General features: G+C 42.1%; 2 protein-coding genes and 1 long non-coding RNA gene across 9 annotated transcripts in view; 2 read left to right on the top strand and 1 right to left on the bottom strand.

Moving 5' to 3' along the window:
* The first annotated feature begins 6,740 nt into the window (after window positions 1-6,740).
* Window positions 6,741-50,153, top strand: LOC115158534 (circadian locomoter output cycles protein kaput-like). 7 transcript variants are annotated; one of them, XM_029707608.1, is made up of 23 exons: window positions 6,741-6,833; window positions 23,554-23,620; window positions 23,968-24,069; window positions 26,703-26,794; window positions 40,071-40,133; window positions 42,281-42,429; window positions 42,557-42,648; window positions 42,872-42,901; window positions 42,986-43,075; window positions 43,175-43,295; window positions 43,486-43,599; window positions 43,749-43,867; window positions 44,037-44,119; window positions 44,557-44,663; window positions 44,795-44,942; window positions 45,114-45,195; window positions 45,599-45,752; window positions 45,863-45,957; window positions 46,051-46,203; window positions 47,727-47,873; window positions 48,078-48,517; window positions 48,678-48,918; window positions 49,014-50,153. In XM_029707608.1, the coding sequence occupies exons 4-23, from the start codon at window positions 26,775-26,777 to the stop codon at window positions 49,275-49,277; spliced, it is 2,712 nt and encodes a 903-aa protein (XP_029563468.1). In that variant the 5' UTR covers window positions 6,741-6,833; window positions 23,554-23,620; window positions 23,968-24,069; window positions 26,703-26,774; the 3' UTR covers window positions 49,278-50,153. The 7 variants fall into 7 exon arrangements, with proteins under 7 accessions (XP_029563468.1, XP_029563467.1, XP_029563469.1 ...); XM_029707607.1 differs by having other exon boundaries at window positions 23,825-24,069; XM_029707609.1 differs by lacking the exons at window positions 6,741-6,833; window positions 23,554-23,620; window positions 23,968-24,069; window positions 26,703-26,794 and having other exon boundaries at window positions 39,877-40,133; window positions 48,078-48,496.
* Window positions 50,154-58,335: 8,182 nt separating this feature from the next.
* Window positions 58,336-65,472, bottom strand: part of LOC115158532 (transmembrane protein 165) — a 7,285-nt gene continuing 148 nt past the window's right edge. The window contains exons 1-6 of the mRNA XM_029707604.1: window positions 64,842-65,472; window positions 64,113-64,341; window positions 61,438-61,613; window positions 61,138-61,320; window positions 60,729-60,834; window positions 58,336-60,279 (exon numbers count right to left, since the gene is read on the bottom strand). The exon at window positions 64,842-65,472 is cut by the window's right edge and continues 148 nt beyond it. Of these exons, the coding sequence (XP_029563464.1) occupies window positions 60,203-60,279; window positions 60,729-60,834; window positions 61,138-61,320; window positions 61,438-61,613; window positions 64,113-64,341; window positions 64,842-64,991 (921 nt within the window). The 5' untranslated portion in view covers window positions 64,992-65,472 and the 3' untranslated portion in view covers window positions 58,336-60,202. The remainder of the gene's footprint in view (window positions 60,280-60,728; window positions 60,835-61,137; window positions 61,321-61,437; window positions 61,614-64,112; window positions 64,342-64,841) is intronic.
* The window catches only part of LOC115158533 (uncharacterized), a 4,029-nt gene continuing 2,897 nt past the window's right edge, over window positions 64,341-65,472 (top strand). The window contains exon 1 of the long non-coding RNA XR_003868685.1: window positions 64,341-64,617. This is a non-coding gene — a long non-coding RNA (uncharacterized LOC115158533). The remainder of the gene's footprint in view (window positions 64,618-65,472) is intronic.

Here is a 65,472-nt window from a genome sequence, read left to right as displayed (position 1 = left end):
TAAGGATTTTATATTAGTAAAATGTATTTTTTTTTAAATTGAAAAGATAATCATATCAAAAGTAATGTGTGCATTGTATTGTGAAAGGCAATTACTTTATATTAACATGTGTTGCAATGTGAAAATGTCACGTCCTGACCAGTAAAGGGGTCATTTGTCATTGTAGTATGGTCAGGGTGTGGCAGGGGGTGTTGTTTTTGTGTGTTTGGAGTTGGTTTATTTAGAGGGGATTTGTTCTAGTTTTCATTTTCTATGTTCGTTTTCTATGTGTGGCCGAGTATGGTTTCCAATCAGAGGCAGGTGTCTTTCGTTGTCTCTGATTGGAAGCCATAGTTAGGCAGCCCTTTTTTCCATTGGGTTTGTGGGTGGTTGTTTTCTGTATAGCCTGTGTGCCTTACGGAACTGTTTTGTTGTTTGTTTATTTTGTTTGAGTGTTCTCTCTAAATAAAGTAAGAAGATGAGCACTATACCCGCTGCGCCTTGGTCTGTCCCTTACGACGCTTATGACAGAAACATGTATTTCTAGATGAAACACTGATTAAGTTTGGTGAAAAAGTGACTGTATGATTGTTTGTGTTATACTTTTAGTCAATTGAAAATGTGCTTACAGTTTTGAAACAACTGCCTTTTTGATTATCTGTTTGGAAATTTGTACTAAGAGTTGTAAAAATGTACCACATACTTGTGAAAATTGCACCAATGTGATTTAATAAAAACTGTAACGAATATAGTTTGATAACAGCTGATTGCTGAATACTGTAAATGTATATGTTTACCTCATAAATGTATCAATTTGACAAACATTTTAAAAAACAAATCACATATGGATGTGGCTGTAAATATTAAATCATCATTCTCCATCAGCCAGGCGGCTTCAATAGGACAAAGTGAAAATAGTCACAATGTGCTACCATTTGGAATTATATTGTTCTGTTCAATGCACTGCTGAAACACCTAGGTTGTACAGATAGTAACAATATATTCCACTCATCTGAATTTCATTGATACACTCTAAGCTGATGAATTTCAAGCAGAGAGACAGGCGATACTGTATCAGATTACAAGTCACGTAGAAAAGGTGATCTTGTATAATGTTGCATGGTGCAGATATGGCATACAACACCGTGCTACATAGCCAACTGCTTTACAATACCTTTATTTCTGATGATTTGTCTTATGTACAGTTGGTCGGAAGTTTACATACACTTAGGTTGGAGTCATGAAAACTCATTTTTCAACCACTCCACAAATTTCTTGTTAACAAACTAGTTTTGGCAAGTCGGTTAGGACATCTACTTTGTGTATGACACAAGTCATTTTTCCAACAATTGTTTAAAGACAGTTTATTTCACATATAATTCACTGTATCACAATTCGAGTGGGTCAGAAGTTTACATACACTAAGTTGACTGTGCCTTTAAACAGCTTGTAAAATTCCCCAAAATTATGTCATGACTTTAGAAGCTTCTGATAGGCTAATTTACATAATTTGAGTCAATTGGAAGTGTACCTTTGGATGTATTTCAAGGCCTACCTTCAAACTCAGTGCCTCTTTGCTTGACATCATGGGAAAATCAAAAGAAATCAGCCAAGACCTCAGAAAGAAAATTGTAGACCTCCACAAGTCTGGTTCATCCTTGGGAGCAATTTCCAAATGCCTGAAGGTACCACGTTCATCTGTACAAACAATAGTACGCAAGTATAAACACCATGGGACCACGCAGCCGTCATATCCCTCAGGAAGGAGACGCGTTCTGTCTCCTAGAGATGAACGTATTTTACTGTGAAAAGTGCAAATCAATCCCAGAACAACAGCAGAGGACCTTGTGAAGATGCTGGAGGAAACAGGTACAAAAGTATTTATATCCACAGTAAAACGAGTCCTATATCGACATAACCTGAAATGCCGCTCAGCAAGGAAGAAGCCACTGCTCCAAAACCGCCATACAAAAGCCAGACTACGGTTTGCAACTGCACATGGTGACAAAGATCGCACTTTTTGGAGAAATGTCCTCTGGTCTGATGAAACAAAAATAGAACTGTTTGGCCATAATGACCATCGTTATGTTTGGAGGAAAAAGGGGGAGGCTTGCAAGCCGAAGAACACCATCCCAACCGTGAAGCACGGGGGTGGCAGCATCATGTTGTGGGGGTACTTTGCTGCAGGAGGGACTGGTGCACTTCACAAAATAGATGGCATCGTGAGGAAGGAAAATTATGTGGATATATTGAAGCAACATCTCAAGACATCAGTCAAGAAGTTAAAGCTTGGTCACAAATGGGTCTTCCAAATAGACAATGACCCCAAGCATACTTCCAAAGTAGTGCCAAAATGGCTTAAGGTCAACAAAGTCAAAGTATTGGAGTGGCCATCACAATGCCCTGACCTCAATCCTATAGAAAATTTGTGGGCAGAACTGAAAAAGCGTGTGCGAGCAAGGAGGCCTACAAAGCTGACTCAGTTACTCCAGCTCTGTCAGGAGGAATGGGCCAAAATTCACCCAACTTATTGTGGGAAGCTTGTGGAAGGCTACCCAAAACATTTGACCCAAGTTAAACATTTTAAAGGCAATGCTACCAAATACTAATTGAGTGTATGTAAACTTCTGACCCACTGGGAATATGATGAAAGAAATAAAAGCTGAAATAAATCATTCTCTCTACTATTATTCTGACATTTCACATTCTTAAAATAAAGTGGTGACCCTATCTGACCTAAAACAGGATTAAATGTCAGGAATTGTGAAAAACGGAGTTTAAATGTATTTGGCTAAGGTGTATGTAAACTTCAGACTTCAACTGTATGTACTGTATAAGTATAATGACACTGTAAGACATATTTACAACATGCTCACAACCTGCCATTGGATACAAATTATAAAGAAATTGTGCATGTCAAGTTATAGTAAATACTGTATAGAAAATGATATTTACTGTCTATTTCTATTCATCACTTTAAAAATAACAGTTTTGAAATGTCTACCTTGTATTTTTAGCTATTAGATTAAATGTTAGTTAATCACTCACTACATGGTGAGCCTATTTATCCTTATCTGATGAATTGGTGACAACAATTTCTCAGCAAAACTGATTTTGCATGAATTACTTTTGAAAGATGTTTGAAACCCCAATAAACGCTCAATCAAAGGTTCTGAACATAAGATAAGAGGCATTACAAGTGTTATAAGTTTAGAGTTTTGTACTTAGAGCTTTGAAAATATACCACTTACATCTGAAAAATGTACCAAAATGATTGAAAAAAACTGTTTGTGTTGAAAACATATTTGATAATGGCGCTATCTGGTGGTTGCAAAAAGAACATAGTCCTTCTCTCTTCAGCACCAAGCTTATCCCAAGGAAATGGTACATTTCCTTTCATTTAAGACTGTTGAAAACCTTGTCCCTAAAGGGAGATAGGCTAGTCTCTTCGCTTGATCAAACTGAATTGACAAATCCTTTTTTTTGTGGAGGGGATAAAAGAAATAGAAGATAGCTGCTCCAAGCCAAGGCGCAGTTCTTCCTCTGAACAGTAGATATCGACATGCTGCAACAAATAAAACTTCACTAGTTGCAAATGTATGTACTTAAACACAGTTTCTTAAATGGATATAATTTCCATCAGCTAAAGCCGCCCTTGGAAAGCATAGAACTGCAGAAAAATATTATATGCTACATCAACTCACTTAGCAGACATTTCTAATAGCAATTATGCCACTAGTAGTTTCAGATTAATACGGTTCTACAATGAGAGAAACATCAAAATGTTCCCTCATTTAGAAATTGTGTACATTTGTTTAAGATTATTATCATAGTGTTGAAAACCATACAAAATAAAGTGTTTGTTTGTTCTCAGCTATTGGGTCAGGTTCTGAGTGCTTGTTTGTTTTTTCTCAATTCCTTCAGGGAAACAGTACATTTTAGCAGGGGCCACAGAATATCCTAAAGCAGACAGAACTTTGCGTCATGATGGTAGTTTGGTCCAGTAGTCCTACACTATTATTACTATGTTTCTTATTATTTTAATTTTTTATTTATTTAACCTTTATTAAACTAGGCAAGTCAGTTAAGAACACATTCTTATTACAATGACTATGTAGGCCTATACAGTAAATCTCCCACATCCAGCATGCTGCAAAACCTTTAGTAAAACAGTAGCCTAAATACAGTTTATTTGTCAGCTTGCAAACCTGCAAACTGACTTTGCACTGAACTATGCCCCAGAGAGCTATCATTAATGGAATGTGAGGTCAATAGTGGTAACACAATAAAGACCATAGTTCAAGTACTGTGCCAGATTTCATGTTCTTGCTGTACTTTATACCCTTATCAATGGGATACATTTCAGAGTAGGCTATAATATGGTGATAACAATTGCTAAAACAAATAGTCCATCATTTTCAAACAACCAGGTCAGATCATGTCTGAAGACCACACATAAATATTAAGTTCTGTAGTAGGCTAATATTGTCTTACTGGCTGTTATTTCTGTGGATTGTGTGGGTTTACATCTGAACTGAACAATAGCCCTGGTACATTTCGATTATACAGTATACCTCTCCTTGTTCCACTCTTATTTGTTCAGAAATCTAAGAAACGGATAGTTGAAATAGTGACGCTAGCTCCCACTTAGTCCTAAAATGCAGGAGCTTTTCTTAAATTGCTTTCAATTTTAACTGTAGGAACCATTAAGCTATAAAATAACCAAAAATATTGAAAGCTCGTGCCCAACTTTTAAATGGACGTTCTGTTTGACGTAAATCCTGTTGTGAAAACGCACAATCCAGTGATACGACACATCAGCTGCCAAGCATCTATTTTCCCGCGCGCACAGTAAAGGTTGGTTGACTCGTGAGTTTGACCTAATTGGCACTCTGCCAACGCTGTGTGCGCTCATGAAGGCCAAAGATTTGGAACGTTTGTATAACAGGAATTCAGAGAGCGCGTGCGTAGCCAAAAACCTGACCATTCTTAAAAAGATTCACATGAAACAAACATAGTAGCCAACATGTTGTTAACACCATCTAATAGCAAAATAAGGATTGTGTTTGCTGTCATTCTGTTTTATGATAAGTATATATACAACTAAAAGCACATTTCAATAATGAACAAAAATATAAATGCAAAATGCAACAATTTCAAAGATTTTACTCAGATGATCCAGCAGGTGAAGAAGCTGGATGTGGAGTTCCTGGGCTGGCGTGGGTACATGTGGTCTGCGGTTGTGAGGCTGGTTGGATGTACAGTCAAATTATATAAAATTACGTTGGAGGCGGTTTATAGTAGAGAAATTGACATTCAATTCTCTGGCAACAGCTCTATTGGACATTCCTACAGTCAGCATGCCAATTGTATGCTCCATCAAAACTTGAGACATCTGTGGCATTGTGTTGTGTGACAAAACTGCACATTTTAGAGTTGCCTTTTATTGTCCCCAGCACAAGGTGCACCTGTGTAATGATCATGCTGCTTAATCAGCTTCTTGATATGCCACACCTGTCAGGTGGATGGATTATCTTGGAAAAGGAGAAATGCTCACTAACAGGGATGTAAACTAATTTGTGCCCAACATTTTAGAGAAATAAGATTTTTGTGTGTGTGGAACATTTCTGTAATCTTTTATTTCAGCTCATGAAACATGGGACCAACACTTTACATGTTGTGTTTATATTTTTGTTCAGAGCTTTGAAAATATACCACTTACATGTGGAACATTTCTGTAATCTTTTATTTCAGCTCATGAAACATGGGACCAACACTTTTCATGTTGTGTTTATATTTTTGTTCAGTATACATAGGCCTACATGAAGAAAATGTTTGTAGGGTAGGCTATTATGAGAAAAAGTGTTCAGTAGCAACAAATAATAGGCTATGTGCCGCGTTCATATGCTTGTCGGAGCTTCCTATTTCCTACCTGTGATGTCGGAAATACGACTTCGTTTCATTCATCTACTTTTTGGTCGGGAACAATTCTTCAACCTATAATAAGACTTTAGCTATCTTGATAAGGTTGATAGGCTAGCTAACGTTGCTTATAGTTAACTTATCTAGCTTTCTTAACAATGACAATATCTGTAGTTGTTTAAAACGGATTTGTTATCATCTTTTGTTTCCCACTTGTAAACTTATTCCGACTTGAAGGGACTTTCAAGTGAAACTTACGAGTAGGTACTAGGAACTTCCAATATCTCGGATAGTGCATAAACGCAGCAATAGACCCGTTATAGATACACAACAACTATAAAAAATTAAAGTAAATATGACAAGAAGACACAAAAATAATAGTACTTTACAATATTGCATGAAAGAAACAAAAATGTGTTTGGCTGTGTGGTGGTAATCCTTTTAGTTTACAGATAATGGACCACTAATATAAACTATGAAACCTAATAAATCATTGAATATATAGGATTTATATGAAACATCTGGTTTTGTATTTAATATTCCGATAAAATACTAAATTAGCCATTTATCCATGTTGACTTTAAAGTTAATAATTCCGTATATATGCCTATACGCAGAACACTTTCTTGAAGTGCCTCCAAAATGTATAGGCTACTTCTTTCCAAAAATATAATAATTCAACAACAAAACTATTATGGTTATGGTTGTTGTGCTAGGCTATATGCTTTGTGTTATTATCTAAGCGAAACATAATTCACTCAAACGTCTTACAATATTTGTAAGATATTGATGAGTTTATCGTGCCAAATTGAATGCTCAGTAAAAATGCGCATGCGCGTCAGGAGACCGCGGTAGGCCCTGCTGTTTATCCAACTCCAGTTCAACCCAGCGCAGAAAAACAAGGAGCAGGAAAATCCCGATGAACAGAGAAGGTAAGAATTACATTTTCACCGACAAAATCCACAATAATTTGGAAACGCGCTTGTCATAGTGCGGACGCAGTCATATTGAAGAGGAGTAAACGGAGATGTTTTTTTGTTGTTGCTATGTTTGCTTGATTCAGAAGGCCTGGTGACCCACATTCATAATCTAGGCTACAAATACCGGAGAGTGAGCAGCAGAATGCCGCAGATGTTTTTGCTGTTTAAATATTCCTCGGGTTTCGTATGTTTACAATCTTCTGTAATATTGTTGATATATCTGTCGCATAATGTGTTAACTTTGTTTCTATATTTAACCTGGTTGCTCGCAGTGACCGCTGTTTTGGAGTGATGAAACGCGCAGTTGGTTTCGGGTGCGCGTTTGGAATGACAGCACAGTTGCGTCTGTTTCACAGTAATTACTAGTGATGGTCATTTTGGGGTTGAACGCTGCGGTTGTGCAGCGAAGTGGCCATTAGCTGTGGATGCGATTGTTACGTTTTTACTGTGCAATCGGATGCTTTCTCATGGATTTGGGCTCTCCCGTGTGAAACAAATCCAAGTTACCCAGAACATTTTCACCCAGGTTCCGCGGACGCAACCTGTAAACGTAGCGAGCGGGTTGATCCAGTGAGAAATTCCAATCAATATTATGCAGAGGAAATCAGTTGGCTATAACGGAGATGAACATTTAGCATGAGCTTGAATGGGTTTGTCAGTGATCAGATATGCTGCCAATGGGCATAATGGACACTGTAATCAAGAATGAGCTACAGTTACAATTCGAACCTCGGATTTTGGCTCATAGTTTAATAGCTGCAGTTTGGAACATTTGAGAAAAATACACAATGTAGGCAATGGGTAAAAAAATCCAGACCACTTAAGCAGATACAGTGGCTCTTGTAAGCAACATTTTGAGCATGTATACTGAACACAAATATAAATGCAACAATTTCAAATATTTTACTGAGTTACACATCATATAATGAAATCAGTCAATTAAAATAAATTCATCAGGCCCTAATCTATGGAATTCACATGACTGGACAGGGGTGCAGCCATGGGTGGGCCTTGGTGGGCATAGGCCCACCCACTGGGGAGCCAGGCCCAGCAAATCAGAATTAGTTTTCACCCACAAAATGGCTTTATTACAGACAGAAATACTCCTCAGCGTATGGTAGAGAAATGAACTCTCAATTCTCTGGCAAAAGCTCTGGTGGACATTCCTGCAGTCAGCATGCCAATTGAATGCTCCCTCAACTTGAGACATCTGTGACATTGTGTTGTTTGACAAAACTGCACATTTTAGAGTTGCCTTTTATTGTCCCCAGCACAAGGTGCACTTGTGTAATGATCATGCTGTTTAATCAGATTCTTGATATGCCACACCTGTCAGGTGAATGGATTATCTTGGCAAAGTAGCAATGCTCAAATTGGTGGAGATTTTGAGAGAAATTTGAAACATTTCTGGTATTAAAAAAAAAATTCAGCTCATGAAACCAACACTTTATGTGTTGAGTTTATATTTTTGTTCAGTGTATATGGCTTTTGACTCGGCTACAATGTATTCAACTGGTAAAAGTCTGAATGGCTATAGGTTACTCAACTGATTGGGTTACTAGAACTATCTGACCATCTTCATTCTATTATTTTACTGCCTTGATGTAGACTACAAATGTTGTTTATTTATGCACGGAATGCCTGACAAATGCAATTTGGGTTCACTGGCTCCTGTGATGCTCAGTAGTGTTGGACTGCCTTGAAAACATACCGATATGTTTCTTAATCAGCTGTAAAAGAAGCAATTCCATGGTAGGTAACAGTGATTTTTCACTTTAAAATGTACGTTAAACAAAAACCAATGATTGCAAAGTTAAACAAACCATACAACTCTATACACAATTTTAGTAACAGAGTGATGCACTGGTTGTGCAGTCATTGTTACTAAACTTTGCATCTGCACTCTGTTACCATGGAATTGCCCAGTATCATCTAACAATGGCCAATGTGTGTCTAGTCCAGGATGGATACGTCATCTGTTATTGATAAGTTGCCCTCTGACTTATGCCGATCCAATATCTGCACTGACGGACGCAGCGTGTAACTAATGCTGAAACATCCATTTAACCACGCAAATGGAATAACAAGTTGTTCAGTGGCTCTATGGTTGAACAAGTTGAGGGCAGGCCATGGTTAGTAATTCCTATTCCGTAATGAAATAAAGATTCCGCACACTCAGGATCAATGCACTAATTTAATTAGGCTAAGCTTTCAGTCGCAAGACCTTCATCAGAGCATACACATTCTTATCATTCTTAATAGTTATCCACTCTGAGCTGTATCTGTTTTGTTGACAGTACTAGAGATACCTAGTTTGCCCTGCATCTTGTGATATCTTTAGTGTTGTGTCTGTGTGACTTGTCTGAGTGACCTTAGTGTTGTTTGTGTTTAGGAGTTCGTGGAGAAGTTGTCCTTGAGTACTGCACAGAGCATGGTCTTTATGGCCCTTGGCAGCTCTCTTCCCTCAAACCATCATTGGGTGTCACGTCACAGCTCTCACACAATATTGGGCAGGAAGCCATAACCTGCTGCACAGTAGCCTGTTGTCTGAATTCTAGAAACTGCACAGTGACTTTTGGTTTGACTGTGGCCAAGTTAGGTGTGTCAGTCACTCCCCAAATAGTACACTGTTTATTTCTTAGCCTAAACCTTGTATTCTTAGAAACTGCACAGTAAGGAAATATGTTTGAGGCGATGTGCATTTTGACACCTAGACTCCGGCATACAATATTAGCTGCCCTCAGATGGAGTGACGTATGATGTTGTTCATTTGATGCCAAGATAAATCAAATCAAAGTTTATTTGTCACGTGTGCCAAAAATAGTGAAATGCTTACAGTGAAATGCTTACTTACAGGCTCTTTCCAACAGTGCAATAAAAAAATTAAAAAAAGGTATTAGGTGAACAATAGGTAAGTAAAAAATAAAAACAACAGTAAAAAGACAGTGAAAAATTACAGTAGTGAGGCTATAACAGTAGTGAGGCTATATACAGGCACCGGTTAGTTGGGCTGATTGAGGTAGTATGTACATGTAGGTATGGTTAAAATGACTATGTATATATGATGAACAGAGAGTAGCAGTAGCGTAAAAGAGGGGTTGGCGGGTGGTGGTTGGCGGGACACAATGCAGATAGCCCGGTTAGCCAATGTGCGGGGGCACTTGTTGGTCGGGCTAATTGAGCTAGTATGTACATGAATGTATAGTTAAAGTGACTATGCATATATGATAAACGGGGAGTAGCAGCAGCGTAAAAGAGGGGTTGGGTTGGGGGGTGGGGGTGGGGGGGGGGCACACAATGCAAATAGTCCGGGTAGCCATTTGATTACCTGTTCAGGAGTCTTATGGCTTGGGGGTAAAAGCTGTTGAGAAGCCTTTTGGTCCAAGACTTGGCACTCCGGTACCACTTGCCATGTGGTAGTAGAGAGAACAGTCTATGACTGGGATGGCTGGGGTCTTTAACAATTTTTAGGGCCTTCCTCTGACACCACCTGGTCCTGGATGGCAGGCAGCTTAGCCCCAGTGATGTACTGAGCCGTACGCACTACCGTCTGTAGTGCCTTGCGGTCGGAGGCCGAGCAGTTGCCGTACCAGGCAGTGATGCAATGAGTCAGGATGCTCTCTGTTGCAAGTCCCATTGATTTGAAGGTGGGGTGAATTAGCTGGCTAGTTGATTGCCAGTCTTTTGCTTTTACAGAAGCACAACACAACAGCCTAGGGATCTCTAAGCTGAACCTGACAGCTGATTCACTGCAGCAGGGCATGGCAGCTCAGATCGTATGCCCACCGACTACAGTTACATTACAGCCTGATAGTACTATGTCCTTAGGGCTTTTGATCTTGGAGCGTGTTACTAGTTCTTCACTGCAAAAGACCTTTGACTCTCTTGAGTCAATCGATCCAAACCTTTATGAAATGTGTACATAATAAGCTGTGGAGTTCGGGAATCGATCCATGATGTGGGGGTGTGATGACTTCTCTGTTGGAAATAATTAATGAGGAAACACTCAAACAGAATGTCCTTTTTAAAGGTGGCAGAGTGAGGAGAAATAGAAACAGGCACGTGGTAGTATGGCTGTAAGCCCACATCCCTTGTGTAGCTACTCTGAACTTACCCTCATTTTCATTATGATCTTCCAGTAGAATGGAGGCTAATATGCAAATCCAGCTCGTTCCAATAAGCCTACTTGACACTTCTGTCCCCTTTTTAGGTATAGAGGTATTTTTTCCCCAGTAATGTATCTAGGTCTAACTCAGTGTAGTACACCACCTCTCTTCTTGGGATGAATGTCAACTGTTTGATGCGAACTGACCACTCTATCTCATGATGTTCAGGCAGAAATGGACGCAGATGGCCTTTTCTTCTAGCATAAGCCTGTCTATGGCATTTGTACGCTATTGTGGTGCTGCCTGAAATTACAACATTTGTTATAGCACAGCACCAAAGCTTTCGTCACCGACAACAATATGTCACGTCTTTGACCATTGTCTGGAATAGCAAGCCTTTAGCCAAATTTCTGTTCTAGAACAGAACCGTCAGCACTGCGCTTCTCTCACATGGCACCACCTTGTCCTCTGAAAACATACACAGTCCACCACAGCCAACGCCGATGAAACCCAAATCGACACCATAACGCCATCCTCGGTCCAACAGCTTATTGGATTAATATAAACCAAAACTGCGGACTTAAAGAATGTGATGGGTGTTTTGAGGCTGTTTTCCCAAATAGTGGATTGTATTAGGCTAGTATCCAATTCCCTCTGGGTCTCTGCCTGCTAAAGACTGCATTCTGGCACGATACATTGTTTGTTTCTTTGGCTGGTCACAAGGACATTTGAGAAGCTTCAGGAGGGTCACGTCACAAGAATGTTAGGTAACAACTGTTTCATATTCCTACCATGTAGACTATCCCAAACCACAGGGCAATCTTGATATCATTTGAGTGTGATCATTTGAGTGTCATTGGCCTTTGTTTTGCTATTTTCCATGTGGACGTTTTGAACAAGGCGGATGTGCTGAGACCACAGGCTGCAGAGGGTTAGTTGCCTTACAAGGCATCTCTTAAAGTGAAGGAAGTAAGGAGATGAGGAAAAAGGCTGCATGGATTTTGAGGAATGTACAGTCTGTATGCAAGGATTCAATTTAGACTGGCACCATTGGTGTGACGGTCTGAATAATTTCTGCATAAACGCTGTGACGAATTTAGGTTATGTGTATATGTAATTTAGATTTGATGATCTAGCTCTGTTGCAGCTTATTGGGGATGGGTTTCTCAGTGCTGGTCTTTGGGTTTGCCAAAGTAAAGTCGTTGGTAAAATGTGTCCAGGTAATAAGTGAAAATGGTGTTACGTAAGTGTTTTGGGATCATGGCCTGATTTTTAAAACAACTAAAATATAAACAAACAAAAATATGATAGCCTGAATATCTTGAGATAAATAGGTAAAATATTTATTGCATACTGTTTCTGATGTTGGTGTGATTTGTCTACTGTTGTTTTTGTTTGTGTTGTTGGTGTATTGATATGATATAGGCTAGTCTTAGAACGCTTGGACATACTGAGGGCTCCTTGATGACTTTGCCAGAGCAGTCTGTCTGTATCTTGCATCTCCAGAGAGCACACTCTTCCTCATTCAGCAGTCTGTAACTGTGGGAATTTCCCCTATAGCCAATGATCTCACTGTCTGGGCTACAGCAGACAGACAACCACTGAACTGATGTCTCCTTCCACCCTCCCTCCATTCAGCCCCATGACTGAGCTTGATGATATGAACATTAGGCCTAATGGAGTTGATCTCAGCAGGAATACATTGTTGCTGGGCTGTAGTTGGTCATCTGTAGGGTAAATTTAAACCTTTTGGGATGTATGTGGCAAACGGATTTTGGAAGAACTAAAAGCAACAAGTATTGGGATTAAAGGCTCAAAACTGAGGCTTTGATAAATTGACATCCCTGATCATCATCACCATTGGCTGTGATGCTAGCCTATATGCTGCTGTGCACTCCAGTGTTTTTATGATGATTAGATTAGAAGTTTAATTGTCATAGGCAGGCAGTGTTTGGCTGAGCGTACTACCCTCTGTAGCGCTTTGCGGTCCCTGGCTGTGGAGTTGCCGTACCAGGCTGTGATGCAGCCCGACAGTATGCTCTCGATGGTGCCCCTGTAGAACAAGAAGTGCCCTCGGAGACAGTCTACATTTCTTCAGCATCCTGAGGTTGAAGACTCTGTCGTGACTAGTTCACCATGGTGTTGGTGTGGTTTAACCATCTCAGCTCCTCGGAGATGTGTACGCTGAGGAACTTAGTTTTTGATCCCGTTGATGACCAGGAATACGACTTTCCAGAATTGGATCCTTTGTTCGTACCCCCCAGGGCAATTGAACTTATCCCTGAGGCTGCTCCCAGACGCTGCCGGCAGAGAAGGGGTATTCGGGGTGGACTTCTAGTCCGACTCAGGAGGCGGGCACACCATCCCCCGCTTCTGATTAGATTACTCGCTAATGTTCAGTCTCTGGACAATAAAGTAGACAAGCTCAGGTCGAGGATCTCCTTCCAGAGAGACATCAGGGACTGTAACATACAGAATCATGGCTCTCTCGGGTTATACTGTCCCCGTCCATACAGCCATCTGAGTTCTCAGTTCATCGTGCAGACAGGAATAAAGAACTCTCTGGGAAGAAAGGCAGGGGTGTATGTTTCATGATTAACTACTCATGGTGTGATTGTGATAACCTACAGAAACTCAAGTCCTTTTGTTCACCCGACCTAGAATACCTCACAATAAAATGCTGACCGTATTACCTTCCAAGAGAATACTCTTCAGTTATAGTCACAGCCGTGTATATTCCCCCTCAAGCCGATACCACGACGGCCCTCAAGGAACTACACTGGACTTTATGCAAACTGGAAACTGCATCCCGAGGCTGCATTTACTGGTGCTGGGGCTTTTAGCAAATCCCATTTTGAGAAAAACTCTACCGAAGTTCTATCAACACATTGACTGTAGTACTCGCTTAGGAAAAACATTAGGTCACTGCTACTCACCTTTTCAAGACTCCTACAAGGCACTTCCCCGCCCTCCCTTTGGCAAATCAGATCACGACTCCATTTTGCTCCTCCCTTCCTATAGGCAGAAACTTGAACAGGAAGTACCCGTGCTAAGGACTATTCAAGTCTGGCCTGACCAATAGGAATACATGCTTCAAGATTGTTTTCATCATGCGAACTGGGATATGTTCCGGGTAGCTTCAGAGAATAACATTGATGTTTACCCGGACACCGTGACTGAGTTCATCAGGAAGTGTATAGGGATGTTGTTCCCACAGTGTCTATTAAAACCTACCCAAACCGTGGATGGATGGCAACATTCTCGCAAAACTGAAAGTGCAAACCACCGCATTTAACCATGGCAACGTGACTGAGAATATGGTTGAAAACAAACCGTGTAATTATTCCCTCCGTAAGGCAATCAAACAAGCAAAACGTCAGTACAGAGACAAAGTGGAGTTGCAATTCAACAGCTCAGACATGAGACATATGTGGCAGGGTCTACAGACCATCACAAGATTACAAAGGGAAAACCAGCCATGTTGAGGACATCGACGTCTTGCTTCTAGACAAGCTAAATGCCTTCGCCCGTTTTGAGGATCACACAGTGCCACCGACGCGGCCCTGCTCCCAAGTACTGTGGGCTCTCATTCTCCGTGGCCGACGTGAGTAAGACATTAAAGCGTGTTAACCCTCGCAAGGCATGTTAACCCGGCCTAGACAGCATCCCAAGCCGCGTCCTCAGACCATGTGCAGACCAGCTGGCTGGAGTGTTTACGGACATATTCAATCTCTCCCTATCACAGTCTGCTGTCCCCACTTGCATCAATATGTCCACAGTTGTTCCTGTACCAAAGAAAGCAAAGTCAACTGAACGAAATGTCTATCGCCGCGAAGCACTCACTTCTGTCATTATGAAGTACTTTGAGAGGCTAGTTAAGGATCTGTCGTGTCTTTGGCTATGCCGGATTAAGTGATATGACATGCTATTCTATAAAATAATTTCTCTGTAATTAATATTACCTGACTAAGCTAATCGGGTAAATGTAATTAACTAGAAAGTCGTGGCACCATGAAAGAATGTTTATAGAGCTGTTATCTTCCGAATAAACTCTTAAAGACCTAGTAATCTTTTACATCAGTAGCAGTCAATATTTAATCCTGACCTTATTCAGTCTCATCTGAAAGTTGTAAATTCTTGGTTATCTTCACGAACCCTGGCTAACAAGTTGAATCAGCAATACAACATTTGGGGTTAATTATTTATTTACTAAATACATAAATAATCACACAGAATTACATCTACACCGAATGGATCAAACATTGATTACAAACTATGCCATAAAGGAAAATGTCCCTTGCGGACGGAACAGATATGACGGCTGGTTACACAAAGAAAGGGGGTTGGGTTTTGAATGAAAGAGCGGGAAGACTGAGGAACAAAAATATTTTATCTCTATCGGGCCGTAGGCAGCTATGCTATCGTAAATATAGTATCTTATGCATTCTAAATAACCGGCCATTTGAAAAAGGAAAGTGCAATAAATATTTACTCTGAGCTGCGCTTCGGTAGATTGGTCGTAGATAGAAAGCGGGTTGTCCAGCATGGATCTCTTGTCCTCTGAAGAATGTCTCTGGTGGTAAACTGGTTACGTTGTAGTATCGTTGTGTGTGTGTGTGTGTGTTAGACTGGATACGTCGTCCGTCCTTTCATTGCCCACGTTTACAGCGGCTGCTCCTAATTCAACAGCTAGGAGGTATCACTTCTGGAGTGAATCGGAGTTCAAAGTTCATACCAAGTTGCCATACTTTTAAGCTCGTGCTATATTCTGGCTGGTATAGTCGAAATTCATCCTTTCGTCGTGTTGATCGTCATCTTCATGTTGAAATTCGATGCTAATTTCATTAGGTTCTTGTCGTTCAACCAGAGCTCACGCGGAGGTTGGCTTAGTTCTGTAGGTGATCTTTGTCCTTTCAACGTGGGGACCGCAAGTCCTCACGTCCTTGGAACAGAAAGTTTAATTTTTGTCAACGGGTTTATAGAGTGGTGAAAGAAGGGCGTGTTTCATAGTTTACAACCAATGTCTGTTCACTTGGGCGGGGCCTCTGAGTGAGCAGAGTTTCTCTATGACAAACCGTTCTCTCATTTAAGAAGCTAAAATTACATTTCATCTTTTCACAAATAGTTTCATATTTAAACATTTTAAAATCCATAACAATTCCATGTGAATCTGATAACTAGAATGTGTCGACTTTCCAAGATACAGTTTATGTCATCCTGTCATTGGTAGTAATGTCTCAGACAACAACTGATCTGAGATCATATTCATTAAGTACCAACGCATATTTTCAACTGGTTGGATTACTGAAATATGGTTCCGTTTCCCACCTTTTGATGTTACCAGACTCTTTTTGTTACAAAGGCTTTACAAGAGTCAACTCTATAAAGTAGAGAGAGAGAAAAGGGGAAAGGTATTTATGGGGGTCATAAACCTCCCCCAACAGACCAACGTCATGACAGATCATATTACCTCCACCTTACCTGACACCCTAGACACACTTAATTTCCCTTACCGACTCAATAGATCCACAGACGATTTAATCGCCATCGCAATGCACACTGCCCTAATCCCATCTGGACAAGAGGAATACCTATGTAGGAACGCTGTTCATTTAACACCATAGTACCCTTCAAGCTCATCATTAAGCTCAGGGCCCTGGGTCTGAACCCCGCCCTGTGCAACTGGGTCCTGGACTTCCTGACGGGCCGCCCCCAGATGGTGAAGGTAGGAAACGACACCTCCACTTTGTGATCCTCAACACAGGGGCCCCACAAGCGTGTGTGCTCAGCCCCTTCCTGTACTCACCTCTTCAACCTCAGGAGGCTGAAGAAATTTGTCTTGGCCCCTAAGACCCTCTGAAACTTTTACAGATGCACAATTGAGAGCATCCTGTCAAGCTGTATCACCGCCTGGTATGGCAACTGCACAGCCTGCAACCGCAGGGCTCACCAATGGGTGGTACGGTCTGCCTAATGCATCACCGGGGGCACACTGCCTGCCCTCCAGGACACCTACAGCACCCGATGTCACAGGAAGGCCAAAAAGATCATCAAGAACATCAACCACCCGAGCCACTGCCTGTTCACCCGGCTATCGTCCAGAAGGCGAAGTCGGTACAGGTGCATCAAAGCTGGGGCCGAGAGACTGAAAAACAGCTTCTGTCTCAACCCAGCTACTCAACCCTGCACCTTAGAGGCTGCTGCCCTATAAACATAGACATGGAATCAGTGGTCACTTTAATAATAGAACACTAGTCACTTTAATAATGTTTACATACTGCTTTACTCATCTCATGTGTATACGGTATTCTATTCTACTGTGCTTTAGTCAATGCCACTCTGTCATTGCTTGTCCTAATATTTATATATTTCTTTATTCTATTCTTTTACTTTTAGATGAGTCAATTGTTAGATACTACTGCACTGTTGGAGCTAGGAACATAAGCATTTTGCTACACCCCCAATAACATCTGGTAAATATGTGTATGTGACCAATAAAATTAGATTTGAGGATGGGGGCGTGCCCAGGTACACAGGGAGTACAGGAGGGGACTGAGGATGCACTCATGTGGGGCCCCCATGTTGAGAATCAGTGTCATGGAGGTATTGTTGCCATAGGTGTGTGCAGTAGGTGAGGTGTTTGTTGACTCTGTTGTCTGATGAGTCATGCTAGTGTAGCAGGTAACTATGAAATTGGAAATGCTTTTGTTAGTCTGTTTGACCCCAGCCAATAAAGACTACCTTTGGACCAGGCGTGTCTGCAGGACTTTTTCACATGCAGAGAAAAACGCTCATGAAGGCCAACACTCATGATGCATATGGGGGTAGGTGTTGACCAGTTGGCATGGCATCTTTTCATTTCCTCCTTTCATGTGCTGGCCTGGCAGTGCTCATTCCCCCTCTTTCTCTCTTTTTTTTAACCCCACTGACCCAGTTGGCTGCAGTGCGGGGCCCTTGGTATGGTTCAGGCCCCTGTGGGACAGTGGTGGGAACCCTGCCAGCCTCTCCCTTCTCCCGCTGCTGGTCGAAACTGCTGCTCTACTCTCAGACATTCCTGTCTGTGGGCTGTGGGACACATGCAAGCAAAGACTCCTTTTGTGCTGCCCGGTGCTGCGGATGTATGTTCTTGGGTGGAACACAGCTGGCTGCCCAGCTCTGGGGGGCTTCAGCTGCCCAACTTTGGGGGGCTTCAGCTGCCCAGTGGTGGAGAGACTGGCTGGGGTGGGCAGGGCACTGGGTAGCAGCATGGATAGAGGAATAGCTCCAGACCTAGGCTTTAGCCTAAGCCCAGCTACAGTATGGGTCAATGACCATCAGAAGAATCAAGCCTGCTGCTGTTTGTCAGTAACTCCACTTACCAAGAAATCCACTGTATTCTCTGTTTTCTTGGAAATGTCAGCCTACTAATTAGAAGCCATTAACCACAGTGTGCACTGTAGCAGGCACACCCTCTCTTATTGTCTGAACGTGATTAACAGGGAGAGGTGCAGCCTCCGATCTGATAGCGGGAGAGAGAGAAGGTGTATATGCAAAGTGTGTGTAAATGTGTATTTGGTTGCAGTTCCCAGCAGTGAATGTGTTGATGCTCGTTGGTGGTTTCTGACTGCATTAGATTAATGAGGGATTCTCTGCCACAATAGCTGCGTTTACACAGGCAGCCCAATTCTGATATTGTTTTTCCACTAATTGGTCTTTTGACCAATCACATCAGATCATTTCACATCATATCAGAGCTGATCTGATTGGTCAAAAGACCAATTAGTGAAAAAAATGTATCAGAATTGGGCTGCCTGTGTCAACGCAGCCATAGAGCAGAACCTCTCCTCCAGTTTATTGTCTGAAGGTTTTAAATGTTGGCGATGCGAGCCGATGGACCCGTTTCTATGGCTATGGCGGACTCATTTTTCCCATCCCTACTGTAAGCTCCCTGCTGCTACTTTTCAGATGTCGACACTCGGGCTTTCCTACCCACTCATTAATAAATGGACCACAAATCCTCATTGGTTTCAGGTGTCAGGACTGGTACATACAGGCTTAGGCTCAGTTTAGAGAGGACCCGTTCTGTATGCCAAGGTCCATATGATCCGGATCAGATTTTTTTGTTTAATCTAGGTACGTTTTTTTTGGTTCTGTTTTCCTTACCTTTATTTTCTGTATTCCTTCTTTGTTCTGCTCTGTTTACCCTGCTATATTCATTTTAACCCTGTTTTATTTTTACAATGCTTCTAGACCAAAATGGGGAAAGCGCTTTCCTTGATGGAAAGAGTTTCTGCTGTATAATGGCAGGGGTTGGGCATGCTTGGTGATTGAGTCTCTCTCTCTCTCTCATATATTAAAAACAGGGAGTTTCTACTGTATAACATAGAAAGCACACGTATGGGGACAGTCTCTTCTCTATAGCATTACGGAACACTCAAACGGTAATGGATGGTTTAGACTGCTAGCAAGCAGCATCCAGTGATGGAGGTAGGTCCTCTCTGCGGTAGTTAGACCATCATAGGGCAGCCTCAGCCAGATATAAAGGGATTCTCTCTGCTCTATTTTAGAATAGGGGAGGCTCACTCCGTGATGGAGTCTCAACTGTAGAGGAATTCAGCTAGGCTATTTTTACCCTGCAAGGCGCGGGCGGTTGCTATGGCTTTGCCGATGGGCACCGTCGCTATGAGTGCGTGACGACAAGCGGCACCGAGGATCCACTTCACGCACAGCACATCAGCACAATTTGTGTGTGTAGAAATGGTGAGATTTTGTGAGTGCGAGAAGCTATGTATTTGAGGCTACTGAGAAATGATGAAGGGGCTTCTGTGTGGGAGGTGTATTTATCTGTTCGGGTGTATATGAGGGAGAAACAGAACATTTGCGGCGTCAGTGATTTGAGTGGCTGCTTTAAACATTTCTCTTTCCCTTCCAACAATTAATTTTCCATTTCCCTCCATCTCTTCTCTTCGTAGTTCCTTTGTCTCACTACTGCCCCGGGGAAGCCAGGATGCATTTGGTTACTGTGTGATTGGCTTCCAAATGTTGTAAAATGCCGGTTAGGGACTTGATTGGTTGTTCAGGGCTCATGGTGACATACTCTGCTCACTGGTTGGCTGCTCAGGGTTTTACGGTGACTGAAAGTGCTCTGTTATTGGCTGCCTGTGGAGCTGTGATGAAGTTTAAAGGGGAAGGAGGAAGAAAGTAGGTCATTGTGTCAGCAGGTCAGTGAAGCACTGAGTGCAGTTATACAAGCACAGCTTTTTGCTGCAGCTACCGCTTGTGTTGCTGCTGCTACTGCAACTATTGCTGCTTTAAAGGAAACAGAAATGTTGCTATTAACCCTACTTCCTATCATTCTTCTGCTCTCACATAATGCTTTGTCTGCATGTCTTTTCCCACTGTCAACACTGACTCTTTTCAGTGTTGACAAAGTTTTAGTGATTGTCAGCTTTAAAATGAACAGTGTATGAATGAAACAGTGCTCTCTGCTTTGGTCTGATTACCCCTCCAAAAGCTGTAGGTGAGATGAGACACCACTCACTTGCTGTGACCCATATTCCCCTTATGTAGCCCTGCCCACTTGACCCGAGCTATTTTGAACGCGTTTGTCTTTCAACTTCCTGCGCATTGACACACAAGCAAAACCATTGTAAAATATGAATTACATTTGTCAAAACTATTAAATAATGTGCACAGAATTTGAAATATGTTAATTATTATCTGTTGAGGAAAATGTATGAAAACATTTTAAATGTTAGCCACATTTTTTTTCAATCAATGCTTCAATGGCCAATGTCGTTAACGCAGAATATCAATGACAAAAGACAAACAGTGCCAAAATGTTTTATGTAAATAACATTAGGATATTTTATCTGTTGTGCCTCAAAGCTAACTAGCTAACCTGCCATGTTAACTCTATGGGAATGCTAATTATGCTAATGTCGGCTTCCGAGTGCTTATACTACGAAAACACATTTTTCAATGTTTTTCCCCACCATGAAATTACCATATCTTTCAATTCTGTGCACTTTATTTATAGCCTGATCACTCACACTCATTTCTTTCCGCTGCTCTGTTGTTTGCCACATGCTTGAGTGTGAGACGGCCATCATTGAAGTCGTTTGTGGTGACGAGAGGTGTCAACAGCGATTTTTGAGCATCTCTAACCAATGAGTATCAAAGCCAATGACCAATTTTCAAATCGCTGCTTGTCCACGTGTTCTGGCTCTGGCCCAACCCATCGGTTTCTGGACCAATCAGATGGCGCCGTTGTTGCCAGGTTACATAAGGTGGATAGAAACTCTGCTGCTGCTGTTACATACATGGTCATGTTGAGAATTTATTAAACCTGTAACCTTATGTTATCGACAGAGACCCTCACATTTTATGTTATGGGCAGAGTCGTCGTTCTCTGTGTGATGTGTTTGTGGTGTGAGAGCCTGTGTGTCCTGCTGCTTGTGCAGGTCAAATGTATCTGTTTTTTTATTTATTTCACCTTTATTTAACCAGGTAGGCTAGGTGAGAACAAGTTCTCATTTGCAACTGCGACCTGGCCAAGATAAAGCATAACAATTCGACACATACAACAACAGAGTTACACATGGAATAAACAAAACATACAGTCAATAATACAGTAGAAAAAAAGAAAACAAAAAGTCTATATACAGTGAGTGTAAATGAGGTAAGATAAGGGAGTTAAAGCAATAAATAGGCCATGGTGGCGAAGTAATTACAATATAGCAATTAAACACTGGAATGGTAGATGTGCAGAAGATGAATGTGCAAGTAGAGATACTGGGGTGCAAAGGAGCAAGAAATAAATAAATAAATACAGTATGGGGATGAGGTAGATGGGCTGTTTACAGATGGGCTATGTGCAGTGATCTGTGAGCTGCTCTGACAGCTGGTGCTTAAAGCTAGTGAGGGAGATATGAGTCTCCAGCTTCAGTGATTTTTTTATTTATTTATTTATTTATTTTTTGTGTTTTTTTTGTTGTTGTAGTTTGTTCCAGTCATTGGCAGCAGAGAACTGGAAGGAAAGGCGACCAAAGGAGGAATTGACTTTGGGGGTGACCAGTGAGATATACCTGCTGGAGCGCGTGCTACGAGTGGGTGCTGCTATGGTGACCAGTGAGCTGAGATAAGGCGGGGCTTTACCTAGCAGAGACTTGTAGGTAACCTGTAGCCAGTGGGGTTGGCGACGAGTATGAAGTGAGGGCCAACCAACTAGAGCGTACAGGTCGCAGTGGTGGGTAGTGTATGGGGCTTTGGTGACAAAACGGATGGTACTGTGATAGACTGCATCCAATTTGTTGAGTAGAGTGTTGGAGGCTATTTTATAGATGACATCGCCGAAGTCGAGGATCGGTAGGATGGTCAGTTTTACGAGGGTATGTTTGGCAGCGTGAGTGAAGGTGGCTTTTTCTAGATTTAATTTTGGATTGGAGATGCTTAATGTGAGTCTGGAAAGAGAGTTTACAGTCTAACTAGACACCTAGGTATTTGTAGTTGTCCACGTATTCTAAGTCAGAGCCGTCCAGAGTAGTGATGCTGGACGGGCGGGCAGGTGCAGGCAGTGATTGATTGAATAGCATGCATTTAGTTTTACTTGCATTTAAGTCACATCCAGAGAGCAGAAAAATGGGCATAGCTGTGACAATGGCCCCTCCCCCTTCCTTTCAGGCACTTGGGGTCACACTTTATTGGGGTAGTCCATCTGTAGATGCTCTATAGATTTCCCAGCGCTCCCCTCATTCACCTAGACACTCTGCCACAGCCACCACACCCCAATGTCTGTCTCTGTGTCTTTGTTTCTCTCGGTCGCTCTCTTTCTTTCCCAAAAATATGTTCAGCTCACTATTACAGATTTATATTGGTCAGTCGAGCTCCACTGTTGACGTCCTTGCATTGGCACAAATAGGCATGATTAGGATCCCTAACCAGTTTAGAGACTAGGGCCTGTGTCTAAACCAGGATTTTATCATGCCAGTTTGTGTTTTTGGTTGCGTATTTGAGGCTGTGGCTGTCATGACCTTTCTGGCTCTTTTTATTTATTTCACCTTTATTTAACCAGGTAGGCCAGTTGAGAACAAGTTCTCATTTACAACTGCGACCTGGCCAAGATAAAGCAAAGCACTGCGACACAAACAACAACACAGAGTTACACATGGAATAAACAAGCGTACAGTCAGTAACACAATAGAAAAAAAGAAAGTCTATATACAGTGTGTGCAAATGGCGTGAGGAGGTAAGGCAATAAATAGGCCATAGTGGCGAAGTAATTAGAGTTTAGCAAATTAACACTGGAGTTATAGGTGAGCAGATGATGATGTAGAAATACTGGTGTGCAGAAGAGCAGAAAAGTAATAAAAACAATATGGGGATGAGGTAGGTAGATTGGGTGGGCTATTTACAGATGGGCTATGTACAGCCGCAGCGATCGGTTGAATCAGCTTTTCCATAATCATGCGTCATCACTAAGGATATAAGGTCATGTGTACGTCTATATGTAAGGTTATTTGTGTGTCTGTTGCAGGGTTTAAGGATGTGTGTGTTTTCAGGGTATATGTCGTGTTTTCTTATTTTAGATCCCTGAAGGAAAACGTCTCTTTTCCATTCCAGTGCCATAGCGGCTCCAGACGAACCATGTGATCGGTAAGTGCTCACCTCTGCTCTGTACTAAACGTATAGCTCTGCTTAGCCCCCTGATATGCTAAGTGGAATTTTTGCCATTTAACATTTATCGAATAAATTCATTTCAGATAGACAAGAACCTACAGTACAGAGGCTATGGTTGAATTGGGATTGAGTAAATAGAACACTTTACAGGTTAACTCATGTCTTTTGTTTTGTAACCAGTTAGAGCATCCGATGTAGCTGTCATGTGGTACGTCCACAGCCGAGCACGGTGGAATGCTCAGCTCAGCAAGGAGCCGTTGACAACCACTGGCCTTTGACAAAGGATCCTCCCAGTGACTCTTGTAACTTCCCCCCTCCCCTAGGGGGCACACAGACCTCTGCCATCCCCACAGTGCCTCCACATAGGGTGGACCTTCATCCTACACCACACTCCTCATCCTCCCACAGAGTCTGCTAGACAGGAGGTAAGGTTGGGCCGGGTGCTGCTGCCCTTCAGGAATAGAGGCTGTGTGGTATTCTGTGTGAGATATATATATATATATATATAATCTCTCACACACACACACACACACAGTTGAAGTCGGAAGTTTACATACACCTCAGCCAAATACATTTAAACTCAGTTTTTCACAATTCCTGACATTTAATCCTAGTAAAAATTCCCTGTCTTAGGTCAGTTAGGATCACCACTTTATTTTAAGAATGTGAAATATCAGAATCATAGTAGAGAGAATGATTTACTTCAGCTTTTATTTCTTTCATCACATTCCCAGTGGATCAGAAGTTTACATACACTCAATTAGTATTTGGTAGCATTGCCTTTAAATTGTTTATCTCGGGTCAAACGTTTTAGGGTAGCCTTCCACAAGCTTCCCACAATAAGTTGGGTGAATTTTGGCCCATTCCTCCTGACAGAGCTGGTGTAACTGAGTCAGGTTTGTAGGCCTCATTGCTCGCACACGCTTTTTCAGTTCTGCCCACAAATGTTCTATAGGATTGAGGTCAGGGCTTTGTGATGGCCACTCCAATACCTTGACTTTGTTGTCCTTAAGCCATTTTGGCACAACTTTGGAAGTATGCTTGGGGTCATTGTCTATTTGAAAGACCCATTTGCGACCAAGCTTTAACTTCCTGACTGATGTCTTGTGATGTTGCTTCAATATATCCACATAATTTTCCTCCCTCATGATGCCATCTATTTTGTGAAGTGCACCAGTCCCTCCTGCAGCAAAGCACCCCCACAACATGATGCTGCCACCCCATGCTTCACTGTTGGGATGGTGTACTTCGGCTTGCAAGCCTCACCCTTTTTCCTCCAAACATAATGATGGTCATTATGGCCAAACAGTTCTTTTTTTGTTTCATCAGACCAGAGGGCATTTCTCCAAAAAGTATGATATTTGTCCCCATGTGCAGTTTTAAACTGTAGTCTGTCTTTTTTATGGTGGTTTTGGAGCAGTGGCTTCTTCCTTGCTGAGCGGCCTTTCAGGTTATGTTGATATAGGACTCATTTTACTGTGGATATAGATACTTTTGTACCTGTTTCGTCCAGCATCTTCACAAGGTCCTTTGTTGTTGTTCTGGGATTGATTTGCACTTTTCGCACCAAAGTACGTTCATCTCTTGGCGACAGAATGCGTCTCCATCCTGAGGGGTATGACAGCTGCGTGGTCCCATGGTGTTTATACTTGCGTACTATTGTTTGTACAGATGAACGTGGTACCTTCAGGCGTTTGGAAATTGCTCCCAAGGATGAACCAGACTTGTGGAGGTCTATACATTTTTTCTGAGGTCTTGGCTGATTTCTTTTGATTTTCCCATGATGTCACGCAAAGAGGCACTGAGTTTGAAGGTAGGCCTTGAAATACATCCACAGGTACGCAGATGATGTCTATTAGCCTATCAGAAGCTATCAGAAGCTTCTAAAGCCGTGATATCATTTTCTGGAATTTTCCAAGCTGTTTAAAGGCACAGTCAACGCAGTGAAATAATCTGTCTGTAAACAATTGTTGGAAAAATTACTTGTCATGGACACAGTAGATGTCTTAACCGACTTTCCAAAATTATAGTTTGTTAACAAGAAATTTGTGGAGTGGTTGAAAAACGATTTTTAATGTCTCCAACTTAAGTGTATGTAAACTTCCGACTTCAACTATATATATGCATGCATACATACATACATACATACATACATACGCACGCACGCACGCACGCACACACACACACACACACACACACACACACACACACAGTACAAGTCAAAAGTTTGAGACATAAAAACTATGAAATAACAAATATGGAATCATGTAGAAACCAAAAATGTGTTAAACAAACCAAAATATTTTTTATATATGAGATTCTTCAAAGTAGCCACCCCTTGCCTTGATGACAGCTTTGCACACTCTTGGCATTCTCTCAACCAGATTCATGAGGTAGTCACCTGGAATGCATTTCAATTAACATTTGTGCCTTGTTAAAAGTTAATGTGTTGATTTTCTATCCTTCTTAATGAGTTTGAGCCAATCAGTTGTGTTGTGACAAGGTAGGGGTGGTATACAGAGAGAGCTCTATTTGGTAAAATACCATATAATGGCACGAACAGCTCAAATAAGCAAAGAGAAATGACAGTCCATCATTACTTTAAGACAAGAAGGTCAGTCAATACGAAACATTTCAACGACTTTGAAAGTTTCTTCAAGTGCATTTGCAAAAACCATCAAGCGCTATGATGAAACTGGCTGTCATGAGGACCGCCACAGGAAAGGAAGATCCAGGTCTGATGAGTCCAACATTTTGTTTCTTGAGGAATGCTTTTCCAACAGTCTTGAAGGAGTCACAACACAACTGATTGGCTCAAATGCATTAAGAAGGAAAGAAATTCCACCAAATAACTTTTAATTGGTTTCTTCATGATCCCATATATGTTATTTCATAGTTTTGATGTCTTCACTATTATTCTATAGTGTAGAAAATAGTAAAAATAAAGGAAAACCCTTGAATGAGTAGGTGTGTCCAAACTTTTGACTGGTACTGTACATTATTTTTAGTTTCAGGCCATGTACTGTAATTTCCCTGTTAATCTCGCTTTTTCTGACAGGTTCATTCACAAATGTCTACCTCACGATTAAAAGGCCCCTCTCCATAACTGCGACCCTGAACAGGCTTCAAGATGACTTCCAGTATAGGCGGGTGAGTTAGTCTACCAATCTCCTCCTACACTTGAGAGAGATTGATATCCTACCCTACCTGCTCATCTAACTGGTAGCTGTCTGTCAAATCATCTGTGACTAACAATCTATAAAATAAAACGTTTTTTAAATGTTCTCAATCTGTGCTTTACTTTGCCTGGATTTAGTCGTCATGGTGATCTCAAGCAACATTTGGTGGACCTTTAGGTGTGTGTGATTGACCTGTGTGTGGGTGGACTCAGTGGCTCTGGACCTGTTTTAACTGGCTGGGGTAGCTGAGTGACAGCAGGAATGTCCCACCAGCACGGGATCTCCCACCTTCATCCCAGGATTAGCATGTCGCTCAACCCTGCTCCGTTTTGAGTGGTTGTTTTTTAAAATTTGTTTTGCTTTTTTTAAAAATATATATATTTATGAAAAAAAAATGTTTTACCCCTTTTTCGTGGTGTCCAATTGTGTCATCGCTGCAACTCGCGTACGAACTCGGGAGAGGCGTGCATCTTCCGAAACACAACCCAACTAAGCCGCACTGCTTCTTGACACACTGCCCACTTAACCCGGAAGCCAGCCACACCAATGTGTCGGAGGAAACACTGTACACCTGGTGACCGTGTCAGCGTGCACTTGACCCGGCCCGCCACAGGAGACGCTAGTGTGCGATGGGACAAGGACATCCCTGCCGGCCAAACCCTCTCTTAACCCAGACGACGCTGGGACAATTGTGCACCGCCCCATGGGTCTCCCGGTCGCAGCCAATCAAAGGCAAATAGTTTCCTAGAAGGAGAAGTTGGGTTCCTAGAAGTACCCAGCTGAGTTTATGGCTGTTATTCACTATGGAGAGTATACTCATTCCCTTCTGGAAGGGATATACTATACCTTGCCAGGTCGTCATTGTAAATAAGAAGTTGTTCTTAATGGACTTGCCTGGTTAACTCTTTACATTCATACCCGTATAAGGGTTAAAATAGCAGATTTGGATGCTGATAAATGCCTAAATTGAAATGCAGTGGGTGTACAAAAACATGCCATATATGATGTCAGCTCAAGGTCCTCAGCTTTACAGCTCAGTATTGGTTTTGACTGACAGCCGTTCTGAACGTAAACACTGTGTGTGACAAGAAGTTGCCCCACCTCCCGCAGTTTTTTTTTGTCTGAGTAAGGGAAATGCTCTAAATAGAGGTCTCATCTTTCAAAATATATTGAGTCGTTAAGGATTATAATCAATACCACTTTGATGTCATACAAGCAGGCCAAACACCCGTTAGACTAAATCTGCACTTCACATTTCCATATCATAAAACAAATGTCATAGTATCAACGTTTATGATCACTCTGCTTGATGTACAGTTACAAGATGACATGGTGTCATACACTGGGTTGTCCTGAACAGAATGAGCCTATGCTTGTCATATTGTGAAGACATTTGGCAGGGAACACTCATCTGAATGCGCTCGTCACTCTTTTCTACAGTGCATTCAGAAAGTATTCAGACCCCTTGACTTTTTCCACATTTTGTTACGTTACAGCCTTATTCTGAAATGTATTGAATAAATGTTTTCCTCCTCAACCTACACACAATACCCCATAATGACAAAGTGAAAACAGTTATTTTTTTATGCAAATTTATTACAAATAAAAAACAGAACAATCTTATTCACATAAGTATTCAGACCGTTTGCGATGAGACTTGAAATTTTGCTCAAGTTCATCCTGTTTCCATTGATCATCCTTGATGTTTCTACAACTCGATTAGAATCCACCTGGGGTAAATTTTTAATTGTTTGGACATGATTTGGAAAGGCACACACCTGTCTATATAAGGTCCCACAGTTGACAGTGCATGTCAGCTCAAAAACCAAGCCATGAGGTGGAAGGAATTGTCCGTAGAGGTCCGAGACAGGATTGTGTCAAGGCACAGATCTGGGGAAGGGTACCAAAACATTTCTGCAGCATTAAAGGTCCCCAAGAACACAGTGGCCTCCATCATTCTTAAATGGAAGATGTTTGTAACCACCAAGACCCTTCCTAAAACTAGCCACAGGGCCAAACTGAGCAATCGGGGGAGAAGGGACTTGGTCAGGGAGGAGACCAAGAACCTGATGGTCACTCTGACAGAGCTACAGATTTCTTCTGTGGAGATGGGAGAACCTTCCTGAAGGACAACCATCTTTGCAGCACTCCACCAATCAGGCCTTTATGGTAGTGGCCAGATGGAAGCCGCTCCTCAGTAAAAGACACCTAAATGACTCTCAGACCGTGAGAAACAAGATTATCTGGTCTGATGAAACCAAGATTGGTTTCCTTGATTGGTTTCATCAAGTGCGGGCTCTGAAAATAGCTGTCCAGCGATGCTCCCCATCCAACATGACACAGCTTAGGAGGATCTGCAGAGAAGAGTGGGAGCAACTCCCCAAATACAGGTGTGCCAAGCTTGTAGCATCATAAGAAGACTCAATGCTGTAATCACTGCCAAAGGTGCTTCAACAAATTACTGAGTAAAGGGTCTGAATACTTATGTAAATGTATATTTCAGTTTTTTATGTTTAATGAACTTGCAAAAATTTCTACACTTGTTTTTTTGCTTTGTCATTATGGGGTATTGTGTGGAGTTTGATGAGGGGGAAATGTAAAAAAAAAATCGGTTTTAGAATAAGGCTGTAACGTAACAAAGTGGAAAAAGTCAAGGAGTCTGAATACGTTCCGAATGCACTGTATGTGCACTTTCCCTGTGAAAGCCTAACACTGTAAGATCGTATTTTACAACTTAGTTAGCCATGTTGGCAATAGAACATGCTTTCAAATGATGCCCACCAGACCGGATTGTGAATTATAATGGACCATTTTTGGAATGCATAAACAACAACAGTAATTGTGTGATGCTGGGCTGTGTTCCAAAAGAAAACAAACACGTCTGCTTGCTCTAGTTCCTCGACAGCACACCTGAGAGCTCAAAATAGCACCTTTTTATAGTTGAAGACTCTTCTTTGAGTCATAAAAGTGCATTGAAATTATGTAGGAACAGTGCACACTTTGGAGAGGTACAGTGCCTTCTGAAAGTATTCACACCCCTCAACTTTTTCCACATGTTAAAGTGGGATTAAAATTGATATAATTGTGATTTTTGCTAACGGTCTACACAAAATACTCTGTCAAAGTGGAAGAATAATTCTAACAAAAAATCTGAAAAACAAAACACATATCTTGAGACAATACATGTTAGAAACACCTTTGGCAGCGACTACAGCTGTGAATATTTTAGGATACGTCTCGAAGAGCTTTGCACACCTGGATTGCACAATATAAAATTCTTCAAGCTCTGTCAAGTTGCTTATTGCTAAAATGCTATTTCCAAGTCTTGCCATAGATTTTCAAGTTGATTTTAAGTCAAAACTAACTAGGCCACTCAGGAACATTCAATGTCATCTTGGTAAGCAACTCCAGTGTAGATTTGGCCTTGTGTTTTAGGTTATTGTCCTGCTGAAAGGTAAATTTGTCTCCCAGTGTCTGTTGGATAGAAGACTGGACCAGGTTTTTCTCTAGGATTTTGACTGTGCATAGCTGTATTCTGTTACTTTCTATCCTAAAAAACTCCCTTTCCTATGACAAGCATACCAATAACATGATGCAGCCACCACCATGCTTGAATATATGAATAGCGGTACTCAGTTATGTGTTGGATTTGCACCAAACAATGTTGTTGATCCATCCTCCATTTTTTTCATATCACAATCATTAAACTCCGTTTTAAAATTGACATTGGCCTCATGGTGAAATCCCTGAGCAGTTTCCTTCCTCTCTGGCAACTGAGGTAGGAAGGACGTCTGCATCGTTGTTGTGACTGGGTGTATTGATACATCATCCAAAGTCTAATTAATAACTTTACCATGCTCAAAGGGATTTTCAGTGTCTGCTTTTTTATTTTTAGACATCTACCAATCGGTGCCCTTCTTTGTTAGGTATTGAAAAACCTCCCTGGTCTTTGGTTGAATCTGTGCTTGAAATTCACTACTCGATTTGAGGGACCGTACAATTATTTTTATGTGTGCGGTACAGAGATGGGCTAGTCATTCAAAAATCATGTTAACCACTATTTTTGAACACAGAATAAGCCCATGCATCTTATGTGATTTTAAGCACATTTTTACTCCTGAACATTTCCGCTTGTAAGTTTTCATAATTTTGAAAATGTTCTACAAAGACAATTCCACTTGACATTATGGGCTTATTGTGTGTATATCAGAAATACAAAATCAAAATGTAATCAATTTGAAATTCAGGCTGTAACACAACAACATTTTGAAAAAGTAAAGAATTATGAAGACACTGTATGTGGTCACTTGGAGACACCAGTTAGACCTCTCACTCAAACCCTTGTCATTTTTTTTGTCTTATTTTGCACCTACCCCAAATTTCCCATGAATATTCTTATCATGTTACTGAATGTATCCAGAGTATTGTCAGATTTCGTTAACAAATGCAATGAAAGTACAGCAAATGTAAAATGCATATATAACCAACAGTGTAATGTTTGGATTCAGTCTTGTCAGATGAACTGTTTTGTCCTCACCTTTTTAGTCTAATAATTTTCCCATAATCTCCAAAATGTTCTTCTTTAAATTGCTGCCATGGTCATGCATATGCTTTCCATATTTCTTCTGTAAGAAACATTTCAATTTAGCCCTATTCATATAGGACAACTCCAGCAAGTGTATGGGGTTGAATAGAGGTTAGAACATTTTTAAATCCATTTACTTATTCACACTAGCTGCTACTTAAAGGAATAAATGGTAATTATTTGTAAGGATTGAAAACAAACTGCACAACCGCTATAGAAATACCCTTTGTCAAAAGTCCTTTGTTAGTTTTGTGTAAGGTATGTTAATAGTTTAGCAGGGGTGTCAAACTCATTTGCCCTGTGGGCTGCATTTGGTCTTCACTGAGGTTGAGGGCTGCACATAATGTTGATATTTCCTCGCCATCAAAACGTGCAAAAATGTTCCTCTATCAATCGCTTCTGGAATTTTCTACGTTCCCTGACTGTCTAGCTTTCGTTTCAATGACTAATAGCACGCTGGACAGAGTGAAGAGACTATAAATGTAGGTCCATTATTTCTACACAGTTTCCATGTGGTTTTTGTCATTTCATTCAATTTTCCCCTGAAAAACAAGATTGAAATGGGCCTTGAGTTTGACACGTGGTCTAAGGTACAGTCGTATGGAAATGTTTGGGCACCCCTGAATTTCCATGATTTCCATTTATAAATAATTGGGTGTTTGGATCAGCAATTTCATTTTGATCTATCAAATAACTGATGGAAACAGTAATATTTCAGTAGTGAAATGAGGTTTATTGGATCAACAGAAAATGTGCAATATGCATCAAAACAAAATTAGACAGGTGCATAAAGTTTGGGCACCCCAATAGAAAAATCACATCAATATTTAGTAGAGCCTCCTTTTGCTAAAATAACAGCCTCTAGACGCTTCCTATAGCCTCTAATGAGTGTGTGGATTCTGGATGAAGGTATTTTGGACCATTCCTCCTTCCAAAACATCTCCAGTTCAGTTAGGTTTGATGGTTGCCGAGCATGGATAGCCCGCTTCAAATCATCCCACAGATTCTCAATGATATTCAGGTCTGGGGACTGGGATGGCCTGTCCAGAACATTGTACTTGTTCCTCTGCATAAATGCCTGGGTAGATTTTTAGCAGTGTTTTGGGTCGTTGTCTTGTTGAAATATCCAGCCTCAGCTTAACTTCAACTTTGTGACTGATTCTACAACATTATTCCCAAGAATCTGCTGATATTGAGTGGAATCCATGCGACCCTCAACATTGTACTTGTTCCCACGGGGGACCAGTACGGAAAAAAAAAAAAAATGTATGAAATGTATGCATTCACTACTGTAAGTCGCTCTGGATAAGAGCGTCTGCTAAATGACTAAAATGTAAAAAAAAAAAAAAAAAGTTAAATGTTAACACGATTCCCAGTACCGGCACTGGCCACACAGCCCCACAGCATGATGGAACCCCCACCAAATGTTACTGTGGGTAGCAAGTGTTTTTCTTGGAACGCTGTGTTCTTCTGCCGCCATGCATAACGTCCCTTGTTATGACCAAATAACTCAATCGTTGTTTCATCAGTCCACTGCACCTTATTCCAAAAGGAAGCTGGCTTGTCCAAATATGCGTTTGCATACCTCAAGCGACTCTGTTTGTGGCGTGTGTGCAGAAAAGGCATCTTCCGCATCACTCTCCCATACAGCTTCTCCTTGTGCAAAGTGCGCTGAATTGTTGAACGATGCACAGTGACACCATCTGCAGCAAGATGATGTTGTAGGTATTTGGAGGTGGTCTGGGCTGTTTTTGACCGTTCTCACCATCCTTCGCCTTTGTCTCTCCGATATTTTACTTGGCCTGCCACTTCTGGCCTTAACAAGAACTGTGCCTGTGGTCTTCCATTTCCTCACTATGTTCCTCACAGTGGACACTGACAGCTTACATCTCTGCGATAGCTTTTTGTAGCCTTCCTCTAAACCATAATGTTGAACAATCTTTGTGTTCAGGTCATTTGAGAGTTGTTTTGAGGCCCCCATGTTGCCACTCTTCAGAGGAGAGTCAAAGAGAACAATAACTTGCAATTGGCCACCTTAAATACCTTTTCTCGTGATTGGATGCACTTGTCTATGAAGTTCAAGGCTTAATGAGCTCACCAAACCAATTGTGTGTTCCAATTAATCAGTGCTAAGTAGTTACAGGTATTCAAATCAACAGAATGACAAGGGTGCCCAAATTTTTGCATAGCCTGTTTTTCACATCTGATTTAATTTGATACAACTTAATATTGCTACACTAAAAATCTTCGTCTGGACAATACCCCAGTACTCAGCTTTTATTAGAAAATGAATGGCATGCCACTGTGATAAATTTCTGTGACAATAGAGTAAATTATTATGCAGCCTCAGAGGGGTGCCCAAACTTTTTCATACGACTGTATGTTGATGGCAGTTGTGTAAGTATGTTTTGTGTGAGCAGGGCCTGTTGCTCATTGTCCCTTGGATAATAGGGTTTTGTTGCCACACCCATAGAGCCCTCAGGTCCTCTGTAGGAGGCAAAGGTTAGAGCTGATGAACACTATTACCACCATCTTAAATACACAATCCTCAGGCTTTACATGGCATCATATAAAACACTGGCAGCTTTAGGTGGCCTAATCTAATTGTGTGCTATGGGTGGAATTTCATTTGGTCATGTGGCATCTTTAAGGGCATGTTGTTAAAGCTCTGATACCTCCAGGAAGGGGAATGTAATAAGAAAGTTCTTCTTTCCGTCCATATCAGTTCACATTTCTCCCGAGTCCCATTCTCATATGAGAGCAAACACCATTAGGGTAAATGATAAGCCAGAGCCTGACTACACTTATCTTTGGCTTGGTGTGGGATGTACAATATAGCTGGGATGATAAACCCAAAATTACCCACACCGACATTGCCCTCTTACCGGAGCAGTTTGCTTAGGTCGGTAATTTTCATAGATTTTTCTACACAACGTTCCTGCACATATTTTTTTGTTCTAAAACTATTATTTGGCCAACGGTGATCGCTCCCTCTCCCCACTGTGCACACAGAGGAGGGAGGGATGCTTTCTGATAAGCACAAGCATATGACCAATTCTCCAAATGCAATTGCAGGACAGACTGTTTTCAAAGGTACTACTGTTTATTTCTCACCTCTTAATATTGAGTTCATGCCACCACTTTACAACCGGAGTATGGTTTTGATGTGCCCACCGAGCGGAGTGCACCATTTGAGCTGAATAGGCTTAAATCAAGTAGCCTAGTACTGGAAAGTTTTGTTGGACATTACATTTACTGATAGCCATATAGGCTAATATAAGCTAATAAAACAAATCTAGCAACAAGATCATATTTAGAGTTAGCAATCTAGCTAAGTGTTTTGAGTTCTCACTTCCACACGTGGTGAATAATATAGCCTAGAACAGGGGTGTCAAACACATTCCATGGAGGGCCTAATGTCTACAGGTTTTTGGTTTTTCCTTTCAATTAAGCCCTAGACAACCAGGTGTGGGGAGTTCCTTACTAATTAGTGACCATCATTCATCAATTAAGTACAAAGGAGGAGTGAAAACCTGCAAACATCTCGGCCCTCCCTGGAATAAATTTGACACCTGTGGCCAAGGTAAATTAGGCATCAGCAAATTCATCTCTGAAGACCTCAAAACAAATCTGATCATTCTGGATCCTATTTTGACAGGTTGCACATCAAAATATCAATCATGCATTCCCTGGAAATAATTTACGTTTTCTATCATAGGCTATACCATCTCAGTTACTTGTCTTGGCATAACAACAAAAAACTGCCACGAATGGAAAGTAGGCCTAATTGTCCATTTAAAAACAAAATATATATATATATATATATATATATGTGTATATATATATCAACGTATTTATTTATATATCGTTGTATTTATCACTATCAAGCAAAATAGTTACATTTTATCATATTACTTTTGGTCCATATCGCCCAGCACATGGTTGTAAAATGCTTGTTTACTCTTCATTACTGTATTTGTTGTTTGCTATTAAACTATTGTGTTTCTACATTGTTGACTATAATGGGTTTGTCTAAAAATAGCATTGGTGAGTGTAACAAGCTGATTTGTTTGAAGTAGCCCTGGGTTAAAAAAACAAAAACACAAGCACCACATTATTCTCATGCTCACACAGCATGCACAGAAACGCATGAAGGCAAATTAGGCACAGATGCACACATACAGAAAAGCGTGCCAGTATACGTCATTCAACAGAATGTCATACGCTCAGATCAGCACCCCCCCACCACTCCAAGGACTCTTGGTTAGTGGTCCATTAATTATTGTTCAATGAGAAGTGTGCAGTGAAAATAGACCTTGGAGGGAGCAACCTTGAGGGAATCTTATTTGAGTCAGAAAATGATGTTCATATGACAGGGAAGATATAGAAAACCTTACAGAGAGCATATCCAACTGACAATCTCTTAGGAAAAAAGACAAAGTAACTGATGTTGGCACAAGATGGAGGGAAAGTTGGCGCATAACTAACAAAATTACGGTTAATGAAAATATATGCTTAATCCAGTATAAACTAATGTATGTAATTTATTATACATGAGAGAATTCACAAATTCTACAGCACAACTGCAGAGTCATGTCTTAAGTGTAAAACTAATAATGACTCAATAATCCATGCTTTCTGGTAACGCTATAAAGTCTGGAAGTTGTGGGCAGCGCTAGAAAGTTGGCTGTCAGAAGTATTACAATGTAAATGTACTTTTAATCTGTCTGCCTGCATATCTTAAGACATTTGCCTATGGGTGTGTATTCAGTGCTTGACTTGGGCCGGAGCTGTCCGGAACACCATACTGGCACTTTCAATTTTTGGGGTATTGCGTACCGGCCTTTTGCTGGCCCAGATTCACACACCCTGGCAAAAAAGGTTGATCAAAGTGGAATGAAGGCGGGATCTTCATTGAATAGCAATGGAGAGTGGGCATTCATTTCCTGATTTACGGTTTGTTCAAGTTTATTTGCCGTTAGTCTGTGAATCCTTGAGTGACAGTAGGCTGTTCGAGATTGCACTGATTAAAAATGTGCCAGATGAGGGTCAGATGAGGGTCAAATGAGGGTTTGTAAAGTCATGAAAAGTCCATGGAAATTAGTTTCATAATTGTTGTTCATGTAATTCATGAAAGCACATATCAGCCATTATCGGAATGGCCCTTCAGTGCTGCGAGTGTGCCAGTGTGAGTGGGCCGTTGCCCGAGGGGAGAGAGTGCGTCATTTCAGTAGCAGGTATAAAATAATTGCGGTCTAACTATACTGAACAAAAATATAAACACAACATGCAGCAATTTCAAAGATTTTACTGAGTTAGAGTTCATGTAAGGAAATCAGTCAATTGAAATAAATTCATTAGGCTATGGATTTCACATGACTGGGCAGGGGTGCAGCCATGGGTGGGCCTTGGTGGGCATAGGCCCACCCACTGGAGAGCCAATCAGAATGAGTTTTTCCCCATAAAATGTATTTATTACAGATCTAAAAACTTAGCACACTCTTGGCATTCTCTCAACCAGCTTCACCTGGAATGCTTTTCCAACAGTCTTGAAGGAGTTCCCACATATGCTGAGCACTTGTTGGCTGCTTTTCTTTCACTCTGCGGTCCAACTCATCCCAGTTGGGTTGAGGCTGGGTGATTGTGGAGGGCAGGTCATCTGATACAGCACTCCATCACTCTCCTCCTTGGTCGAATAGCCCTTACACAGCCTGGAGGTGTGTTAGGTCATTGTCCTGTTGAAAACAAATGAATGTCCCACTAAGCGCAAACCAGATGGGATGGCGTATCACTGCAGAAAGCTGTGGTAGCCATGCTGGTTAAGTATGCCTTGAATTCTAAATAAATCACAGACAATGTCACCAGCAAAGCACCATCACACCACCACCTCCATGCTTTACGGTGGGAACCACAGATACGGAGATCATCCGTTCACCTACTCTGCGTCTCACGAAGACACAGAGGTTGGAACCAAAAATCTCAAATTTGGACTGGTCGAATGTCCATTGCTCGTGTTTATTGGCCCAATCAAGTCTCTTCTTCTTATTGGTGTCCTTCAGTAGTGGTTTCTTTGCAGCAATTCGACCATGAAGGCCTGATTCACGCAGTCTCTGAACAGTTGATGTTGATGTGTCTGTTACTTGAACTCTGTGAAGCATTTATTTGGGCTGCAATTTCTGAGGCTGGTAACTCTAATGAACTTATCCTCTGCAGCAGAGGTAACTCTGGGTCTTCTTTTCCTGTGAAGGTACTCATGAGAGCCAGTTTCATCATAGCGCTTGATGGTTTTTGCAACTGCACTTGAAGAAACTTTCAAAGTTCTTGAAATTTTCCATATTGACTGCCCTGCATGTCTTAAAGGTATGATGGACTGTCGTTTCTCTTTGCTTATTTGAGCTGTTCTTGCCATAATATGGACTTAGCCCTATTTGGTAAAAGACCATCTTCTGTATACCACCCCTACCTTGTCACAACACAACTGATTGGCTCAAACGCATTAAGAAGGAAAGAAATGTTGCACATTAACTTTTAACAAGGTATAAGGTTAATTGAAATGCATTCCAGATGACTACCTCATGAAGCTGGTTGAGAGAATGCCAAGAGTGTGCAAAGCTGTCATAAAGGCAAAGGGTGGCTACTTTGAAGAATCTCAAATACACGTTTTTTTTTTGGTTACTACATGATTCCATATGTGTTATTTCATAGTTTTGATGTCTTTACTATTATTCTACAAATAAAGAAAAACCCTTGAATGAGTAGGTGTCTAAACTTTTGCTTTGATCCGTCTGTCCGTCATCTAGTTAGACATCTTGCTTTGATGTAGCCTACCTTATCCATTTGATCCCTGATTTATTGAATGAAGAAATCATTTTATAAAGACAAAAGTATTTGGTTGTGATGCTGAAAAAGTCAAGCCTGCACACCCAGGAGCTCTCCTGATGGAGGGTTGGCCACATGTTGATAACATGTGACTAACAGTGCAGTTCTATGTGGGGGCTAAGTGCCTTGATCAATGGCAGGAGTTGGTATATCTACATGGGATCAGACAAAAGTTTTCCAGTGTCAGTAATGTTTACTTTTTCATGTAGGCTATAATAAGTCATGAAAATATGGTTCAAAGTATAGAGGTCTATATAGCATAATGCAATTTGTGAATTTCGGTGAACATAGTCTAATGTACCGACTTGGAAAAAGACAGCTCCTGCAATTCTTCCATCCCAAGTCAAGCACTGGGTGTAGTGAGATACGCAATGGGCTGGATGATTCTCTTCTCATCTTGAAAAAACTTGGAAGTCAATCAATCTGCCATCATTGACACAATGGAAAAATCTAATAATTTACTATTGGGATAGCATGGGTGGTTTGTATCTGGAGTGTATGAAAAAAACGATGACAAATATACATACACACACACACACACACACAAAAGTATGTGGGCACCCCTTCAAATTAGTGGATTCAGCTATTTCAGTCACACCCGTTGCTGACGGTGTATAAAATGAAGCACAGAGCCATGCAGTCTCCATAGACAAACATTGGAAATAAAATGTCCTTACTGAAGAGCTCAGTGACTTTCAATGTGGCACCTTCATAGGATGCCACCTTTCCAACAAGTCAGTTCATCAAATTTCGGCCCTGCTAGAGCTAGGAGCAACAACGGCTCAACCGAAGTGGTAGGCCACATAAGCTCACAGAACGAGATCAACAAGTCCTGAAACGTGTAGTGTGTAAAAATCATCTGTCCTCTGTTGTATCACTCACTACCGGGTTCCAAACTGCCTCTGGAAGCAACGTCCGCACAAGAACTGTTAGTCGGGAGCTTAATGAAATGGATTTCCATGGCCGAGCAGCCGCATACAAGCCTAAGATCACCATGCGCAATGCCAAGCATCGGCTGGAGTGGTGTAAAGCTTGCCGCCATTGGACTCTGGAGCAGTGGAATCGCGTTCTATGGAAAGATGAATCACGCTTCACCATCTGGCAGTCCAACAGACGAATCTGGGTTTGGCAGATGCCAGGAGAACGCTACTTGCCCCAAAGCATAGTGCCAACTGTAAAGTTTGGAGGAGGAATAGTTCCAATAAAGGGAAATCTTAACGCTACTGCATATAATGACATTCTAGACAATTATGACCTTTCAACTTTGTGGCAACAGTTTGGGGAAGGCCCTTTCGTGTTTCAGCATGACAATGCTCCAATGCACAAACAGAGGTCCATACAGAAATGGTTTGTCGAGATCGGTTTGGAAGAACTTGACTGGCCTGCAAAGAGCCCTGACCTCAACCCCATCGAACACCTTTGGGATGAATTTCGAACGCCGACTGCGAGCCAGGCCTAATCGTCCAACATCAGTGCCCGACCTCACTTATGCTGCTGTTGCTGAATGGAAGCAAATCCCTGCAGCAATGTTCCAACATCTAGTGGAAATCCTTCCCAGAAGAGCGGAGGCTGTTATAGCAGCAAAGGGGGGACCAACTTTATATTAATGAGTTGCATTCCTGGTCATTCTGCCTCAATACCAGCATCGAGCATGGGCTCTGTCTAAATTTAGACTATGCTTCACACTGCCCTCTACGGACTGGGCTGGGGTAGCAGTCTGACCAACGCTATCTGCACCAGTGTTTTGGCCCGAAATAAAAATGGTTGGTTGTTTGTTTTTCAGGGATGATGCCAGCAGTATCTTTGATGGGTTAATGGAAGAAGATGAAAAGGACAAAGCAAAACGGTGAGGTCTTTATGAGCTCAAGCACTACATTAAAGACAACTCTGTACGTAGGCTTAGTTTGATCAAATCAAATCACATTTTATTTGTCTCATGCGCCGAATACAACAGGTGCAGACCTTACTGTGAAATGCTTACTTACAAGCCCTGAACCATCAATGCAGTTTTTAGAAAATACCTAAAGAAAAAGTAATAGATAAGAATAACAAATAATTAAAGAGCAGCAGGAAATAACAATAGCGGGGCTATATACAGGGGGTACCGGTACAATGTCAATGTGCGGTGGCACCGCTGCTGAGGTAATATGTACATGTAGGTAGAGTTATTAAAGTGACTATGCATAGATAATAACAGAGAGTAGCAGCAGCATTATGGGTTGACATTCGATTAGCTGTTAAGGAGTCTTATGGCTTGGGGGTAGAAGCTATTTAGGAGCATCTTTGACCTAGATGTGTGGTAGCAGAGAGAACAGTCTATAACTAGGGTGGCTGGAGTCTTTGACAATTTTTAGGGCCTTCTTCTGACACCGCCTGGTATAGAGGTCCAGGATGGCAGGAAGCTTGGCCTCTGTGATGTACTGGGCCTTACGCACTACCCTCTGTAGTGCCTTGCGGTCGGAGGCCGAGCAGTTGCCATACCAGGCAGTGATGCAACCCATCAGGATGCTCTCGATGGTGCAGCTATAAAACCTTTTGAGGATCTGAGGACCCATGCCAAAAAAATGTCAGTCTCCTGAGGGGGAATAGGCTTTGTCGTGCCCTCTTCATGACTATCTTAGTGTGTTTGGACCATGATAGTTTGTTGGTGATGTGGACACCAAGGAACTTGACACTCTCAATCTGCTCCACTGCAGCCTCGTCGATGAGAATGGGGGCGTGCTCGATCCATCTTTTCCCGTAGTCCACAATCATCTCCTTTGTCTTGATCACGTTGAGGGAGAGGTTGTTGTCCTTGCACCACACGGTCAGGTCTCTGACCTCCCTATAGGCTGTCTCATTGTTGTCGGTGATCAGGCCTACCACTGTTGTGTCATCAGCAAACTTAATGATGGTGTTGGAGTCGTGCCTGGCCGTGCAGTCATGAGTGAACAGGGAGTACAGGAGGGGGCTTAGCACAAACCCCCGAGGGGCCCAAGTGTTGAGGATCAGCGTGGCGGCTGTGTTGTTACCTACCCTTACCACCTGGCGGCGGCCCGTCAGGAAGTCCAGGATCCAGTTGCAGAGGGAGGTGTTTAGTCCCAGGGTCCTTAGCTTAGTGATGAGCTTTGAGGGCACTATGGTGTTGAACGCTGAGCTGTAGTCAATGAATAGCATTCTCACATAGGTGTTCCTTTTGTCCAGGTGTGAAAGGGCAGTGTGGAGTGCAGTAGAGAGGCATCATCTGTGGATCTGTTGGTGTGGTGTGCAAATTGGAGTGGGTCTAGGGTTTCTGGGATAATGGTGTTGATTTGAGCCATGACCAGCCTTTCAAAGTATTTCATGGCTACAGACATGAGTGCTACGGGTCGGTAGTCATTTAGGCAGGTTACCTTAGTGTTCTTGGGCAAAGGGACTATGGTGGTCTGCTTGAAACATGTTGGTATTATAGACTCAGACAGGGAGAGGTTGAAAATGTCAGTAAAGACACTTGCCAGTTGGTCTGCGCATGCTTGGAGTACACGTCCTGGTAATCCGTCTGGCCCTGCGGCCTTGTGAATGTTGACCTGTTTAAAGGTCTTATACACATCGGCTGCGGGGAGCATGATCACACAGTCGTCCGGAACAACTGATGCTCTCATGCAAGTTTCAGTGTTACTTGCCTCGACACGAGCAAAAAAGTTATTTAGCTCGTCTGGTAGGCTCGTGTCACCGGGCAGCTCTCGACTGTGCTTCCCATTGTAGTCTCTAATAGTTTGCAAGCCCTGCCACATCCAACGAGCATCTGAGCCGGTGTAGTACGATTCGATCTTAGTCCTGTATTGACGCTTTGCCTGTTTAATGGTTCGTCTGAGGGCATAGCGGGATTTCTTATAAGCTTCCGGGTTAGAGTCCCGCTCCTTGAAAGTGGCAGCTCTACCCTTTAGCTCAGTGCGAATGTTGCCTGTAATCATTGTGTTGTTTTTGTTGGCATCTTAGTATGTGTATTCTTCTTTCTCATGTCCAACCCTCCAGAGTATCCCGTAACAAGTCTGAGAAGAAGCGCAGGGACCAGTTCAATGTCCTCATCAAGGAGCTGGGTACCATGCTGCCAGGTAACACCCGGAAGATGGACAAGTCCACCATCTTACAGAAGAGCATCGACTTCCTGCGCAAGCATAAAGGTAAGGACCTCTCCTCCTCCTAGCCCTCGGATATCAACATGTCTGGAAGAATAGGAACATTTCTGTGTTTTTACCAAGCTGTCTGAGTATTTCACATTAGTTACTCCCCCATCTGTGTTTCTGTCAGAAATAGCTGCGCAGTCAGAGTCGAGTGAGATCCGACAGGACTGGAAACCTCCTTTTCTTAGTAATGAAGAGTTCACACAGCTGATGCTGGAGGTCAGTGGCACTTGACACACTGAAAGTACAGTAGTTTGCACATCCTTTCACTAAGAAGTATCTAGAAAGAAAGGATGTCAATCCAAGGATATCAGTAGCAACATTCTGTACTGTTTTTGTAGTTAACTGAAGAAGGTTGACAACGAAACGTCTGTGAATTTTTTTCCCTGCCTGCTGTGTAAGCAAGAAAACCCCCCCACCCTTTTTGGTTTAACGCACCAAGGACTATTCAAGTTCAAGGTTGAGCGCAATGGTACCTGTTTTCTACATAGTTCACTTTCTCACATTCTATTTTGCAAGTAGATGGTGTTTTAACACACTGTTTTGTATCTGTTAGGCATTAGATGGCTTCTTCCTAGCAATTATGACAGATGGGAACATAATCTATGTCTCAGAGAGTGTTACATCTCTACTGGAACATCTTCCTGTAAGTATTCACTCCATACATATACATGAGTTAATGCCTACACTATGTAAGGTTGACATCTATGACCAAGGATGACATACATGTGTGTGTTTGTTTCAGTCTGACCTGGTGGATCAGAACCTGTTGAACTTCCTGCCCCTGGTGGAACATTCAGACGTGTATAAAGCCCTGTCGTCTCACATACTGGAGGGAGAGACGCTAACGCCAGAGTATCTCAAGAGTAAGTACTGAAGGTGTTTCAGTATTGTCTAGTAGTTTCTATCATGTTCATGGTCTAAATGGCCTATGTCAAGTTTATTTGGCCACAGCATGCCATGAACAGATGATTTGTTTCAGAACTAGATGAGTTTATTTAAACCAAGTCTATCAAATTGTACTCTGCTTTATTGTATGATTTCATTTGTTTTCAGCGAAAAACCAGTTAGAATTCTGTTGCCACATGCTCCGAGGGACGATCGACCCCAAAGAGCCTCCTGTGTATGAGTATGTTAAGTTCATCGGAAACTTCAAGTCCCTGAATAATGGTAAATTTTCATTATATTCATTTAGGAAAAATGAGGCTTTGAATGTAGTACACAAGTAGCTGGTCTGTATTTGGTTTGTGACCATAAATGCACTTAGACCGACCAAAAGGCAACAATGACTAAGTTGTAATTTTCCCTTTCTCCTATAGTGCCTAACTCAACTCGAAATGGCTTGGAAGGGGTGATCCAGCGGTCACTCCGGCCCGCTTTTGAGGACCGAGTCTGTTTCATAGCAACTGTGAGATTAGCCAAACCACAGTTTATCAAGGTAAGACAATTGGAATTCTAGAGACTTATATATCACAGACGGCATATTTCGGTAGCTAGGTAACCAAGTATGTCTTATGTTGTACTGTAAAGTGTTCTTAGTAGGAGCACTGTAAATTATTTTCTTTTATGAGATGTAAACATCTAGTTTTTCCTCACTCACCCCACAGGAGATGTGCACTGTTGAAGAACCCAATGAAGAATTCACCTCTAGACACAGCTTAGAATGGAAGTTCCTCTTCTTGGACCACAGGTAATGTGTGCTGTCTATATCCATGTCTGTGTGTGTGCTTACTTGCCTATGTCATGCAAGAGAGAGTTAGCCTCTAGCTGTGTGAGACACAGCACAGCAGTCAGAACACAGTCCCAGTGAGAGTGTGTTTGGTTCAACTCTGTTAGCTGGCTGCTGTGTTCTATATCTGGGCCAGTCAGTCGGCTTGCTCTCTAGAGGAGACAGCTCTGAGTCTCAACCGTTTGGGAGCAACTGCACTAGATGGAGTACTTAGTGTTTCACTGCTACTGAAAACCTCTATTATACGGACCTTTGTAGACACTGTCCAGAGGGTAATACAATGCTTTGTATGGGGTTTTAATGTGTTATTACTGCTTAAAAGGCTGAGAAACTGTATATCATTGTATTTGAATGGGTTATGCTGTCACATTAATAACATTGCTTGTTTATCTCCCCAGGGCTCCGCCCATAATAGGTTACCTGCCGTTTGAGGTTCTGGGTACATCTGGATATGACTACTACCACGTAGATGACCTGGAGACACTGGCCAAATGCCACGAACACTGTGAGTCATTTTTTTGTCGCATTTTTGTATTTTGTAAGTGCACATTTTATGAGTGTGTTTGTCTTTTACTGTCCCATGTACAGATCTGTGACATCATCTTTCTCCTCTCTCTCTCTTGCTTTGTTCTGCAGTAATGCAGTATGGGAAGGGGAAATCGTGCTACTACAGGTTTCTCACCAAAGGGCAGCAGTGGATCTGGCTCCAGACCCATTACTACATCACCTACCACCAGTGGAACTCCAGGCCCGAGTTCATCGTCTGCACGCACACTGTCGTCAGGTGAAGATTGACTAATCACAAAAAAGGATATTCATATGCATATCTCGCAACAACTATCAATGTGTCAGTCATACCACATATAACCAGCAGTATTGCATTGATATCCTAAACACTATCACATACACTACCATCAGGCATGATGTTCAACCCTGTCTCTCTCTTGTGGAGCAGCTATGCTGAGGTGAGGGCTGAACAGCGCAGAGAGCTGGGGATTGTTGAGGAGTCACCGCCAGAGATCTCTGCGGTAGATAAGGTGAGACACATCAGACCAATGTGAGAACTTGCTGAATATAAGAAATCACTGAGTCCAGGAATAAAGAGGTGGCTGAGTTTGGTTAATGAGGTCTTGTTCAGTTTAAGGGATAAGATGTCTCACTGTCTGTGACTCTCACTGGAGTAAGACATGGTTAAGTGCTCAGACAACAAGGATGATGATAAAACATCTTTGGTGAGCAAACAGCGGGGTTATGGGTTTTGAATGCGTCCTTCAATCCCAGTTGTACGATCCTTCTTTTCACCAATCCAACTGTGTTAGATCAGTGATTACCTCATGCAAAGGAGGAAGGAAGGATGTATTTCCCAAGTGTCCTAACAAGGCTTGGGAGTTCTAGTAGTGAGTCTCTACTGACTGTTCTCTCTGCTCTCTCATCTCACAGCAGTCTCAGGACTCTGGTTCTGAGTCTCAACACCAGCTCAACACCTCCAGTCTGAAGGAGGCCCTAGAGGGCTTTGACCGCAGCCGCACGCCCTCGGCCTCCTCACACAGCTCCCGCAAGTCCTCGTCCCACACTGCCATCTCCAACCCAGCCTGTAAGCGCTGACCACATGACGTTACTACATCCATCTTGTCTAATATGATGTCATCTGTCCTGAGAGCTTCTTTGATCCTAAGAGTAAGGTGTTTGTTTTTTCCTTCTCAGCACCTAAGCTTAAAACAGACAGGGGTACACCGGGATGCCAGTCCGTCTCTGCTATTGAGATGACATCACAGCGAAGATCATCCATCAGCAGTCAGGTCAGAGTGGGTTTCTTTCAGCTTGCGGTCAAGCCTCTCTATATTTGATAGTGATTTGGTTCCTAATGTAGTTCCTGTGCTTGTATCCAACAGCAATCGATGAGCTCCCAGCACACCCAGAACACGGGGCAGAACATGGCCCCATCCATGGTTCCACAACAACAACCGCAGCAGCAGCAACAACAGCTGCAACAGCAGCAACCACCACCACAACAGCAGCAGCTTCAGATCCAGCCCAGTGTCCAGGTGAGAAATCTTCCTCATGATGGTAATTTGGCAGTTTCTTTTGCTAGAGTCAGTAACACAGAAACTCAGCAAAAAAAAAAACATCCTCTCACTGTGAACTGCGTTTATTTTCAGCAAACCTAACATGTGTAAATGTTTGTATGAACATAACAAGATTCAACAACTGAGACATAAACTGTGACTAACAGAAAGGGAATAATGTGTCCCTGAACAAAGGGGGCTCAAAATCAAAAGTAACAGTCAGTATCTGGTGTGGCCACCAGCTGCGTTAAGTACTGCAGTGCATCTCCTCCTCATGGACTGCACCAGATTTGCCAGTTCTTGCTATGAAATGTTACCCCACTCTTCCACCAAGGCAACTGCAAGTTCCCGGACATTTCTGGGGGGAATGGCCCTAGCCCTCACCCTCCGATCCAACAGGTCCCAGACGTGCTCAATGGGATTGAGATCCGGGCTCTTCGCTGGCCATGGCAGAACATTGACATTCCTGTCTTGCAGGAAATCACGCACAGAATGAGCAATGTGGTTGGTGGCACTGTCATGCTGGAGGGTCATGTCAGGATGAGCCTGCAGGAAGGGTACCACATGAGGGAGGAGGATGTCTTCCCTGTAACGCACAGCGTTGAGATTGTCTGCGATGACAACAAGCTCAGTCCGATGATGCTGTGACACACCGCCCCAGACCACGACGGACCCTCCACCTCAAAATCGATCCCGCTCCAGAGTACAGGCCTCGGTGTAATGCTCATACCTTCAACGATAAACACAAATCTGACCATCACCCCTGGTAAGACAAAACCGCGACTCATCAGTGAAGAGCACTGTTTGCCAGTCCTGTCTGGTCCAGCGACGGTGGGTTTGTGCCCATAGGCGACATTGTTGCCGGTGATGTCTGGTGAGGACCTGCCTTACAACAGGCCTACATGCCCTCAGTCCATCCTCTCTCAGCCTATTGCGGACAGTCTGAGCACTGATGGAGGGATTGTGCATTCCTGGTGTAACTCAGGCAGTTGTTGTTGCCATCCTGTACCTGTCCCGCAGGTCTGATGTTTGGATGTACCGATCCTGAGCAGGTGTTGTTACATGTGGTCTGCCACTGCGAGGATGATCAGCTGTCCATCCTGTTTCCCTGTAGCGCTGTCTTAGGCGTCTCACAGTACGAACATTGCAATTTATTGCCTTGGCCACATCTGCAGTCCTCATGCCTCCTTGCAGCATGCCTAAGGCACGTTCACACAGATGAGCAGGGACCCTGGGCATCTTTCTTTTGGTGTTTTTGAGTCAGTAAAAAGGCCTCTTTAGTGTCCTAAGTTTTCATAACTGTGACCTTAATTGCCTACCGTCTGTAAACTGTTAGTGTCTTAACAATTGTTTCACAGGTGCATGTTTGTTAATTATTTATGGTTCATTGAACAAGCATGGGAAACAGTGTTTAAACCTTTTACAATGAAGATCTGTGAAGTTATTTGGATTTTTACAAATTATCTTTGAAAGACAGGTAACTTTGTTAGCCCATGGTACAGTTTTCCACCCAGCTGGACGCAATGCAGCACCTGAAGGATCAGCTGGAGCAGAGGACCAGGTTGATCGAGGCCAACATCCAGAGGCAGCAGCTGGAGCTCAGGCAGATCCAGGAAGAGCTCAACAAGGTGCAGGGCCATGGCCTACAGGTAAGCACTGCCCCCTACTGTCTGTCTGGGGAACAGCGCTATAGGGCCTCATATACTAACCACCACTGCCCTCTTATGTAGAACTGTGTAAGTACTTGAACCAAAAGGTCTGCACATTTGCATGGATGCATGTATGTGTCACTATGCCTGTGTTTGTCTATGAAAGGAGATTTGTCTTACTCTGTGGTATTTGCTCTGGTGCAGATGTTTCTCCAGCCGGGTACAAGTGGGCTGAGCCTGGGCTCTGTGCAGCTGGCCCACGGGACCACCATGCAGCCAGGGGGTGCTCTCACCATGCAGGGCCAAGTGGTGTCTGCAGGCAGTCTGCAGGGCAGCACCCCACAGCAGCATACGGTCCAACAACAACCCCAGCAGCAGTCCCAGCCCCAACAACAGAACCTGTTACGAGACACCAGCTCTGTCCTCTCACAGTCTTCAGTGCGGTCGACTCACTCTCTGCCGCCCCAGCAGAGTGCCCTGCCAGCCTCCCTCTACAACACCATGATGATCTCTCAGCCCAACCAGGCCAATGTGGTCCAGATCGCCACCAGCCTGGCCCAGAACAGCAGCAACAACACAGCTGCCATGGCAAACTTTGCCCAGGACCGCTCGGGACAGATCAGGTACACGATGCCACCAACAGGGTATGTTCTCCTCTCACTCGGTATGCGCCACACTCAGCGGCTGATGTTACTGAGAAATATGCTGATTATCCACTGGATTTGCATACATTTTCATGTGTCTGTTTTAAAAAAAAAATCTGTTGCTCATTCATTACCACGCTCACTCCCTCATCTCTCTCAGGTTCCCTGCTGGCTCTCAGTTGCTGACTAAGCTGGTGACTGGGCCGATGGCGTGTGGAGCGGTCATGGTCCCTACAACCATGTTCATGGGCCAGGTGGTGACCGCGTTCGCTCCTCAGCAGGGCCAGACTCAGACCATCAGCATCGCCCAGCAGCAGCCTCAGCAGCAGGAGCAGCAGGCTCAGTCTCAGGCCGAAGCCACACAGCAAGGGCTGGCCCAGCAACAAACACAGTTCCTCCAGGTGAGGTGACCACCAGAGAGTACCGTTTCTAAAGGTAGATCCGGTACTTGTCCCTATTCTGACCAGCCACTCACCTTTCTGTTCTTCCTTTCTAGGGCCCTCGGCTGCTCCATGGAAACCAGTCCACCCAGTTGATCCTGCAAACGGCGTTCCCACTGCAGCAGCAAGGAGCCTTCGCCAGCACACAACACCAGCAGCAGCAGCAGCTACAACAGCAACATCAGCAGCAGCAGCAACAGCTCCAGCAGCAGCAACAACAACAGCAACAACAGCTCCAACAACAGCAGCAACAGGAGCAGCAGCTGGCCTCTCACAGGGCAGATAGCATGTCAGGCCGCTCCAGCACACAGCCCCAGTAACCTGGCAACATCCGATCAGACATGTGGACTGAACCAAGTCTATTTGTCTGTGTGATGGGGTGAAGAGATCGGTTGAGGAAGCAGTATTGAGACTATGCCTCTGAGGCTACCCTGCTTCAACTTGGTCTGTAGAGTTAGTGATGGATGGATCAATAGATGGGTCTCTGGCTGCCTGCACTGAACTCATGAGCCACTGGCGCGTCAGATAGAAAACAATGCTGTGCTCACAGTGAGCACGGAGTCGCTCCACTTCATGGCCATGGTCAGAACTTTCCCACAGAGACCTCCACTCTGTCGAGGTCCCCTCACCACTGTGACAGGGGCCAGTGCTTTACTCCTACCCTGCCCTCTTCTTGTGTGTTCAGTGTGTGCTCCCGTCACCCTCACAGATTTTATTTATGCAGGACGATCCATTCTGGAGCTTCAATCAAGGCTTCAAAGAAGTCCTACAGACAGCAGACAGACGCCTCGTTTGTTTTCTGTTTTTCTCATATTGTTTTTCATGTCAAAGTAATTATGGGTCAGAAAATATTTTTCAGAATGTCATGTGGATTTAACTTTTATTGTACAGAACAAAAAATAATATGTAAATATATGGGGAAAAAAGAAAAATAACTAATATTTTATATGATGCATGAAATGAAAAGCATAGTCTGTTATTTGTAGCTTTGAATATACCTTTTTTTCTAGTACTCTATGAAAAAAAGGAAACCTAAACACACTTAATGGCTGATCTTTTCTTCCCATGGGCCATGTGTCTTTGGGGCCGTGGGTGTCTGTGTAGTTGATGCTGCTGGTCGTGTCACAGTTTGTTTCATTCTCTTCCTCACTTTCGTAGTTTTAATAAAACTCCTCTATTGAGATTAAAAACAGAAATGTTTTAAAGTTACAGTATTTTTTTAGAATATATATTGTGGTCCAAAGCGACATGTTGAGGACTAAATAGATACATGATTTTACTCAGAACAATATTTTAAATTGTAAATAAAGCAAAGACCCAAAGTTTACCAAATAGACTTTAAATGTATCCTATGGAAAGCTTATGAGCTCATTATTTTCTCTGCCATCATGCCTCATAACATTTGCCATAGCTATTCATAAACATTTTTTACTTTTAAAAAGTCCTTAGTGTTTATCTTTAGTTGCTTTAAATATGAGGCATTATGACTGTTTTAGAGTGGTCTTGTAACGCTCATAGCGATGCATGCAAAGTACCTCTAGGTACAGACTATACTAGTGCTTTACAATACTGTACTTTTTTAGCCCTAAAGGCTTGTGTAGAAAAATTAGTATTCTCATATAAATATATATTCAATTACATTTTAAATGGTCACAAAAATTACCTTAAACTCAGAAATGCAATTCACACAGTGATATTCTGCACATTATCCTATTTGCGCCATTACAAATCTAGTGTCTGTTCTATGAATGAAATGCTCCTACTTTCTCCTGTCACTTGCAACTACAGCATGCTTATCTCCTATTAAGCTTTTTATGGGTTGGCAATGTCAGAACAAACAAATTAGTGATATCTCTCCTCTTTAGAACATTAAATGATGGTGGATCTCATCAAATAAGTATTTGGACAGCATGCTGCTAGCAATTGTGATCTGAGTTAATCTTCATGTGTTAATAAAGTGAGCTTGTCTGTTTTATCTAAAGCCAGTCAGACAGTGCTGGAGGCATTATAGTGTGTGGTGGGATGGGGGGGGTTACTGTTTTAACCATGAGATTTTAAAATGCTAATCTGAGCTGCTGGGGTCATTAAAGTAAACATATAGCACTTATTTATACCTCTCTAACACTAAGTACCCCTTACAGACAGTATTCTCCGCTTCTCAGTTGTTTGAATGGGAGGAGAGAAACTACAAAAATGTTTCCTAATGTGTACTATGGCTAAGCCAAGTCCAGACAAAAATAGAGTGAATGCTAAGGCTATTTGATCCATGACCTAGAACACAAATTACCTCTGAAATAAGTGAAACTGGTGTTAGTTGGACCTGCCAAGAGAATGAATTGAAACAATTGATCATACGGATAACAGATGTGGTATGTTTGAAGTTTTTCTGCTCCTGCTCCTCTGCCACAGTACGTATCCCCATGTAACTGTGTTATAAGGTGATGGTTTGATTGTCGTGATGATGGGGTGTCGCTTGCCATGGCAAATTTAAAACGATGTTTGTTGAGTGGGGTCCTATGAACTGGTTGTGCTGTACGTTGCCATATTAACTTCCATAGGGGATTTCCAGGTTTCTATTGTAACTGTTGTGGAGTGGGGCTCTTGGGGATCGAGCCTCTGGTTTTCCAAGCTGCTCATTTCTTGTCAGGGGCCTCTGTAGAATGGCACTTTAGTAGTAGTCGTATTGAATGTTAGCTTGTCATGGTAAGGGACAGGATTAGTTATGTTAATCTCAAGAAAAAAACTATTGCCAAACTATTTAGTTATGCTTGCTTGGGCATTTCCCTCATTCCTCAATTTTCAGTGTGACAATCCTGAATCATGTGGTCAGAAAGAAGTTATTGTTTAATTGGTAGCATTTATCTTTGTGGTCTGTTCGATTTCAATTGACTTTTCTTAATAGATGGCATTTTTTTTTCTTGAGGATTGTGTGAAACCTACATTATTTCACTTTTTATTGGTGGAAGTTTATTGGTGGAAGAAAATCACATATCAAACCTCTCTGGTATCACAGCACAACACTATGTAGAATGTCTGGGCCCTCTAGGGGTCATTTCCTGCTCCGGTCTCTAACAAGGCTGTCTGCTCCAATCTACAGTGCATTGGGAAAGTATTCAGACCCCTAGACTTTTTTTCTAATTCTGTTACGTTACAGCCTTATTCTAAAATGTATTAAATCATTTTTTTCCTCCTCAATCTACACACAATACCCCATAATGACAAAGCAAAAACTTTTTATTTTTTATTTTAGCAAATGTATAAAATAAAAAATAGTACATTTACATAAGTATTCAAACCCTTCACTCAGTACTTTGTGTGTACCTTTGGCAGCGATTACAGCCTCGAGTCTTCTTGGGTATGATCGCTACAAGCTTGGCACACCTGTATTTGGGGAGTTTCTCCCATTCTTCTCTGCAGATCCTCTTAAGCTGTCAGGTTGGATGGGGAGTGTTGCTGCACAGCTATTTTCAGGTCTCTCCAGAGATGTTCTATTGGGTTCAAGTCCGGGCTCTGGCTGGGCCGCTGAGAGACTTGTCCCGAAGCCACTCCTGCATTGTCTTGGCTGTCTGCGTAAGGTCGTTGTCCTGTTGGAAGGTGAACCTTCACCCCAGTCTGAGGTCCTGAGTGCCCTGGAGCAGGTTTTCATCAAGGTTCTCTGTACTTTTCTCCGTTCATCTTTACCTCGATCCTGATTAGTCTCCCAGTCCCTGCCGCTGAAAAACCTCCCCACAGCATGATGCTGCCACCACCATGCTTCATTGAAGGGATGGTGCCAGGTTTCCCCCAGATGTGACACTTGGCATTCAGGCCAAAGAGTTCAATCTTGGTTTCATCAGAACAGAGAAGCTTGTTTCTCATGGTCTGAGAGTCTATAGGTGCCTTTTGGCAAACTCCAAGCGGGCTGCCATGTGTCTTTTACTGAAGAGTGACTTCTGTCTGGCCACTCTACCATAAAAGCCTGATTGGTGGAGTGCTGCAGAGATGGTTGTTCTTCTGGAAGGTTCACCCATCTCCACAAAGGAACTCTAGAGCTCTGTCAGTGACATCGGGTTCTTGGTCACCTCCCTGACCAAAGCCCTTCTCCCCCGATTGCTCAGTTTGGCCGGGCGGCTATCTCTAAGAAGAGTCTTGGTGGTCCCAAACTTCTTCCATTTAAGAATGATGGAGGCCACTGTGTTCTTGGGGACCTTCAATGACGCAGAAATGTTTTGGTACCCTTCCCCAGATCTGTGCCTTGACACAATCCTGTCTCGGAGCTCTATGGACAATTCCTTTTGACCTCATGGCTTGGTTTTTGCTCTGACATGCACTGTCAACTGTGGGACCTTTATATAGACAGGTGTGTGCCATTCCAAATCATGTCCAGTCAATTGAATTTACCACAGGTGGGCTTCAATCAAGTTGTAGAAACATCAAGGATGATCAATGGAAACAGGATGCACCTGATCTCAATTTCGAGTCTCATAACAAAGGGTCTGAATACTTTTATTTTTAATACATTTGCAAAATGTCAAAAAACCTATTTTCACTTTGTCATTATGGGGTATTGTGTGTAGATTGATCAGGAAAAAAATATGTAATACATTTTAGAAAAAGCCTGTAATGTAATAAAATGTGGATTAAGTCAAGGGGTCTGAATAATTTCCAAATGCACAGTATGTTCATGTTGCAGTACCTCATTGTAAAACTGTCCCAGGCCCTTGTGTTTACAGTGCAGTAAGTCACACAGTCTGCTAGTTTCTGCTTTTTGAAATTCACGCTTAGTGCAAATGGTGGTCCCTGCTGCTAGACTATTGGTGGTGCATTGCCATGTACAGCAGAACTAAGCTGGTACTTCTTATAACCACAAAGTTATTGTCTTGCCAGTAATGCATATCGACACAAATTTATTCAACACGTTGTATAGAAACTGTCCGTGGCTCTTACTTAAGTTGTTTGGTCACTGTGATTTTATAATATTTTTTTGGACACAAAGTAAACCTGTGCCACCAATGGTGTGATAAACCTTACAGCTACCAGTACCGGGTCAGGCAGTGCAATACTTGAATGAATGTAATTCAATATCAAACGCTAACATAGCTGTCTAAAGACAGTCATGCATAAATAAATTAATAGTTGAGGAGGGCTTAGTTAAAAGTATTTTAACAGAAAACAAACCTCAGATTTTAAGATTATTTTTCTATGGCCAAGCTAGACCTCAAACGATGAATTGAGCGAGTAGATATATAACGTCATACACTGTAATATACTGCTTTCATTGTGTAGAAAAGAAAGCAAAATAAAAATCTACCCAATGAGTTACCTCAAATGAGAAAGGAATTAAACAAACTGTGACATGCGTGAGGACTGTTGATCTAATGTACCCAAAACAGAACTCATCATGAGCTCATCAAGAGCTCATGGTTATGCAAAGGTGTACAGAAATATTTAAAGAAATACCTATTTAACGTCATATATCCCCCCATGTAATTGGTTTCTTTTTCCCAATAAATGTTATAAATTCTCTCAAAATATTCCTCTGAAAATGTGATGAGGAATACTAGATACATTTTTTTGTTTTTATTAAGTTTTAACAATTAGGAATGCTAGTTTTTAATATTTTGGATCATCTCTAGGATGACCACATTCATGGTCCCTTTTAACAAATTACCCATATAAGACTTATCCACATGTTTATTGGACGTATCAAAGTAGGGATCCCCTATGTTGTATCTCAAAAGGCTACAATAAGGTCATTCAACCCGGGCTATGTGAGGTGGGGGAAATGGAGGGAGTGGTATTGATGTTTTGTATCCAAAGTGAAAGATGGGAATAAATTGTTATACCTGGTTTTAATACCCAGATGGGAAGCCCAATGTAAAAGGTGGTGAATAATGTTCTAATGTACAGTACCAGTCAAAAGTTTGGACACACCTACTCACTCAAGGGTGATTCTATATTTTTACTATTTTATACATTGTCGAATAATAGTGAAGACATCAAAACTATGAAATAACACATTGAATCATGTAGTAACCAAAAAAAGTGTTCAACAAATCAAAATATATTTTCAAAGTAGCCACACTTTGCTTTGATGACAGCTTTGCACATTCTTGGCATTCTCTCAATCAGATTCACCTGGAATGCTTTTCCAACAGTCTTGAAGAAGTTCCCACATATTCTGTGCCCTTGTTAGCTGCTTTTCCTTCACTCTGCAACCCAACTCATCCCAAACCATCTCAATTGGGTTGGGGTCGGGTGATTGTGGAGGCGGGTCGTCTGATGCCCTTACACAGCATGGAGGTGTGTTGTGTCATAGTCCTGTTGAAAAACAGATAGTCCCACTAAGCGCAAACCAGATGGGATGGCGTGTCGCTGCAGAATACTGTGGTAGCCCATGCTGGTTTAGTGTGCCTTGAATTCTAAATAAATCACTGACAGTGTCACCTCTGCAGTAGAGGTAACTCTGGGTCTTCCTTTCCTTTGGTGGTCCTCATGAGAGGCAGTTTCATCATAGTGCTTGATGGTTTTTGCAACTGCACTTGAAGAAGTTTTAGCAATTTTCCAGATTGACTGACCTGCATGTCTTAAAGTAATGGACTGTTGTTTCGCTTTGCTTATTTGAGCTGTTCTTGCCATAATATGGACTTGGTTTGTACCAAATAGGGCTATCTTCTGTATACCATCCCTACCTTGTCACAACACAACTGATTGGCTCAAACGCATTAAGAAGGAAAGAAATAACACAAATTAACTTTTAACAAGGCCTGTTAATTGACAATGCATTCTAGGTGACTACCTCATGAAGCTGGGTGAGAGAATGCCAAGAGTGTGCAAAGCTGTCAAGGCAAAGGGTGGCTACTTTGAAGAATCTTTAATACAACATTTTTTCATTTGTTTAACACTTTTTTGGTTACTACATGATTCCGTATGTGTTATTTCATAGTTTTGATGTCTTCATGTATTCTACAATGTAGAAAATAGTAAAAATAAAGAAACCCTGGAAAGAGTAGGTGTGTCCAAACTTTTGACTGGTACTGTACGCACTAGAAGTTCTGAATGTCTATCAGTGAGTGTTCTCTCTATCATTTAATCTTTGTATGTGTGGTGTTCTTTGCAGAACACTTGTTTGGCTCATGAAATGAATCTGTGCAGTACACTTTGCAGAAAGCACCTGGAACTGGAAAATGCTGTTTTAATACTCAATATCTTTTAGCCCTTGGCTATGACTCAATTGTGCCATGTGTCACTTTTTACACCAGCTGTTCTTGACTTGGGCTAACCCATAATACTTTTAATTATAGAGTTAGAACAAGTAGAATGGACAGTTTGTAGTTCAATGCATTTCTCATCATTTTAGTCAAGTAAAAGATTCCACAATCTCTGGATAGTTCTGTGACACCATATTAGTTGAACCACAAAATTCAAACACATTGATCCTTGAGGGTGCCCAGAAATCAGTACAACGGACCAACATACAGTTGAAGTGGGAAGTTTACATACACTTAGGTTGGAGTCATTAAAATTCGTTTTTCAAACACTCCACACATTTCTTGTTAACAAACTATAGTTTTGGCAAGTCGGTTAGGACATCTACTTTGTGCACGACACAAGTCATTTTTCCAACAATTGTTTACAGATTATTTCACTTATAATTCATTGTATCACAATTACAGTGGGTCAGAGGTTTACATACACTAAGTTGACTGTGCCTTTAAACAGCTTGTAAAATTCCAGAAAATGACATCATGGCTTTAGAAGCTTCTGATAGGCTAGTTAACATAATTTGAGTCAATTGGAGGTGTACCTGTGGATGTATTTCAAGGCCAACCTTCAAACTCAGTGCCTCTTTGCTTGACATCATGGGAAAATCAAAAAAAATCCTCAGAAAAAAATTGTAGACATCCACAAGTCTGATCCATCCTTGGGAGCAATTTCCAAACGCCTGAAGGTACCACGTTCATCTGTACAAACAATTGTATGCAAGTATAAACACCATGGGACCACGCAGCTGTCATACCGCTCAGGAAGGAGACGTGTTCTGTCTCCTAGAGATGAATGTACTTTGGTGCGAAAAGTGCAAATCAGTCCCAGAACTAAGGACCTTGTGAAGATGCTTGAGGAAACAGGAACAAAAGTATCTATATCCACAGTAAATTGAGTCTTATATCGACATAACCTGAAAGGCCGCTCAGCAAGGAAGAAGCCACTGCAAGAAGCCACTGTTTGCAACTGCACATGGGAACAAAGATCATACTTTTTGGTCTGATTAAACAAAAATAGAACTGTTTGGCCATAATGACCATCATTATGTTTGGAGGAAAAAGGGGTAGGCTTGCAAACCGAAGAACACAATACCAACCGTGAAGCACAGGGGTGGCAGCATCATGTTGTGGGGGTGCTTTGCTGCAGAAGGGCCTGGTGCACTTTACAAAATAGATGGCATCATGAGGGAGGAAAATTATGTGGATATATTGAAGCAGCATCTCAAGATATTAGTCAGGAAGTTAAAGCTTGGTCGCAAATAGGTCTTCCAAATGAACAATGACCCCAAACATACTTCCAAAGTAAATGGCTTAAGGACAACAAAGTCAAGGTATTGGAGTGGCCATCACAAACCCTGACCTCAATCATATAGAACATTTGTGGGCAGAACTGAAAAAGCGTGTGAGAGCAAGGAGGCCTACAAACCTGACTCAGTTACAACAGCTTTGTCAGGAGGAATGGGCCAAAATGAACCCAACTTATTGTGGGAAGCTTGTGGAAGGCTACCCGAAACGTTTGACACAAGTTAAACAATTTAAAGGCAATGCTACCAAATACTAATTGAGTGTGTATGTAAACTTCTGACCCGCTGGGAATGTGATAAAAGAAATAAAAGCTGAAATCATTCTTAACTATTATTCTGACATTTCACATTCTTAAAATAAAGTGGTGATCCTAACTGACTTAAGACAGGGAATTTTTACTAGGATTAAATGTCAGGAATTGTGAAAAACGGAGTCAATTTGTTTGGCTAAGGTGTATGTAAATTTCCGACTTCAACTGTATTTAATTGTTCTCATAGTACCCATATTAAAAAAGACACTACGGTGGCCTGATTTATTTGGGAGTTTCATCCCTTGAACCCTGTGTGGACTTAAACTTAAAGTGCAGTCTTTTCTACCCATTTTATTTCTATGGTGCTAACCCTGCTCTGCAGCATAGCTAAATTAAGTTGTGTGATAACCTTAAGACACATATTCTGAAGGCATTTTTATATCACTGCAAGGAGTGTACTGCTATAAATTAATTTCTAGAGCCAGACTAATCTTACATAAACTAAACATAATGGAACATTTTAAAGCAAACAGTGCTGTTTTCTCCCCTTATTCAATAAAAACAACTTTTGATGTTTTCAGTTGAAGAATCATTTAATGGACAAAGCAAACCAGAAATCGAGTGTCAATGGTCAGGTAAAAAACCTGCTTGCAATTCGCTGCAATCACTCATATCCGGCAAGTAACTGAAAGGTTGCTAGTTCAAATCCCTGAACTGACTAGGGGAAAAATCCATCTGTGCCCTTGAGCAAGGCACTTAACCCTAATTGCACCTGTAAGTCTCTCTGGATAAGACTGAGCATCTGCTAAATGACATATGTAAATATCCAGAATAACTTGGTACATAAAATGTAGGAGCTGAAAAAGTAGTTAAGGTAAGAGAGTCTAGGCAAGACAGGTTTTATTGAGCATTTAAGCATTGATCAGGCTTTACAACAATCAAAAGTTCATCTGTCGCAAACCACGTACATGTACACGCCTGTTCGGTCGTCACAGGGTACAACTGGTCAAATATTGACAATGGAGTCACATTACCCTGTGCACTTAAAAAAAGAAGAAAAAAGGTATTCTTCTCTATAGTACCTTCAAAAAAATACAAAACTTAACAAGAACAAAATCCTTATCTGTGCCTCAAAGTCATAAATAAATACCATTACCAACCACTCAGGACAGGTGCAGTAGACTTAGTGGCTTAGGTCCTTTTTATCGGCAGTGAAATTTAGGAGGAAGCAAAGAAATATTTTATTCCATGATTTCGTTGCCAGTAGGCCTCAGACACAACATCATAATAAACCCTAGTAGCAATATGAGTGGCAGACAGACCAGGAGGCTGGTGGGGGAGCTATAGGAGGAAGGGCTCATTGTAATGGCTGAAATGGAATTAATGGAACGGAGTCAAACGGGGTTTGATACGGTTCCATTCCAGACATTGAGCCCGTCCTCCTATAGCTCCCCCCACAGCCTCCATTGGGACAGACTGGCCGTGGGGTGTTTCCCCCCCTCTGCTGCCTTGAGGCCGGAATGTAGAATACTGACACTGAATGGGTTATTGCTGCTTCAAGATCCCCATGATGCTTAGAACTGGCATGTCTTGTCTATCTAGCAGATGGAAATCGCTGAACAGTAATATTCACAACCGTGAAAAGATTCCCATCCCTGATACACCTGGAGAAATGGTAGATCAACTAATTATGGGGTTTATGAAACAAAGGCAGCCCAATGTTACTGTTCTCAGATGATATTCTGAGGGGAACAAAACGTATGGGAGTTGGCCTGAGGCCTGGCCATAGATCACAGGGACTGAATCGCTTCACAGTGGCCCTAACACTGCACTCCATGGGCCAGACCTGGAGTCAGTGTTCAGCCGGCATATTTTTTGTTGTTGTACTTTTCCTATTGAAAAGCAAAATCCCAAGTATAAATACAGTAAAGTACACACAAGGGTAAAAAAAATGTTTTTTTGGGGGGGGACAACTGCAAACTTCAAGGAGTAGGGCTTTGATGAGTTAGTCTGATGGTGCCCTATGATGTCATTGACCTCCCGGCTTGCTTGAGGAACAATACTGGCGCAATAGAGAACAAATGAGGAAAGCGCCCCCTGTTGCGTAAATCAGGTGTTAAATGAGGTGAAAATTAGACTGGAGTAGGACTTTAAAGCATAATATAATAATAAGGATGGGGAATTAATGAATAAACAGACCCAAGCTCAGTACTGATGGGCCTGAGTGTGAGGGAGAGGTAAGTCTTGTTCTTGGTGTAGGCCACAGGACTCAGACCGGTGAGGGATCACAGACTTAGTAAGACAAGAGAACAGAAATCACACACACTCGCTCAGTCCCATTAGAGAATATTCTCCATATTTCTCCCTCTCAACCACCCACACACTAAATAAACATAGTTGAGCTTTACAGATATGTACAACATTTGCCTGAAAGTCTTCCCTCCAATTAGAATCCAGCATCCGGTTTGATGAAGAGGGCAGAGAAGGCAAAGGCAAGGAACATGATCCCACCAATGATTGTAACTGAGGGGGAGAGAAAAACAGTCCATAACACAATTCTGATGACTACTACATATATTACAGTATAGGCTATGATGACTACTACATGTATTACAGTATAGGCTATGATGACTACTACATGTATTACAGTATAGGCTATGATGACTACTACATGTATTACAGTATAGGCTATGATGACTACTACATGTATTACAGTATAGGCTATGATGACTACTACATGTATTACAGTATAGGCTATGATGACTACTACATGTATTACAGTATAGGCTATGATGACTACTACATGTATTACAGTATAGGCTATGATGACTACTACATGTATTACAGTATAGGCTATGATGACTACTACATATATTACAGTATAGGCTATGATGACTACTACATGTATTACAGTATAGGCTGATGACGACTACTTGACCAGGAACACTGAAAGAAAGAAAATAAAACATTACCAGTTCTGACAGAAATCTTCTGTGCAATCATCCTTCCTCCAACCACAGCCAATCCTGTGCATAGACAGTGTCCCAGAGTACCACCCACCGCCACTCCAAAAGGATCCTGAGACAGAGCATTGATTTATGACACCTTTAATATTCTCACAGAACCAAAAAGCATGACAGTACAGTAGAAAGAACACACAACAATAATTCCCTAACAATATAATTCCTTTTGAGTATACACAGAAACAGTAACTCTTCATCCTGACCATAATCATTAACTGACTTTGTATCCACTGTAAAATGCTTTGCAGCCACACCTAAGCATTATAGCCTTGGTTTGAAGTCAGTGTAACATTTGCCAGAATGTCCCATTTTGACTAGGCAAGCAGACAGACTCGACAGTGGCTCTGTCAGGACTCACCTCCTGGGCACCCAGGATGATGGTGGTGAGCTGAGAGCGGTCTCCCCACTCTGCCAGGAAGGTGAGGGTAAAGGCCTGGATGAACACAGGCGAGATGAAGCTGTGCCACTTCCTCTGAGGATGGCTTGATCCTGAGCCCGACTCCACATCTGCAGCCCCATTTAGCAGCTTAGACATCTGCAGCTATAGGAAATAGGAATACAAGCCAAACATTGAATCCCTTGAACAAGATACAGCAGGGTAATATGAAAACGCATAACAATATGCAAATGTAGGTATGGGCCGTGTGTGTGTACAGACCTCCTCATCCTTCTTTTTAATATCAGCCTGCACCTCCTCCAGCTCCTCCTGGCCCTCGTCTGGACTCATCTTCAGCCCCTCTCTCAGCATGCGGACACCAAAGATGGCGAACAGAGCCGTAGACACGTAGTATGTGTAGATCCTGGGGATGATGGTGGTGGCATAGCCAAACATCACTGAGAAAAACACAAGAGGGTCTTGGTTAGACAAAGAACAGGCAGGGTGACGGCCCTGTAGTCTGTACAGATCCAAATATTCAGACAAACATTCGGACAAACCCAGGATTCATCAGTGGTACCTCCACTAATTGGGATACATTAATGAACTTAGAAGCCATGTCACATCCATTCTAATCACAGGGGGCTTTCTGCATAGAAAAGTCTTGGGTGGGCCACCTAAGTGTTTTTTCGGGCTGCCTATGTCCAAACATTTAAATACATATTTTTTAAATGAAAATAATTGTTGGGATTGTAAAGCTCTCCGTGTAAACTTAAACAAATATAAATAAAAGCTAGGCATTCAGGAATATTTTGGTCACGGCATGAGGCCCCCCATTGATGTTGTTATAATCTTTGAGTCATTCAGATAGAATAAGACATGGCAAATTGTGTACAATTTCAGGAAATTTGCTATAAAACTGAATTTCTCTCAGCCGCAAAGCAAAATATGTAAAATTGCAGGAAATTAGCAAACTGCAACATTGTATCTCCGCCACATGGCAAAATGTGTAGAATTGCATAACATTTGCTTTAAAACAGCAAAATTGGGTCACTGCAGAAAACAGGAGTTTAAAATGTTTGGTCACCTACTGCACCATTGACCATGGCCATGTCCACGCCCCTGCCATGCCGACCACTTACAGTTGAAGTCGGAAGTTTACATACACCTTAGCCAAACACATTTAAACTCAGTTTCACAATTCCTGACATTTAATCCTAGTAAAAATGCCCTGTCTTAGGTCAGTTAGGATCACCAGAATGTCAAATGTCAGAATCATAGTAGAGAGAATGTAGAGAGTAGTAGAGAGAATGATTTATTTCAGCCTTTATTTCTTTCATCACATTCCCAGTGGGTCAGAAGTTTACATACACTCAAATAGTATTGGGTAGCATTGCCTTTAAATTGTTTAACTTGGGTCAAACGTTTCAGGTAGCCTTCCACAAGCTTCCCACAATAAGTTGGGTGAATTTTGGCCCATTCCTCCTGACAGAGCTGGTGTAACAGTCAGATTTGTAGGCCTCGTTGCTTGTACACGCTTTTTCAGTTCTGCTCAGAAATGTTCTATATAATTGAGGTCAGGGCTTTGTGATGGCCACTCCAATACCTTGAATTTGTTGTCCTTAAGCCATTTTGCCAAAACTTTGGAAGTATGCTTGGGGTCATTGTTCATTTGGAAGACCCATTTGCGACCAAGCTTTAACTTCCTGACTGATGTCTTGAGATGTTGCTTCAATATGTGCACATAATTTCCCCTTCCTCATGATGCCATCTATTTTGTGATGTGCACCAGTCCCTCCTGCAGCAAAGCACCCCCACAACATGATGATGCCACCCCCGTGCTTCACGGTTGGGATGGTGTTCTTCTGCAAACATAACGATGGTCATTATGGCCAAACAGTATTATTTTTGTTTCATCAGACCAGAGGACATTTCTCTAAAAAGTACGATCTTTGTCCCCATGTGCAGTTGCAAACCGCAGTTTGGCTTTTTTATGGCGGTTTTGGAGCAGTGGCTTCTTCCTTGCTGAGCGGGCTTTTCAGGTTATGTCAATGTAGGACTCGTTTTACTGTGGATGTAGATACTCTTGTACCCGCTTCCTCCAGCATCTTCACAAGGTCCTTTGCTGTTGTTCTGGGATTGATTTGCACTTTTCGCACCAAAGTACGTTCATCTCTAGGAGATAGAACGTGTCTCCTTCCTGAGCGGTATGACGGCTGCATGGTCCCACGGTGTTTATACTTGCGTACTATTGTTTGTACAGATGAACGTGGTACCTTCAGGCATTTGGAAATTGCTCCCAAGGATGAACCAGACTTGTGGAGGTCTACAATTTGTTTTCTGAGGTCTTGGCTGATTTCATTTGATTTTCCCATGATGTCAAGCAAAGAGGCACAGAGTTTGAAGGTAGGCCTTGAAATACATACACAGGTACACCTCCAATTGACTCAAATTATGTCAATTAGCCTATCAGAAGCTTCTAAAGCCATGACATCATTTTCAGGAATTTTCCAAGCTGTTTAAAGGAACAGTCAACTTAGTGTATGTAAACTTCTGACCCACTGTAATTGTGATACAGTGAATGATAAGTGAAATAATCTGTCTGTAAACAATTGTTGGAAAAATTACTTGTGTCATGCACAAAGTAGATGTCCTAACCGACTTGCCAAAACTATAGTTTGTCAACAAGAAATGTGTGGAGTGGTTGAAAAACACATTTTAATGACTCCAACCTAAGTGTATGTAAACTCCCGACTTCAACTGTATATCCCATTTTGAACCAGAAAACCTCCCCAGAAAAAAACTCTGGATCATCAGAATAGGTACAAATCTGTCGTTCTGCCCCTGAACAAGGCAGTTAACCCACTGTTCCTAGGCCGTCATTGAAAATAACAATTTGTTCTTAACTGACTTGCTTAGTTAAATAAAAGGTAAAATAAAAAAATTAATCCACTAACCTGAGATGCAGGTCATAAAGCCAAGGGCTAGAATTGCCCCCAACAGCACGGTGAGGCGATTGTAGCGCATTGCCATGATGGCAGCGATGAAGAAAGTCTTGTCGCCCAGCTCAGAGACAATGATGACAGAGATGGCAGCTACAAAGGCATGGATGAAGCCCAGGTTCTCGGATTTGCTGGAGTCATTTCCACTGACCTCAGGGCCAATGGCGTGAGCAGTAGGTGCTTTCTGTTGAAGGGGAAAACAAATGTCACTTCAGGTCCACAACAGGTTGGCCATGAAAACCATGTTACGATTTGTATGTCCACATACTGTATCTTGGAATGTGTAAAGTCTGTCTAATTGAAGCGGGTAGTCAAGTCACGTAGAGGGAGGGGCACAATAATACTTGTTAGCTATGAGCATCAATTACTTCACTCATTGCCAGTTCAACTTCCTGACTTGGGCTCGTGACATGGACAGAACAACGCGGAACTGAACACCACACGAGCTGGAAAGGAACAGGTAACGTTAGCTATGTCTTCCCTAAAACGTGAACCTCGAAAGGAGGTCAGTGGCTAGGGGAATATGTACTGGTGGCGGTGACGTTGCTTTGGCTAGCTAGTTAGCATTAACTATCTATGTGGAATGCTTTCGAGTTGCTAACCATAGTTAGCTAGTATGCTACCGTTAGCATGCATGCGAAACATCGGTGTATTGCATTTTATTGATGATTGCTAGCTAACTACCTCTTGTGGCGTTTGTTCTTGGACATGTTTGTGTTCCTCCTGGATCCCAGCAACACCGACCGACAGCAACACCGCGATAGCCATGGGCAGCAGGACACATATCACACTTCTGTTAGCCCTTCCATCCCTTACGTCGGCAAGGAGAAGCATTTCAGCGAAGCGTGCAGATTGTGTTAAAATGCTGATAAGGGCAGTTTGTAGTAGCGTAGCTATGTGTTAAATGATCAAAATTACTGCCCCCTGACTTCATGAATCACTCGGTATAATTAGCTGTAAACGGCCTAACTACATAGCTAGCTAGTAGAGAAGGCAATCTGTCCCTCACTGACTGATCGAACTCATACGGGATGTGAAGTTGTTACCTGAAAGACTAGTAAACAAACCACTTATGTGATTGGACCGCTGAAAGGAGGACGTGTATGTAATGTCCCTACGTACCTACTCTGCAGTACTGTCATTGGCTATTTCAACTTTCAATTTTTAGATGTCATGGAAAATGTCACTAGACATACTTGCAAACCCATGTTAGTCAGACATTAGAATTTGTCCTAAAATTAAGAAAAAATATATTTAATCATTGGGATCTTTTTATGCATGGGAGAGTGCTTCTGTCCAGGGCAGAGGGACTGTC

This window comes from Salmo trutta, chromosome 22 (genome assembly GCF_901001165.1).
Source record: "Salmo trutta chromosome 22, fSalTru1.1, whole genome shotgun sequence".
Classification (NCBI taxonomy): Eukaryota; Metazoa; Chordata; class Actinopteri; order Salmoniformes; family Salmonidae; genus Salmo; species Salmo trutta.
This window is presented reverse-complemented; position numbering and strand designations above follow the sequence as displayed.

Bases quoted from the DNA above. Each gene is read 5' to 3' on its own strand.
- LOC115158534 (XM_029707606.1), top strand. From the start codon at position 40,048: ATGGTTGGTTGTTTGTTTTTCAGGGATGATGCCAGCAGTATCTTTGAT. The intron at 43,076-43,174 runs GTAAGTATTCAC...TGTTTGTTTCAG, and splicing joins CTCTACTGGAACATCTTCCT to TCTGACCTGGTGGATCAGAA. The intron at 43,296-43,485 runs GTAAGTACTGAA...ATTTGTTTTCAG, and splicing joins AACGCCAGAGTATCTCAAGA to CGAAAAACCAGTTAGAATTC.